The sequence below is a fragment of the Papaver somniferum genome, chromosome 2 (assembly GCF_003573695.1).
Source record: "Papaver somniferum cultivar HN1 chromosome 2, ASM357369v1, whole genome shotgun sequence".
Taxonomy (NCBI): Eukaryota; Viridiplantae; Streptophyta; class Magnoliopsida; order Ranunculales; family Papaveraceae; genus Papaver; species Papaver somniferum.
The window spans coordinates 54951408-55023496 of NC_039359.1; the positions used below are offsets into that span (position 1 = coordinate 54951408).

The 72089-nt window shown below is 38.4% G+C and overlaps 2 protein-coding genes, 1 long non-coding RNA gene and 1 pseudogene across 3 annotated transcripts in view; all 4 read left to right on the plus strand.

The window, feature by feature from the left end:
• Positions 1-20624: 20624 nt before the first annotated feature.
• On the plus strand, positions 20625-23572 carry LOC113353314. Its single transcript, XR_003361204.1, has 6 exons — positions 20625-21424; positions 21995-22220; positions 22343-22453; positions 22613-22763; positions 22849-22961; positions 23059-23572. It is a non-coding gene; the product is annotated as an uncharacterized LOC113353314 (long non-coding RNA).
• Positions 23573-28675: 5103 nt separating this feature from the next.
• LOC113351060 (RNA-binding protein 1-like) lies at positions 28676-29942 on the plus strand. The gene is made up of 5 exons (XM_026595129.1): positions 28676-28792; positions 28975-29224; positions 29321-29382; positions 29464-29545; positions 29743-29942. The coding sequence occupies exons 1-5, from the start codon at positions 28676-28678 to the stop codon at positions 29940-29942; spliced, it is 711 nt and encodes a 236-aa protein (XP_026450914.1).
• Positions 29943-33124: 3182 nt separating this feature from the next.
• Positions 33125-36732, plus strand: LOC113351061 (annotated as a pseudogene).
• A 35218-nt stretch (positions 36733-71950) lies between these two features.
• The window catches only part of LOC113351062 (cytosolic sulfotransferase 12-like), a 684-nt gene continuing 545 nt past the window's right edge, over positions 71951-72089 (plus strand). The window contains exon 1 of the mRNA XM_026595130.1: positions 71951-72089. This exon is cut by the window's right edge and continues 545 nt beyond it. Within this exon, the coding sequence (XP_026450915.1) occupies positions 71951-72089 (139 nt within the window).

Consider the following 72089-nt stretch of genomic DNA (forward strand, 5'->3'; position numbering starts at 1 on the left):
GTAGAAAGACAATTAGTGCTTTGGAAATAATACCATAGTTGTGTTTAACTTTCTATAGGAGAATACACAGTAAAAATTAGAGTGAATTCAACCCCTAGTTCCCTGTCATCCATAAATCCATCTTCAACTGTTAGTCTTGTTTCCTTCCACTGTTTGGTTACCTGCATTTCTGTTTTGCATTTTCACTGCTTACTTGCTTTCCCTGCTGCATTTCTTCTATTGCTGCAACTGCTGCTGCAGCATTTGTGCTGCTGCACTGTTTTTCCCTCTTCTTGGCCTTGTGCTGTTTTGCCACTTCTTTGCCTGCTGCTCTGCCAAAGTGCTGCTGCTGCCCCTTCTTCTCCTGCATCCAAGCCAACTCTTCTGTTGTGCTGCCTTTCTGCAGCTGCTGCTGCCAAACTGCTGCAGCTCTTGCTGCCTGCTGCTGCTGCTCCAAAGCCCATAGTCCACAGTTCCTGCAGCCCAAAGCTCATTTCAAAAGTTGAGCCTAATCCAATTCAGGCTTAACCAAAGGCCCAGATTCTCAACTGTAAGACCAAAACCAAGGTCTAGTTCACTAAGGCCCAGTTAAGGCAAAGCCTAGTTCACTACTAAGCCCAATCCATTCAAAGGGCATTCAAACCAATAGTACACTAAGCCCAATCCATTCAAAGGGCATTCAAACCCAATAGTACATTAAGCCCAACACTTCAAAAGGGCTTCTAAGCCCAAAGCAAATCTAGGAACCCAATTAGAAAACACTTCCGAAACACACCCGATCTCTGTGGATCGACCCGTACTGCACGAGCTACAACTGACGACCGTGCACTTGCGGTATTACTGTAGGCCCGTTTCCATCGCATCATTTCTATACACTTTCCGGACCTGCCAAGTTTTTGGCGCCGCTGCCGGGGATTGGGCTGCTGTGTTTTCGTGTGTTTTTCTTAGCTATTTTGCATTTCACTTCATAGCATTTGCATCTGCATCTGCTTCACTTCATTTGCTGTTGGACCTGCTGTTCTGAACCTGTTTTCCTCTGTTGGGACGCCACCAAGGAAAAGAACCAAAACCCAACTGGGTTTTTGCAACAATATCAGAGCAGCTGGGCTGTGCTAAAAAGGTAAGCCTAAACCCATTCCATTGAGAGAACCCAACCTGTGGGCTTCCAATTTTTTAATTGTGGGCTTGTAATAATTAACCCAATTTTTTTGGGCTTTTTATTTTTCTATTTGGGTTTGTAATAATTATGGTGGGCTTGTTGTTTTTGTGGGCTTGTTTTTTGTGTGGGCTTGAAATTTTTCCATTGGACTTGTATTTTGGACTCTGGGTTTAAACCCGATGATAACCGATTGTGGGCCGCAGCCTTCCTTCCTTTCTAGAGGCTTGCACAGTGGGCTGCTCCCATTCAAAAACCAAATTTCTTTTTTTTTTTCCTTTTTTTTCTTAATAAAAAAAAAAAAAAAAAAAAAAAAAAAAAAAAAAAAAAAAAAAAAAAAAAAAAAAAAAAAAAAAAAAAAAAAAAAAAAACTTTGCCCAAAAAACCAAATTTTACTTGCTCCCATCTTAAACCAAATTTTTATTTTACTCCCATTTTAAACCAAATTTTCAAATGTCTCCCACCAAAACCAAATTTTTCCCAAAAATCCAAACCCTTTAAAAACCAAATTTTTCCCAAAAATCCAAACCCTTTAAAAACCAAATTTGAGCTTTGTAACATAGTTACTTAGCTTTGAGCCCAATCATGTATAGATCTTTTTCTACAGTTGGGGAATACAAAAAATCCCTTAGAGAACTTGCGTGTGGACAAACTTCACGTTATGAACCTCCACGGACCATGATGTCAATAGTCATAGGAATTATTATGGACATTTTCAAAGTCCCGAGCCGCAATACATGAACCCTAATGACTATTCATACATGCATCATTCGCCACAACGTGAAAATGAACATTTTGCTAGTGCCTCACTCACAATCATCACTTATGGATCAAATAGAAGCTCGAATCACAGCTTTAGAAATGCAATCACATGAGGAATCTGTCACATCTAATTTTCTTAGGCAACCTGAAATCTATGCATGTCCCGCATGTGGTAGTTTAGACCACCCTGTTGAGAATTGTCATATTTTGCATAATTTTAGGCAATCTAGAGAAAATCCAAGGTATGAAATGCCCATAAATTGTGAGAATGGTAGTCATTGGGACCATAATCAATCCTTTGAGGGTTGCGATCAATCTTTTATAAACCCTAATGACCATGCACACATGTACCAATCACCACAATTTGAACATGAAGAATTTTGTACTCCCATGAATTTAGACTCCACCACAGAAGCTTTCAGACTTAGTGAGCAAAACTTCGATAGATCTACATCACGAATTCAGGCATATTTAGATCAGATTTTGCTTCACCTACAAAAGGAGGAAATTCATGAGGAAATGTATGTTGTCCCTAATGAAGTGTCTAGTCCCATTCATATAAATAATGTTGAATATGAACCTAATTTAGAGGAACATGAATCGACTAACGACACCACCACTTTTAATGAGGACCAATATGCATGCTACCATGATGATGATTATGATGATATGATGATATGTTAGAAGAACATGAAAATATTGTGGAACCTGTTGGTTCAATAACATATGGCTTCTCGCCCTCGACCTTCATGAATGTTGTTTTTTCTAATACTCATTGTAATTCATATGATTTTGATATTGACATGGGATTCGTACAATTATTCTGTGAAGATGAGCATGACATAGGAATAGTTGAATCTTCTGTAGACACTAATATGCATGAAAATATATTTGATGTGTCTGATTCTCTACCTAGGTCACATTGTGATATTTCTCCTGATTTGCCGATGCATGAGAATGAATTGTTGATGATGTTGATGATTCTAAGTGTGAACTTGCCAATGTGATGATGATTGTGAGCATGATGTGACATGTGTAGATGAGTTAGAAGATTTTGATTTGATTGATAATGATATGCCTATTCTTCTACCTAAGTCACAATCTGATGGCCTTCCACCCAACCTAGATTTGGTTTGTACCAATATTGTAAAACCAATTTTCTGAAATGCCCAACCTAGGTTTGGAACTGTGTGCTTCCCAAGTCCTCTTGGACTATTTTGCTTCCAAATATAATACATTTGAGGAACCACAGTTGGAAATAGCATGTTTGCCCGTCCCTAGCACAGTTCATTTGAGCTAGACCTTGTGCATGATGAACCCCCAAAACTGCGCGATTTTGTTTTCAAAATTATATCTTCTGTAAAATCCAGGTTTGGGGGTAGCTCATTTTGTTTCACAGTTTCACTTGCGTTTCTTTCCTGTTATTATTGTGTGAAGCTGTTGAAATGTCTACACTTCGTCTTTTGGGTTGATCCTCAACTCTTTAGATTGTTAGTGTATGGTGAATTTTTTGTATATAATCCAGTAGATAAAATTTTAAAAACCCTTTTGTTCCTTTTGTATATATTTTGCTAATCCAATATGATCTCGGCTGAAATATGTTGGATTTTTGCCTTGAATAACGGAGTTTTAATTCTGCTTTCGCCGAAATCGGGTATTCTCTCTCCTTTTACTCTACTCAGCATGTCCCTTTCCATATGTTGCATTTTAATTCTTTCCATATTTTGAAACATTGAGGACAATGTTTAGTTTAGGTTTGGGGGTATAGAGTAGATACCACGATAATATGCTATAATTAAAAACGAACTCCTTCTTTTTGAAAAAATGAAAAATTCCAAAAAAATTAAAAAATCAAAATTCAAAAAAATTAAAAAATGAAAAATCATAAAAATGGAGCTCATTTACCTTGAAATGTTGACTCTTGTGCAAATATGTATTTTATTAGGAGTCTTAGTCTAGATATTTAGGCACCCTGATTCTAGCACAATTCACATAGTGATAAGAAATTTGCACGCGCACGATCTACCAATACATGTATGGCCTCGATCTTCAAGGTGTTGGATAGGAAGTTACGATTGCCAATCACTTTAGAATACTGAACGAAACTTGACTAGCTTGTTCTTTGGTTGGTTGGGATAGAAGGTGGAGGTTACATTAAGAAAGACAACCATCGAATTTAACTGGGTGCATCAAAAAGGGCTACCTCTTGCAAAGTGTCATGTTTTTTGTTTCTTTTGTATGTATCAAAAGTGTTTCCTTGTTCAAAAAAAAAAAAAAAAAAAAAAAAAAAAAAAAAAAAAAAAAAAAAAAAAAAAAAAAAAAAACGAATATATTCAGAAAAAAAAAAAAAAAAAAAATCAAAAAATACAAAAAAATCAAGTATTTATCAATTCCATCATCTCTTGTTCCAAAAATAAAAGAGATTTGTCAATGTAAATAAGAGTCATGTAAATAGTCATCTTTTTTGTTTCTTTTGTAATAAGCAAGGAGGGTGTATGCCATTGATGTACAACGCGAGAAATTGTGAAATACCTCCAACTCATTCACAATTCTCGTAAAGTCCGGACAGCTAGCTAGATTTCGACCTCAGTTCTTAGCCTGAGAAACTATCTCTTGGTGATTAGTAGTCATAACTTCAGATCTTTCTTTACACATGTGTAGATACACTTTACACTCTTATCACATGTCCTTATTTGTTATCAGTGCTAGGATTGTGCCTTTGATAGCTAGATTGACATCTCCATTTTGCTGTGAGCTTAACTGTTTTGCACATGTCACGTTTGATGGAATATGAGCTTATTTTTGTCCTTAGGTTTTGTAGGCACACCTCTGGTAAACCTTCACGAGACTTCACTCGTCCACTAGGGACACTTAGTGGTTTAAAAGGCTTAGTGCATACGCTAAATGCATTCGAGAGACCAGCGACAGTGGTATAGGTAGGATTTCCTTAGTTTTCTTTTACTTGAGGACAAGTAAAATTCAGGTTTGGGGTATTTGATGAGTGCCAAATATTGTATATATTTATCCCTTTTTGTTGGCATTTAACTCATCTTTTGCGCATTAATTCTACATTTTATCCCATATTCTGTATTTCATTGTTTTCAAGAAATAAATATTTTTATTAATTAATTTTGCATTTTTAGGTAATAAATAAAGTTCGGATGAGTCGTGGAGCGAAAAGAGCAGAAAAGTAGTGAAAAGCCGGAGGAATTACGCAAGGAAGCCGCGAAGAATGGTGCGCACAACCTCATTTTCTACACACAAAAGCGCCTCCGTTCTCAGCCATCAGATCAGTTCTCAGAAGCATCCGACGGTCGCTCCTTCATAGAGCATCAAAATCTGATGTCTCCGCCGAGCACCACAGCGCTGAAATTCCAAGCCTTCAGATTAGATGGTAGTTGAATCCAACGGTCTATCCTATGCCTGTGCATCAAATCCCGATGATTCCGCCTTACACTACAGTACCTAACTCCATCTGGTGCCGTTAACTTCGTTGTACCTCAGAATCCGACGGTCGCTTCACACATCCTTCCATCTATCCGTTCGATTCCACTCAGAACCAATGATCCAACATCTCAGATTCGCCAACATCTAAACTTGAGGTCTCCGCCTCACACCATAGCAACACATACCCTATTCCCAACCAAACAACCCCTAATCCTAATCCCATCGAGCTCTTCTTCCCCTTCTTCCCAAAAAAAGTTGCAGAGCTCTGCAACACCACCTCCCCTCTCTGCCGCTGTCGCCAACACCATCACCTCGAGTTCCACCATCACCACTCCATCCCAAGTCTCTCCCTAGTCTCGTTTCTAGCATCTAACTAGGTGCTACAAGCTAGAACAGTGAGAAGCTAGGGTTTCACCAACAGCGAGTAGAAAGACACAATTGAGGGCTGGAAAAGTTTCAGAAGAGCAGAGGGGACATACCCAAGCATGGGTCGAGCTTAATTCAGAAAATTGGTGAGAGATTTGATTTTCCCCAAAATTTTAGGGTTCGAATTAGGGTTTGTATTTTTTGTTGTAAGCTATAAATAAACTGATGTGTGATGGAAAAACTTGTTCTTGGACTAGCCAAGTTTCCACCCAATTTGGGTTAGCCTAATTTCAATTGTTCTTGCAGCTGTTAATTGTCCTGTTAAATTTCATTTCAACTGTTAGTTGCATTTCACTCTAAATTGCATTTGTTGCCATGTTGTGTATTGTTTGATGTTGTGTTGTTAGCTCCTGTTCATTTGTAATTGTTCCTGTTAATGAGCAATGTCTTGTTAGTATCTTTTAGTGTCATCCCTAGCTCACTGCTATGGCTGCTTGTCATGTTCTAAATCACCCTGCTAGGGACTTGATGAAGCTTTAGTGTCTTATTGTGCAGTACATTGACCACATTGCTCTAGAAGCTAAACAAGTTTAGGTAAAACCTGAACTTAGCTCATCAATCACCTCACTTTCACATGTATGCCAAGTATGCTTTGTAGTTAGGTTCATGAGCTGCTGATAAGCGCAACTCAAGCTGAAGTCATAATCCCTTGACTAGTTGTGCTGTAGAAAGACAATTAGTGCTTTGGAAATAATACCATAGTTGTGTTTAACTTTCTATAGGAGAATACACAGTAAAAATTAGAGTGAATTCAACCCCTAGTTCCCTGTCATCCATAAATCCATCTTCAACTGTTAGTCTTGTTTCCTTCCACTTGTTGTTTACCTGCATTTCTGTTTGCATTTTCACTGCTTACTTGCTTTCCTGCTGCATTTCTTCTATTGCTGCAACTGCTGCTGCAGCATTTTGCTGCTGCACTGTTTTTCCCTCTTCTTGGCCTTGTGCTGTTTTGCCACTTCTTTGCCTGCTGCTTGCCAAAGTGCTGCTGCTGCCCCTTCTTCTCCTGCAGCCAAGCCAACTCTTCTGTTGCTGCTGCCTTTCTGCAGCTGCTGCTGCCAACGCTGCAAGCTCTTGCTGCGTGCTTGCTGCTGCTCAAAGCCCATAGTCCACAGTTCCTGCAGCCCAAAGCTCATTTCAAAAGTTGAGCCTAATCCAATTCAGGCTTAACCAAAGGCCCAGATTCTCAACTGTAAGACCAAAACCAAGGTTCTAGTTCACTAAGGCCCAGTTAAGGCAAAAGCCTAGTTTCACTACTAGCCCAATCCATTCAAAGGGCATTCAAACCCAATAGTACACTAAGCCCAATCCATCAAAGGGCATTCAACCCATATAACATAAGCCCAACACTTCAAAAGGGCTTCTAAGCCCAAAGCAAATCTAGGAACCCAATTAGCTAAAACACTTCCGAAACACCACCCGATCTCTGTGGATCGACCCGTACTTTCACGCTACAACTGACGACCGTGCACTTGCGGTATTACTGTAGGCCGTTTCCATCGCTCATTTCTATACACTTTCCGGACCTGCCAATATCTTAAGTAGCACCGAGCCATAACCGGATCAGGACCACAATATTAAGCTGCATCGTGATACACGGAAGAAGTGATGTCTGCCGCCGCCGCCTACCACTTGCCGTCGATGACCACCACCGCTGCCGCGCCAAGGAGGAAAAGCCGTCGGGCATGGACGCCGGCGACCTGCTACTGCATCGGTGCCATTGAAGACGAAGATTCCGTTGATGATGTCATGCTGACGTTGACGGGTGATGAATGCTGATGCAATTGACGGCGTCAACTAACGGCGTTAGGAATAATGGAATATGCTTAACCTTAATGGAATCTCTGACGACAGCGGAATTTCTAACAGAATCGGCATCTTGCTGACGTCATCGCCTAGCAGCTGCTGACCGTGCTTTGCTGATGACGTGTCGGTCTCTGGTTGGTCAACCGACGCTGGGTGGCACATCATGGCTCGTCCATCTTGATGATGTGGCTTATTGCTGACGTGGCACATCCTGGTTCGTCCATCCTGCTGACGTGGCCACTGCTGATGTGGCGCCTTGCTGACGTGACACATGGTTCGTCAATCCTGCTGACGTGGCACATCCTGGTTCGTACATCCTGTTGATGTGGCACACTGTTGACGTGTCCATCTTTTTGACATGGCACCTTGCTAACGTGTCCATCTTGCTGACATGACGCCTTGCTGACGTAGCACATCCTGGTTCGTCCATCCTACTGACGTGGCGCCCGTTGCTGATGTGGCGAGCTGATGTGGAAATGGCGATTTGGACTCTCCACTTTGCTTGACAAGGACCCACGTGAATGGGCCTCTATGTATGGTGCATTTGTGAGGACTAGTTAACCATATTTGGGTTATAAGAGAAGCAATTTGGTACAATGAACTATACATAGCTTATTATGAGGAACCTTTTAGGCCTAAGTTAGCCCGATTTTGGTGTAAGAATAATAAGGGTACAAAAAAGCACAACACAGTTAGAGAGTTTCTCACAACTAGTGTTGTACGTGTGGATCATGTTAGGTCAGAAGAGAACTTATCTGATTCTTTGACGAAACGATTAGCTAGGGAAAAGGGTTCCTGCAAAAAACCATCCGATGCTAAAGTCAGATTAGGATTTTTCATAGATAATTTTGTGTAAGATTGCATACCTTCTTTGGGTTGTAAAACGCCCATTATATGTTAAGAATTTATGTTTTAAATGCTGGCATGAATTGCAATTACTAGCCCTGCATGCTTCCTGCGGTAACTGGCCCTTGCATGCCTCCTGCATTAACTGGCCCTTCCGCCTCCTGCAGTAACTGACATTGACCGGCCCTTCATGCTTCCAGAATCTTCCTCTTGGGTTATGGAATTGGCTAAACCAAAAGGTGAAAAGGGTTGAACCAAGTTATGTGTACATGCCTAGCCTAAAAGAGAAAGGGGCGAAAGTATCCGTATGGAAAACAACATGGGGATGAATTAAGTTGTGTCCGCTACACGAATCAGGGCTATAGTCTTAAGTAGCACCGAGCCACACCGGATCAGGACCACAATATTAAGCTGCATCGTGATACGGAAGAAGTGATGTCTGCCGCCGCCGCCTACCACTTGCCGTCGATGACCACCACCGCTGCCGCCAGGAAAAGCCGTCGGGCATGGACGCCCGACCTGCTACTGCATCGGTGCCATTGAAGACGAAGATTCCGTTGATGATGTCATGCTGACGTTGACGGGTGATGCAATGCTGATGCAATTGACGGCGTCAACTAACGGCGTTAGGAATAATGGAATATGCTTAACCTTAATGGAATCTTCTGACGACAGCGGAATATTCTAACAGAATCGGCATCTGCTGACGTCATCGCCTAGCAGCTGCTGACCGTGCTTTGCTGATGACGTGTCGGTCTCTGGTTGGTCAACCGACGCTGGCGTGGCACATCATGGCTCGTCCATCTTGATGATGTGGCTTATTGCTGACGTGGCACATCCTGGTTCGTCCATCCTGCTGACGTGGCACACTGCTGATGTGGCGCCTTGCTGACGTGACACATCATGGTTCGTCAATCCTGCTGACGTGGCACATCCTGGTTCGTACATCCTGTTTGATGTGGCACACTGTTGACGTGTCCATCTTTTGACATGGCACCTTGCTAACGTGTCCATCTTGCTGACATGACGCCTTGCTGACGTAGCACATCCTGGTTCGTCCATCCTACTGACGTGGCGCCCGTTGCTGATGTGGCGAGCTGATGTGGAAATGGCGATTTGGACTCTCCACTTTGCTTGACAAGGACCCACGTGAATGGGCCTCTATGTATGGTGCATTTGTGAGGACTAGTTAACCATATTTGGGTTATAAGAGAAGCATATTTGGTACAATGAACTATACATAGCTTATTATGAGGAACCTTTTAGGCCTAAGTTAGCCCGATTTTGGTGAAGAATAATAAGGGTACAAAAAAGCACAACACAGTTAGAGAGTTTCTCACAACTAGTGTTGTACGTGTGGATCATGTTAGGTCAGAAGAGAACTTATCTGATTCTTTGACGAAACGATTAGCTAGGGAAAAGGGTTCCTGCAAAAAACCATCCGATGCTAAAGTCAGATTAGGATTTTTCATAGATAATTTTATGTGTAAGATTGCATACCTTCTTTGGGTTGTAAAACGCCCATTTATTGTTAATTTATGTTTTAAATGCTGGCATGAATTGCAATTACTAGCCCTGCATGCTTCCTGCGGTAACTGGCCCTTGCATGCCTCCTGCATTAACTGGCCCTTCCATGCCTCCTGCAGTAACTGACATTGACCGGCCCTTCATGCTTCCAGAATCTTCCTCTTGGGTTATGGAATTGGCTAAACCAAAAGGTGAAAAGGGTTGAACCAAGTTATGTGTACATGCCTAGCCTAAAAGAGAGAAGGGGCGAAAGTATCCGTATGGAAAACAACATGGGGATGAATTAAGTTGTGTCCGCTACACCGAATCAGGGCTATAGTCTTAAGTAGCACCGAGCCACACCGGATCAGGACCACAATATTAAGCTGCATCGTGATACACGGAAGAAGTGATGTCTGCCGCCGCCGCCTACCACTTGCCGTCGATGACCACCACCGCTGCCGCCAGGAAAAGCCGTCGGGCATGGACGCCGGCGACCTGCTACTGCATCGGGCCATTGAAGACGAAGATTCCGTTGATGATGTCATGCTGACGTTGACGGGTGATGCAATGCTGATGCAATTGACGGCGTCAACTAACGGCGTTAGGAATAATGGAATATGCTTAACCTTAATGGAATCTTCTGACGACAGCGGAATATTCTAACAGAATCGGCATCTGCTGACGTCATCGCCTAGCAGCTGCTGACCGTGCTTTGCTGATGACGTGTCGGTCTCTGGTTGGTCAACCGACGCTGGCGTGGCACATCATGGCTCGTCCATCTTGATGATGTGGCTTATTGCTGACGTGGCACATCCTGGTTCGTCCATCCTGCTGACGTGGCACACTGCTGATGTGGCGCCTTGCTGACGTGACACATCATGGTTCGTCAATCCTGCTGACGTGGCACATCCTGGTTCGTACATCCTGTTGATGTGGCACACTGTTGAGTGTCCATCTTTTTGACATGGCACCTTGCTAACGTGTCCATCTTGCTGACATGACGCCTTGCTGACGTAGCACATCCTGGTTCGTCCATCCTACTGACGTGGCGCCCGTTGCTGATGTGGCGAGCTGATGTGGAAATGGCGATTTGGACTCTCCACTTTGCTTGACAAGGACCCACGTGAATGGGCCTCTATGTATGGTGCATTTGTGAGGACTAGTTAACCATATTGGGTTATAAGAGAAGCATATTTGGTACAATGAACTATACATAGCTTATTATGAGGAACCTTTAGGCCTAAGTTAGCCCGATTTTGGTGTAGAATAATAAGGGTACAAAAAAGCACAACACAGTTAGAGTTTCTCACAACTAGTGTGTACGTGTGGATCATGTTAGGTCAGAAGAGAACTTATCTGATTCTTTGACGAAACGATTAGCTAGGGAAAAGGGTTCCTGCAAAAAACCATCCGATGCTAAAGTCAGATTAGGATTTTTCATAGATAATTTATGTGTAAGATTGCATACCTTCTTTGGGTTGTAAAACGCCCATTTATAGTTAAGAAATTTATGTTTTAAATGCTGGCATGAATTGCAATTACTAGCCCTGCATGCTTCCTGCGGTAACTGGCCCTTGCATGCCTCCTGCATTAACTGGCCCTTCCATGCCTCCTGCAGTAACTGACATTGACCGGCCCTTCATGCTTCCAGAATCTTCCTCTTGGGTTATGGAATTGGCTAAACCAAAAGGTGAAAAGGGTTGAACCAAGTTATGTGTACATGCCTAGCCTAAAAGAGAGAAGGGGCGAAAGTATCCGTATGGAAAACAACATGGGGATGAATTAAGTTGTGTCCGCTACACCGAATCAGGGCTATAGTCTTAAGTAGCACCGAGCCACACCGGATCAGGACCACAATATTAAGCTGCATCGTGATACACGGAAGAAGTGATGTCTGCCGCCGCCGCCTACCACTTGCCGTCGATGACCACCACCGCGCGCCAGGAAAAGCCGTCGGGCATGGACGCCGGCGACCTGCTACTGCATCGGTGCCATTGAGACGAAGATTCCGTTGGATGATGTCATGCTGACGTTGACGGGTGATGCAATGCTGATGCAATTGACGGCGTCAACTAACGGCGTTAGGAATAATGGAATATGCTTAACCTTAATGGAATCTTCTGACGACAGCGGAATATTCTAACAGAATCGGCATCTGCTGACGTCATCGCCTAGCTGCTGACCGTGCTTTGCTGATGACGTGTCGGTCTCTGGTTGGTCAACCGACGCTGGCGTGGCACATCATGGCTCGTCCATCTTGATGATGTGGCTTATTGCTGACGTGGCACATCCTGGTTCGTCCATCCTGCTGACGTGGCACACTGCTGATGTGGCGCCTTGCTGACGTGACACATCATGGTTCGTCAATCCTGCTGACGTGGCACATCCTGGTTCGTACATCCTGATTGTGGCACACTGTTGACGTGTCCATCTTTTGACATGGCACCTTGCTAACGTGTCCATCTTGCTGACATGACGCCTTGCTGACGTAGCACATCCTGGTTCGTCCATCCTACTGACGTGGCGCCCGTTGCTGATGTGGCGAGCTGATGTGGAAATGGCGATTTGGACTCTCCACTTTGCTTGACAAGGACCCACGTGAATGGGCCTCTATGTATGGTGCATTTGTGAGGACTAGTTAACCATATTTGGGTTATAAGAGAAGCATATTTGGTACAATGAACTATACATAGCTTATTATGAGGAACCTTTTAGGCCTAAGTTAGCCCGATTTTGGTGAAGAATAATAAGGGTACAAAAAAGCACAACACAGTTAGAGAGTTTCTCACAACTAGTGTTGTACGTGTGGATCATGTTAGGTCAGAAGAGAACTTATCTGATTCTTTGACGAAACGATTAGCTAGGGAAAAGGGTTCCTGCAAAAACCATCCGATGCTAAAGTCAGATTAGGATTTTTCATAGATAATTTTATGTGTAAGATTGCATACCTTCTTTGGGTTGTAAAACGCCCATTTATATGTTAAGAAATTTATGTTTTAAATGCTGGCATGAATTGCAATTACTAGCCCTGCATGCTTCCTGCGGTAACTGGCCCTTGCATGCCTCCTGCATTAACTGGCCCTTCCATGCCTCCTGCAGTAACTGACATTGACCGGCCCTTCATGCTTCCAGAATCTTCTCTTGGGTTATGGAATTGGCTAAACCAAAAGGTGAAAAGGGTTGAACCAAGTTATGTGTACATGCCTAGCCTAAAAGAGAGAAGGGGCGAAAGTATCCGTATGGAAAACAACATGGGGATGAATTAAGTTGTGTCCGCTACACCGAATCAGGGCTATAGTCTTAAGTAGCACCGAGCCACACCGGATCAGGACCACAATATTAAGCTGCATCGTGATACACGGAAGAAGTGATGTCTGCCGCCGCCGCCTACCACTTGCCGTCGATGACCACCACCGCTGCCGCCAGGAAAAGCCGTCGGGCATGGACGCCGGCGACCTGCTACTGCATCGGTGCCATTGAAGACGAAGATTCCGTTGATGATGTCATGCTGACGTTGACGGGTGATGCAATGCTGATGCAATTGACGGCGTCAACTAACGGCGTTAGGAATAATGGAATATGCTTAACCTTAATGGAATCTTCTGACGACAGCGGAATATTCTAACAGAATCGGCATCTGCTGACGTCATCGCCTAGCAGCTGCTGACCGTGCTTTGCTGATGACGTGTCGGTCTCTGGTTGGTCAACCGACGCTGGCGTGGCACATCATGGCTCGTCCATCTTGATGATGTGGCTTATTGCTGACGTGGCACATCCTGGTTCGTCCATCCTGCTGACGTGGCACACTGCTGATGTGGCGCCTTGCTGACGTGACACATCATGGTTCGTCAATCCTGCTGACGTGGCACATCCTGGTTCGTACATCCTGTTGATGTGGCACACTGTTGACGTGTCCATCTTTTTGACATGGCACCTTGCTAACGTGTCCATCTTGCTGACATGACGCCTTGCTGACGTAGCACATCCTGGTTCGTCCATCCTACTGACGTGGCGCCCGTTGCTGATGTGGCGAGCTGATGTGGAAATGGCGATTTGGACTCTCCACTTTGCTTGACAAGGACCCACGTGAATGGGCCTCTATGTATGGTGCATTTGTGAGGACTAGTTAACCATATTTGGGTTATAAGAGAAGCATATTGGTACAATGAACTATACATAGCTTATTATGAGGAACCTTTTAGGCCTAAGTTAGCCCGATTTTTGTGAAGAATAATAAGGGTACAAAAAAGCACAACACAGTTAGAGAGTTTCTCACAACTAGTGTTGTACGTGTGGATCATGTTAGGTCAGAAGAGAACTTATCTGATTCTTTGACGAAACGATTAGCTAGGGAAAAGGGTTCCTGCAAAAAACCATCCGATGCTAAAGTCAGATTAGGATTTTTCATAGATAATTTTATGTGTAAGATTGCATACCTTCTTTGGGTTGTAAAACGCCCATTTATATGTTAAGAAATTTATGTTTTAAATGCTGGCATGAATTGCAATTACTAGCCCTGCATGCTTCCTGCGGTAACTGGCCCTTGCATGCCTCCTGCATTAACTGGCCCTTCCATGCCTCCTGCAGTAACTGACATTGACCGGCCCTTCATGCTTCCAGAATCTTCCTCTTGGGTTATGGAATTGGCTAAACCAAAAGGTGAAAAGGGTTGAACCAAGTTATGTGTACATGCCTAGCCTAAAAGAGAGAAGGGGCGAAAGTATCCGTATGGAAAACAACATGGGGATGAATTAAGTTGTGTCCGCTACACCGAATCAGGGCTATAGTCTTAAGTAGCACCGAGCCACACCGGATCAGGACCACAATATTAAGCTGCATCGTGATACACGGAAGAAGTGATGTCTGCCGCCGCCGCCTACCACTTGCCGTCGATGACCACCACCGCTGCCGCCAGGAAAAGCCGTCGGGCATGGACGCCGGCGACCTGCTACTGCATCGGTGCCATTGAAGACGAAGATTCCGTTGATGATGTCATGCTGACGTTGACGGGTGATGCAATGCTGATGCAATTGACGGCGTCAACTAACGGCGTTAGGAATAATGGAATATGCTTAACCTTAATGGAATCTTCTGACGACAGCGGAATATTCTAACAGAATCGGCATCTGCTGACGTCATCGCCTAGCAGCTGCTGACCGTGCTTTGCTGATGACGTGTCGGTCTCTGGTTGGTCAACCGACGCTGGCGTGGCACATCATGGCTCGTCCATCTTGATGATGTGGCTTATTGCTGACGTGGCACATCCTGGTTCGTCCATCCTGCTGACGTGGCACACTGCTGATGTGGCGCCTTGCTGACGTGACACATCATGGTTCGTCAATCCTGCTGACGTGGCACATCCTGGTTCGTACATCCTGTTGATTGTGGCACACTGTTGACGTGTCCATCTTTTTGAATGGCACCTTTGCTAACGTGTCCATCTTGCTGATGACGCCTTGCTGACGTAGCCACATCCTGTCGTCCTACTGTTCCGCATCCTACAGACGTGGCGCCCGCTGATGTGGCGAGCTGATGTGGAAATGGCGATTTGGACTCCCCTTTGCTTGACAAGGACCCACGTGAATGGGCCTCTATGTATGGTGCATTTGTGAACTAGTTAACCATATTTGGGTTATAGAGAAGCAATTTGGTACAATGAACTTAATCGCTTATTATGAGGAACCTTTTAGGCCTAAGTTAGCCCGATTTGGTGGGTGAAAAATAAGGGTACAAAAAGCACAACACAGTTAGAGAGTTTCTCAAAACTAGTGTTGTACGTGGATCATGTTAGGTCAGAAGAGAAACTTATCTGATTCTTTGACGAAACGATAGCTAGGGAAAAGGGTTCCTGCAAAAAAACCATCCGATGCTAAAGTCAGATTAGGATTTTCATAGATAATTTTTGTGTAAGATTGCATACCTTTTTGGGTTGTAAAACGCCCATTTATGTTAAGAAATTTATGTTTTAAATGCTGGCATGAATTGCAATTACTAGCCCTGCATGCTTCCTGCGGTAACTGGCCCTTGCATGCCTCCTGCATTAACTGGCCCTTCCATGCCTCCTGCAGTAACTGACATTGACCGGCCCCTTCATGCTTCCAGAATCTTCCTCTTGGGTTATGGATTGGCTAAACCAAAAGGTGAAAAGGGTTTGAAACCAAGTATGTGTACATGCCTAGCCTAAAGAGAGAAGGGCGAAAGTATCCGTATGGAAACAACACTGGGGATGAATTAAGTTGTGTCGCTACACCGAATCAGGGCTATAGTCTAAGTAGCACCGAGCCACACCGGATCAGGACCACAATATTAAGCTGCATCGTGATACAACGGAAGAAGTGATGTCTGCCGCCGCCTACCACTTGCCGTCGATGACCACCACCGCTGCCGCCAGGAAAAGCCGTCGGGCATGGACGCCGGCGACCTGCTACTGCATCGGTGCCATTGAAGACGAGATTCCGTTGATGATGTCATGCTGACGTTGACGGGTGATGCAATGCTGATGCAATTGACGGCGTCAACTAACGGCGTTAGGAATAATGGAATATGCTTAACCTTAATGGAATCTTCTGACGACAGCGGAATATTCTAACAGAATCGGCATCTGCTGACGTCATCGCCTAGCTGCTGCTGACCGTGCTTTGCTGATGACGTGTCGGTCTCTGGTTGGTCAACCGGCTGGCGTGGCACATCATGGCTCGTCCATCTTGATGATGTGGCTTATTGCTGACGTGGCACATCCTGGTTCGTCCATCCTGCTGACGTGGCACACTGCTGATGTGGCGCCTTGCTGACGTGACACATCATGGTTCGTCAATCCTGCTGACGTGGCACATCCTGGTTCGTACATCCTGTGATGTGGCACACTGTTGACGTGTCCATCTTTTGACATGGCACCTTGCTAACGTGTCCATCTTGCTGACATGACGCCTTGCTGACGTAGCACATCCTGGTTCGTCCATCCTACTGACGTGGCGCCCGTTGCTGATGTGGCGAGCTGATGTGGAAATGGCGATTTGGACTCTCCACTTTGCTTGACAAGGACCCACGTGAATGGGCCTCTATGTATGGTGCATTTGTGAGGACTAGTTAACCATATTTGGGTTATAAGAGAAGCATATTTGGTACAATGAACTATACATAGCTTATTATGAGGAACCTTTTAGGCCTAAGTTAGCCCGATTTTGGTGTAGAATAATAGGGTACAAAAAAGCAACACAGTTAGAGAGTTTCTCACAACTAGTGTTGTACGTGTGGATCATGTTAGGTCAGAAGAGAACTTATCTGATTCTTTGACGAAACGATTAGCTAGGGAAAAGGGTTCCTGCAAAAAACCATCCGATGCTAAAGTCAGATTAGGATTTTTCATAGATAATTTTATGTGTAAGATTGCATACCTTCTTTGGGTTGTAAAACGCCCATTTATATGTTAAGAAATTTATGTTTTAAATGCTGGCATGAATTGCAATTACTAGCCCTGCATGCTTCCTTGCGGTAACTGGCCCTTGCATGCCTCCTGCATTAACTGGCCCTTCCATGCCTCCTGCAGTAACTGACATTGACCGGCCCTTCATGCTTCCAGAATCTTCCTCTTGGGTTATGGAATTGGCTAAACCAAAAGGTGAAAAGGGTTGAACCAAGTTATGTGTACATGCCTAGCCTAAAAGAGAGAAGGGGCGAAAGTATCCGTATGGAAAACAACATGGGGATGAATTAAGTTGTGTCCGCTACACCGAATCAGGGCTATAGTCTTAAGTAGCACCGAGCCACCGGATCAGGACCACAATATTAAGCTGCATCGTGATACACGGAAGAAGTGATGTCTGCCGCCGCCGCCTACCACTTGCCGTCGATGACCACCACCGCTGCCGCCAGGAAAAGCCGTCGGGCATGGACGCCGGGACCGACTACTGCATCGGTGCCATTGAAGACGAAGATTCCGTTGATGATGTCATGCTGACGTTGACGGGTGATGCAATGCTGATGCAATTGACGACGTCAACTAACGGCGTTAGGAATAATGGAATATGCTTAACCTTAATGGAATCTTCTGACGACAGCGGAATATTCTAACAGAATCGGCATCTGCTGACGTCATCGCCTAGCAGCTGCTGACCGTGCTTTGCTGATGACGTGTCGGTCTCTGGTTGGTCAACCGACGCTGGCGTGGCACATCATGGCTCGTCCATCTTGATGATGTGGCTTATTGCTGACGTGGCACATCCTGGTTCGTCCATCCTGCTGACGTGGCACACTGCTGATGTGGCGCCTTGCTGACGTGACACATCATGGTTCGTCAATCCTGCTGACGTGGCACATCCTGGTTCGTACATCCTGTTGATGTGGCACACTGTTGACGTGTCCATCTTTTGACATGGCACCTTGCTAACGTGTCCATCTTGCTGACATGACGCCTTGCTGACGTAGCACATCCTGGTTCGTCCATCCTACTGACGTGGCGCCCGTTGCTGATGTGGCGAGCTGATGTGGAAATGGCGATTTGGACTCTCCACTTTGCTTGACAAGGACCCACGTGAATGGGCCTCTATGTATGGTGCATTTGTGAGGACTAGTTAACCATATTTGGGTTATAAGAGAAGCATATTTGGTACAATGAACTATACATAGCTTATTATGAGGAACCTTTTAGGCCTAAGTTAGCCCGATTTTGGTGTAGAATAATAAGGGTACAAAAAAGCACACCACAGTTAGAGAGTTTCTCACAACTAGTGTTGTACGTGTGGATCATGTTAGGTCAGAAGAGAACTTATCTGATTCTTTGACGAAACGATTAGCTAGGGAAAAGGGTTCCTGCAAAAAACCATCCGATGCTAAAGTCAGATTAGGATTTTTCATAGATAATTTTATGTGTAAGATTGCATACCTTCTTTGGGTTGTAAAACGCCCATTTATATGTTAAGAAATTTATGTTTTAAATGCTGGCATGAATTGCAATTACTAGCCCTGCATGCTTCTGCGGTAACTGGCCCTTGCATGCCTCCTGCATTAACTGGCCCTTCCATGCCTCCTGCAGTAACTGACATTGACCGGCCCTTCATGCTTCCAGAATCTTCCTCTTGGGTTATGGAATTGGCTAAACCAAAAGGTGAAAAGGGTTGAACCAAGTTATGTGTACATGCCTAGCCTAAAAGAGAGAAGGGGCGAAAGTATCCGTATGGAAAACAACATGGGGATGAATTAAGTTGTGTCCGCTACACCGAATCAGGGCTATAGTCTTAAGTAGCACCGAGCCACACCGGATCAGGACCACAATATTAAGCTGCATCGTGATACACGGAAGAAGTGATGTCTGCCGCCGCCTACCACTTGCCGTCGATGACCACCACCGCTGCCGCCAGGAAAAGCCGTCGGGCATGGACGCCGGCGACCTGCTACTGCATCGGTGCCATTGAAGACGAAGATTCCGTTGATGATGTCATGCTGACGTTGACGGGTGATGCAATGCTGATGCAATTGACGGCGTCAACTAACGGCGTTAGGAATAATGGAATATGCTTAACCTTAATGGAATCTTCTGACGACAGCGGAATATTCTAACAGAATCGGCATCTGCTGACGTCATCGCCTAGCAGCTGCTGACCGTGCTTTGCTGATGACGTGTCGGTCTCTGGTTGGTCAACCGACGCTGGCGTGGCACATCATGGCTCGTCCATCTTGATGATGTGGCTTATTGCTGACGTGGCACATCCTGGTTCGTCCATCCTGCTGACGTGGCACACTGCTGATGTGGCGCCTTGCTGACGTGACACATCATGGTTCGTCAATCCTGCTGACGTGGCACATCCTGGTTCGTACATCCTGTTGATGTGGCACACTGTTGACGTGTCCATCTTTTTGACATGGCACCTTGCTAACGTGTCCATCTTGCTGACATGACGCCTTGCTGACGTAGCACATCCTGGTTCGTCCATCCTACTGACGTGGCGCCCGTTGCTGATGTGGCGAGCTGATGTGGAAATGGCGATTTGGACTCTCCACTTTGCTTGACAAGGACCCACGTGAATGGGCCTCTATGTATGGTGCATTTGTGAGGACTAGTTAACCATATTTGGGTTATAAGAGAAGCATATTTGGTACAATCAACTTTACATAGCTTATTATGAGGAACCTTTTAGGCCTAAGTTAGCCCAATTTTGGTGTAGAATAATAAGGGTACAAAAAAGCACACCACAGTTAGAGAGTTTCTCACAACTAGTGTTGTACGTGTGGATCATGTTAGGTCAGAAGAGAACTTATCTGATTCTTTGACGAAACGATTAGCTAGGGAAAAGGTATTATGTACCTCTAAAGGCATGGGACCACTACACCAAATTCCCAGATTCGTAACGGCTTTCTGGCCGTTACAAAATTCCCGTTACAAACAGCCGTTACAAAAAAATTGTAACATGCTTTTGCCGTTAAAGATTTTAAAAAAAATCGTAACAAGTCTTAGCCGTTACGAAATTTTTTATAGGCGTGCCAGTCACACGCTTGGTCACACATGGTCGTAACACCTGGATTATGTGCGTGTGCCATTCACATGCACACTTTCTTACCTTTCATCTACACCGTTTATGCTTAAACTAATATCTCGACCCTTCATTCTATTCTCGAGATGCATTTCAACCAAAAAACCCTAGATTTTATACCTACTCCACATTACTATGTCTTATCTCTTTCTCTCTGTCACATTGTCCCTCTTCCTCTCTTTTTTTCATGGTTTCTCTTCCTCTCTATCGATCTCTTAGAAGAAATAGGGTTCTTCTCAACTTCTTCTTTTTTTGGCTGTTCTCCGTTTTTTTTCTTCTCAAAAGCATGAACTGAGAAATTGTTCATATCAATTAAGAAGAAATCTGGAAAAGTAAATGGTACAGGAAAGGAATTACTGAGGTTGTGAATTTGATTTTGGTTAGGGTTCTTATTAATTGAAGAACGACGAATCAGTAAGAAATAAAATTAGGGTTTCTGGTGTTAGTATTGATTTTGTACAAAATCGAAGGAGAAGATGGTGGATATGTATTAACTCGGGTTATAAAGGCTATGGTGAATCAGAGATACGAAGTCAGGGTTCTGAAATTGATTTAAGGTTCGATTTAGTGATAGATAAGAAGAAATCAAAGACTGGGTTTGGTGGTCTGAGATGTGAATCGATGTTTTGAGACTGGATTTCAAGGTGAAGAGATGGTAGTTTTTCTGTTGATCTCTCTATGGAAAACATGATGAGGACAATACAGGGTTGGTGGTGAATCTGTGTGGTCTGAGATCAAGATAAGATAGTGATTGAATGGTGTAGTGAAAGGGTAGCTGTTGATTTTAGATGAAAGGGTTTGAGTATGAAGATGAAGTGATGTTGGTATGTAGCTGGATTGAGTATGTGTGCAGATTTCTTGCTGGAAAAATGGTTGTTATGTGGTAGCTGCAATGGAATAGAAGATAGAGCCAATAGTGCTGCAGGATGAGTCAGTGTTGGTAGTTGCTGTGCAGGAAAGAGGATTCAAGGTGTAAGATTCTTTCACTTGTAACATACTGTTTCTGATCTGCTTGTTTTTATCTTGATTTCAGTTGGTTTATTTCTGTATCTTGTGTTACCCTTATTTTCTGCATAGGGTATGTATATTTCTAGGGTTTTATCTTTTAAGTATGGATGGGTTAGGATTTAGGCAAGTGAATTTTCTTCAGTATATAGATTCATGTGGATGTTAAACATAAACACATGTATATTTGTGATGGAAAGTGAAACTACTTATTTTGGCACACCTTTCTTTGAGTGTCCTTTGTGTGTTTGTGAAAATGCTTAAGAGAGGAAATTGATATATCTTCTTGTTTTTGGTTGTGAATATCTCTTGAATTGTGAGAATGATGGTCTCATTTGCCTCCAACAGTTAGCTTGCAGGGACTTAAAACTAGGATCATAGGGTGGGTGATCTCTAAGTTCTGTACTGCTGCTCTTATGTTCTTCTCCCTGGTTTAGTCTGACCACAGAGACAAATCACATTTAAGTCAGCAACTTAGTATGACATGAACAAAAATGAAAAATGCTAACTCCTTGTGTGTGTGTGTGTGTGGCAGGAACACACATTGATTGAATCAAAGCCTGATCATTTCTTGGATGATCTCTGATTAAATTATCCATGGCCTAAACACAAACGGTACAGTCTCTTCACGTCATCCCCTATCAAATTGCTCGACCAAACTCTTGACTTGTATTTGACAATTTTCACACACAACTCTAATAATGGGCAAATGCACATAATGGTTCTCTGCCTTCAACCAAAGAGGAGAAAGAGAGCTTAAGGTTAACCCATTAAAACTCTGTTTCAATTTGTAAACCCTCTTAAGTCAGTTCAGTACAATAATCTTATCCATATTAACATGAAGAAGATTTCAGTAAAATTATTGTGTGTTTGATTCGTTTAGGCAACTGCTGGTGGTGGTGGATGTGGTATACATCTCGCAAAAGAACCCGAGGAGTTTGTCGACACTGACAAGGCTATTGAAACTTCCCACTGTGCTCTATTCTTTACCCAGGTACGTGAATCTAATGGAACTTTTGCATGAACTGATGGAGCAATTTGAGAAGGTTATGAATTACATAATAACTGGCGGTTCTAGGTTTGGTGTTCATATTTTAGCCGCTCTTTCACTTATACTTCATAAAATTTGATTCTTAATTATGACTGCTGACAGTTCTCGCATGGTTGGGCTCGTCCCTTTGTTGCTAAAGTCAAATGCTGCACAGAGTTTGATCGAAGATTACACAGCTTGCTTAGAGTTAGGTTCGGAAGAGCCTCAGACCATAGAAGACACCAAAGATGACATAGGAGTTCTTATCATTCAGGTTCTCACCCTTTTGTGTCTCTTTCTTTGGAAACGTTGTTTTATATACTTTCTTGGTGGGTTATAAATCCCTTTCTGTTTATCAGCTGCTCCTCGAAAATATCAACCGCCCACCCCCAAATATCACACATTCGCTTCTCAAGTTTCATGTGGATGTGTCAGTAGAGCGGACAGTTCTACAACCAAAGTTTCATTACAGGTTTTGCTTGTTACAGTTATTAATGATCCATTTTAGTACATACCACTTCTGATGTTTTGCTGATAATGAATAGTAATTTTCTTATATTTGTATGCAGTTGCTTGAAGGTGATTCTTGATATTCTCGAATACCTCTCCAAGCCATAAGTTAAAGCTTTGCTGCATGAATTTGTATTTAAGATCTGGTGGTACTGCTTTTTAGTATTATGGGTTAGGCATGGCAAGGGAATGGACTCTGCGGGCTGGCCAAAGTGTGGTTTCAGCTAAATATTTTATGACCTTTGTGCACTGCCTCATCTTTGTCATGACCCATGTGCATCACAAGTGGAGAACAAAGCAGCTTCAAGTTTTGTAAGTTCCATATATTCAAGTTTTGTAGGAAGTTAGTAAGTTTATGTATTCCCTTGGAAATTTGTTAGTAAGTTTCTGTATTCCTTTGGAAATTTGACAATTAGCAAGAAAAAAAATTGGTACTTAGAGAAATTTCAGTTCTTTCGTTATATGTGAATCTCATATGAATTTAAGGAATGTGATATGAATAGTTTGAAGAAATTATTGTTGAGTGTGGATGATGAATGTATTGAAAGGTGTATCAAGGGTATTAAATTTAGAATTCCGACTTATTTCCGGCAGAAAATGAACTGCCGGTCAGCCTTGACCTGGTCAAAATTGGTCAATATTGACCAGGTCAAGGCTGACCGACAGTAATTTTTTTGTTGTTACGAAAAAATTCGTAACGGCTATAAGCTGTTTCAACCTGCAACGTAGAAACGGCTGTGACTTGTTACTAATTTGACACGTAGTAACGGCCCTGGCATGTTAAGACCTCGTTGTTACTAAAATATTCGTAACGGCTTTCAGATGTTACACGTGTCAATTCGTAATGGCTCGCAGCTGTTACTAAGACCGTTACAACCAAAATTCTTAACGGGTCCATTGCCATTACAAAAAAATGTAACACCCACTTTTGCAACAGGCAGAAGCCGTGACAACCCGTTTAGTGACGGCTTATTTCTGTTACTAATCCTAGAATTTGGTGTAGTAGACTTTTGCCCACTAGAAGTTGAGTCATTTTGTGATGGATAACCACCTAGAAGTAGGTTCAAAGGGAATAACGATTCACAAATGATACGGAGATAAAATCATGCACCTTTCCAATGGCATGATATTCTGAAGCGGGTTAAGGTTGAGTTTTTTAACTCTTAATGAAGTCTATAGCTCTGTATAGAGTGGGGTACCAAGTTACAGGAGTACCTTTGATAGACTCACCTATGTGAATGAGAAAGTGTGGCCGCTTTCTATGAGAACATGGGCAGTTCTCTAGAACATTCATTGAAACTGGGATAAGCACAGGGTTTTAATGTGTTGGCATTTAAGACTTTACTCTTAGTATAGTTGTGTGTGTGTTAAGTAATCTGTTCTCTCCATAGATTTCAAAGACATGTGTTCGCTCTGTCTCAGAGTTCAGAGAATTTAATACTATGTAAAGGTTCAAAATCAAATGGTACCTTTGCTTATGCACATAACTATACGGATCTTGCTCAATGATTTAAAAAAAATATAAGTAGGGGAATGTTGGGATATATGTTTTAAAAAATTTCTTTTGTACATTTATTTCAACAATTTGAGCTTGACCCAGTGGTTAAGTATTTTGGGCCTTGAGGGTGAGGTCTCAGGATCAAATCCCTCCCCATGCTGATTGGGTATATATATAAATATAAATAATATATATATATAAATATAAATAATATATATATATATATATATATATATATATATATATATATATATATATATATATATATATATATATATATATCACTAGTCCGAGGAGAGGGGTCTTGGGAGGTCTCTTGAATTTGGAAAGTATTTTTTGTTGTTTTTAAAAAGATTTTTTCAAACCGTTTTCACGGGTTCTAATTACGGATTCAATTGTATTATGGCATAAATTACTTGACCGTTTTTGGACTGTTACACAGGATTTTATGGAGAACATTAAAACCAAATTTATTCCCATTAATTTTGTCTTAATTGCGAAGGCTATAATAAGCCAGTTTTGAGAGACAGAATGGTAAGAGTTTTTCCTATATTGTTTTTGTGAATCAAGAGACCAAGTTTTTCTGAGCAAGATTAATAGAGTGAAAGGGATCGATTTCTTACTGTGTGCGTGAGAGCTCGACGAGAGTTTTTCTCGGCTGTTTTATCTTGGGGACGTTGTGACAAAGAAAGACTGCTTGCACAAAACTCAGGGAAGAACCACGAAACGTCTTAAAAAGAACGACCTGATCGTGACTCAGCCGTAATCCATATTTTTTGTGTTTAACCTTTGTTTTGCAGGAGTGGAATCCGTAATAGTTGCAAGAGAATCAATCAATTTAACAACTATTGATTCGTCGATCCATTTCAATAAAGTTAATGTGATCATCCCAAAGATTCCAGACGCCACCAACTACAAACAAAAACTTACATTTCCAAAAATAGGGTGTAATGTACGTCTTAGAGGAAAACATACGAAAAAATTCGTTATTAGAACTATTATGCGTGGGAAAAGATTTCTAATAATGAGATCGATTGTATACAATACATAGTAATTTAGAGGCGTGGAAAAAAATTACAAACACAAAAATTAGGGTGGGCATAATACAAAATATAAAATATTGAGTAAAATCAAGCGCTTGTTACCGCAATCAAAGAAGGAATCAGTCAAGCCTTGGTTCTGCCCATATTAGAGGTGGAACCTGTACCATGTCACTACGAGCACAACCCAGAAGGAATCAGTCAGGCCTTGGTTAATGCCCATTGGAGGTGTAACCTATGCGTGTCACCACAAGAACAACACGTTAAAATTTAAGCACAACCCCGCACAACATGTGCCTTAGCCTATTATGACACAATATAATAGTTTCATGGGATTTTTCTTACTAGTCTAATTGGCACAATGGCATAACACAACACCCGACATAAATAAGTTCATAACTCAACATTAAGAAAACACGTCATAATATGCATAAATTCATTTCGTGTGTATTTCATAAAAAAAGTCCTTATCCTAGCCAATTTTCGACACTTTATCTTCGTTATGTTGAATTATGATTTCAAATTTATGCACTCTTTAAGAGGTACATTCCTTCCCTCCCTATTGGAGGATTTTTTTTCGGTTAGAGACTACTTTTGATTTTCTATTTTTTCATAAAAATACTTTCCAAATAATATGGATACATTCTCTCTCTTTTTTATACCTTTATAGATTGAGTTCACCTTTTTCGTAAATTTTGGTTATGCCTAAATTTTAAATTTGCATTCTTTCTTTATTTATTTTTGTGTAGTTCGTAAGAAATTTCAGGATTTGAGTACTGGCTTATGATGAATTAGGGATTACATTCTGGAAGCCGATCTTTTTGTTAGCTCACCCGGAATTTGAAAAATCGAGCAGAAACTTGGGTTGCAAAAAGTTTATGATTTTAGTCCTATGGAACATTCTTATTTAAATAGTTTATATGATCATGCTCTCGAGCTTTTTGAAAAGATTGGTGATCATATTTTGCACAAAAGGGAAAGACTTCAATGATAAATATTTGTCTTAAGTGAAACTGAATTTCCTAAATATTTTTGGAGCAACACCGTGACTATGATAACCAAACAAGAAAAATCAAAACAAAATCACATCTTAGCATAATACCTAAATATTTATAAATATTTAATTTTTGAAAACATGAAATAAATATGCCAGGCACCACACAACACGACACCCGTTAACTTTTGTTGGAACAACACGATGGGCACAACATGACAGATTTAATCTCCAAGGACAGCACAACATGGCATGGAACACGCTTACCATGTGAGTTCATGGAATGTATTGTCGGCACGTCTTACACATCAACGGCAGTTTATTCATTTCCAATTCATATATCTGATGAGAAATTATTTTTTTGTTTAGTTCTTATATCCTTAGTTAACGCCCTAAACCGAATCTATTTGATATGGATTTCCCATAAATATAAGTAATGAATGGATTACCCATTACCTATAGTGAAAAATACTAGAACCCCCTACTATATGGGTTCAATATATAGAAGCCCCACTAAATGGATCCTCCCCTATCAACTCCATACTTTCACTTTTTAATATTTCTAGGCCCAAAACTTTAGATTTCAGGGCTTGGTAATAAAGTTTAGGGTTTGGGAGAAATTCGTAATACCAAAAATGCCCTTTACTATATATACCTAATGAAATAGGCTATAGGTTTCATTTCCAGATTCATTTTCATTTTCATTTTCACTTTCTCTTACTTCTCTCTCGTCTCCGCTCTGAAGAAAATTAGGGATTTTTGATCATGCCGAAAGAAAACGATTGTAGAGAGCAAGAAAACGATTCTCGCTCCACCGATATCCGTCGATGACGTTTAATTCAACGCTTCTTCTAGTTTTATTGTATGATTTTGCAGTAGAATAAACGAATCCGAGAGAAGATTTCAATCAACTAATCTGCAGATTCAACTCAGATTCATCAACAAGCTAATTATACAGGTAAGTATCCTCTTCTCTTTGTGATGATGCTTCGGTTTAGAGATTTTAGTTGATTTATTTTGGATTCAAATTTCAGAAAAGTATTTCAAAACCTAAATCTTCAGATGCTTTTCAATCGACTTATCTGAATCGACATCAGAGCTTAGATTCACCATCATCTACTTACTCTGGTTGTTTTGATGTAGAATTTTCGGAAAAAAATTGAACAAAAATTTCCGATCTGTTCATCGTCAAAATCGTTGTATACCTCTATTTCTATCTTCGATCTAATAACTGATTTGAGATTCGATATCAGTAAATCATCCTCTCTATTACCCATAGATTTGATTTGAATTTTTTTCACTTTTAGTTTTTGATTTTCATTTATACATGATAGATTACATGAAATGGTGGTAGGAATTTAGTTGAGGTGAAGGATTTAGAGAAGGATTTTTGAGCTTGTGGTGGTGCTGGAGCTGTAGGTAGTATGAGTGGTGAAGAAATAAGTAAATTGAATCCAGGCACGAATTTGTTTGTTATTGTTGATGTTTTTATTTGTTGTTGTTTACATTTCAATTTGAAAATGTCTGTGAAATGAACTCATAATGCGATTTCATCTATTCTTTGAGGCGATACAAACTTAAAACCTCTAGTTCAAGTATTTAGATATAAAATCTACTGGTAATATCACAAGATCGGCTTTGATTACTTGTTTCTGACTCAGATTCGACTCATTATGCTGTGTTAGAAACTCAGTTGAATGAGAAACTGTTCAATGACGATATTCGTAAGGGGTCTGTGGTTAAATTATTTGATTACATGAGTCATACTATTCAGAATCCGAAGTAAGTTTATTTAAATTTCGATCTAATTTTAGGTTTAATTTCAATTTTTTGGTATTGCGAATCTTTGAAATGATTCTCAGTTCAGATTATTAGTAGGTTTAATCTGATATTGGTGTTGGTTAAACTAGAAATTATACTGTGTTATTGTGTTTATCAGCTAAGAATATAGATTTTGTGGTGTGTGTGCCTGCCGTTTGATATGGATTACTAAGCACTTATATCTATGAATACTCTGTTGAATGCTTGGTGAACTATTAAGCAAGTTGGATCCAAACAGTTACAGGGTATCCGTAAAGGTCTACGTGGTGATTATGTTGTATTGATGGGAAAGAACACTATGATGAAGCGTTCTGTTATACTTCATGCTGAAAAGACTGGAAACTAAGGTGAGTGAGGAAGTGGCTAAGTACAAGGTTTGTTTACTTGGATATGTTTTTAGTTTGGATTTGTTGTTTAGATTAGAAACACTTGTTTATGCGGTATTATATGCTTGATGAAGTTACATAAATTAGGTACTCTAAAATGATACTGAGTCCTTTGGATCAGCTTATGATCGTTACTTGCGGTGTGGAGGAGTAAGTAAATTACATTACATTACAAAAGAGTGTTTTCGGAATATTCGGTATGGTACTGAGTTGTATGGTTTTGAATTTTCATTCAGCAAGCTCCGTCGTTTAGTGGTGAAGAATCTGGTAGATCTTTAGGTGATGGAGGAATGCTTGGTCATCAGATGGATGATCCACGTATGCTTGGTCTTCGGAGATTTCCCCTTCTTCCAGGCATGGTTCCTCCTAAGAGCAGGTATATGGGACTTCCAAGCATCAAACAAGAGATTCCCCTTCTTCTAGATGCATCTAACACTTTATTTGTGGAAGGGTTGCCTGCATTTTGTACACGACGCGAAGTGTCTCGTATCCTTTTATCTGCAGACTATATCTTCATGTATTTCTTTGTTACGTTTTTTTTCATCTTGTCATCAGTTGTTAGACCTTCATTTGGGCTTGCAAATATCTTTCTTCCTTTTGTAGGTTTTAAAGAAGTGAGACTTGTGAGCAAGGAGTCTCGTCATGTAAGTGAATCCAGTATCCTTGTACATAGTTAAGTTTTTATTTTCGTACTCGTGGTCTCAGGATAATTTTGTTTGTTGCAGTCTGGAGAAGATCCACTTGTCCCGTGTTTTGTTGATTTTATCAATCCTGCACAGGCAGCAACTGTGTTGGACACCTTACAAGGTGAAAAAAAAAGCTTACTCTTCTTCTTTCTTCACTTTATGTGAAACTTAGCACCATCTGTATACACAAATTCATTTTACCTTGTCTCCTTACTACTTCTTATCATGCTACAATAAGCAGTAAGTATACTGGATTGATGTCTAAATAATTTTATATACCATTTACCATAAACAACCTATTTGCTGCAATGTGCTTAGTATGGTATGACTGCAAAAGCATTGGAAACAAAGAAATAAATACAACTGAAGCTTCGTCATTTGTGCCTCTATATGCTGAAAATATTGCAACAAATGTTTTTGACATCCCTGAGTTTTGCTTTCAGCGACTGTGCTCTGCTAATCTCTGTTTCTGCCTTAAGGGGTTTTGCTCTAGAAGCTGGGGACTTGCCGAAGTTTAATCAGGTTGGTTATTGTCTTCTTTTGTAAGTTATCTGACTTTTTTTGGATGTGTAACTATTAGTTACACATGCTAATTAGATGTGTAACTTCTAGGTACACAAGCTAAATGGATGTGTAACTAAGAGTTACACATGCTAATTAGATGTGTAACTTATAGATACACGTTCTAATTGAATTACTAGTTAGTTAGATGTGTAACTTATAGATACACGTTCTGATTGGAGCAGCAATGGTTGAGGCAATGGGGGAGCAGCAATGGTTGATTAGATGTGTAATTTCTAGTTACACATGCTAAATAGATGTGTAATTTCTAGTTACACATGCTAAATAGATGTGTAATTTCTAGTTACACATGCTAATTAGATGTGTAACCTTTACTTACACATACTTTGCTTTAGGTAACTTAGGCTTGCAAGTTCATGATGAATGACATATTCCATATACAGGTGTAACTCCTAGTTACACAAGCCAGATGCATGTGTATCTCCTAGTTACACATGTTATATGCATGTGTAACTCTCAGTTACACAATTCAGATGCATGTGTAACTACTAGTTACATTAGTCAGATGCTTGTGAAACTGAATATACATTGGTCTATGTACTGTTCATTTTGATCTTATAAATATTGATTGCTTGTTGTTATATTTCAGGTTTCAGATAACTTCATAAAAGCTAATTGCTTAAACGTGGTAATGGTCTCGCTGGAACTGGAGTTGACGCTGAATACACAAGTCAGATGCATGTGTAACTCTCAATTACACTAGATAGACACATATGTAACTCTCAATTACATTAGACAGATGTGTGTGTAAATTCTAGTTACACATGCTAAAAAATTGTTGTTAATGAATATTAAAGTAATACATGTATTTTTTTTGTGTTCTATTTTTGATGTCTATTTTCTGCATATATATACAAGTGTAACTTTGCATTACACATGTCGTAAGGATGTGTAACTTTTGGTTACACTTTCCATATGCATGTGTAACTTCTATTTACACATTCGCAATGTACTTTAATAATTTCGGGCCTAGATTTAATAATTTCGGGCCTAGATTTAAATTTTATTTATGGGCTTGACAATATGCATAAGGCTATCAAGGTCTTTTAATAATTTGGGGCCTAAATTTAAACTTCTTTTAATTAAGGGCCTCATATTATGGGTTATCCATGGGTGGGACCTGAGCATAATTTTCCCTTACCTATATTTTAGTAGACAAATCCTTCCTTCCGGGTCGGGATATTATATTATGTGCGGTCGACTGCACATAGGTTCGTGAACTTATCATTTTGGGTTTGCAAATTTAAGTGAGTTTGGAGCTTAGAAACTTAAAAACTCATCTAGGTTGACGACTAAAATTTAGATCCACAAACTGAAGTGATTTGCATGATAGGTCCCTCGCCAAGTTGGTTGGACCTATTATAAATCCATCGTGGGTAGTAATAAATTACTACAACCGCTGCAGTAACGATATTTATGTGATGAGAAGAACTATTAATTACCTCGACAAGAACCATTTATACGACATTTATTTTTCTGTAATCTATGATCATTAACTACAGTTAGGTTAATGATCCGGTTCGGTTACAGATTAAACCGTATGATTCGATCTGGTTTCTCAACCTGATACGACGACACTGACATGGAGATTTGTCAATTTTCATAAAACGGGGATACGAGATACGGTGGGATACGTGTATTTATTAAAAAAATATTTAATATAATAATAATTCATTTTACTAAAAAATAAAAATATAAAAAAAATTTGATAGATACTATTTTGAATATTAAAGTGAGCAAACATTAAATTTTCAGCATTTTGGGTTTCTGCCTTACTTATGTTAATTGAATGGATAAAATCATATGTATTCTGATTTCTCTCTAAACAACATGAAGAACATAACTGCCCAATAAGCCTTAAAGCTAAATATTTCTAACGCCGTTTTTTTTTCTTTTTTTTTTTTGAAGCACCGTAAAAATAAATAGCAAGTCTTTTTTCTTTATAGTCAACAAGTTATTAGGTTTAAAAATAATTATTCGATATGTTCATGAGTACAAATATCTATAAATATTTAGATTTTATATATAAATTTATAAATACATAGATTTTGTATAAAAAGAAAAAATGTTAGATTATCGGAAGTATCCCCTCATAGAGTATCTAAGAGGTATCCCAGAATATCCCCTCTCGGTTTTGTACTTAAAAAAAGGTGACACTTTAAATGGAGTATCTGATATGTATACCCAAGTATCTGATACTGAAACGACGCCGATACGAATACATCACCAATTTGAAAGTATTAACTACAGTAACAAAGTGAGAATCAAACCTCGCTCAAATCCTTTTTCCCTGGCCAAAAGTCTTAGGTATTCCCTAGCGCCACTGTTGAATGACCCTATAGGAACTTTCAATGAGACTTACACCATGTTTGTTTACTCCTGACTCATCTGAGTCGTCTGGATCTGAATCATCTGGATATGAGTGAAATCACCTGACTCATCTGAATCTGAGTCGATATGTTTGTTTTGAGTCAGATCTGACTCATCTGACTCGGAAATAAGTGAGTCAGTGGTTTGATCCCATGAGTCAGGTGTTTTTTGTTACCTGACTCAAATGAGTCCGAGTCAGGGGTTATGTTTGAGTCAGAGGTCGAGTCAGATCTGATTCAAAATGGAAAACAAACAGTCTAACTACTGACTCGGTCCGAGTCAGGGATTGACTCATATTCAGACGCCGAGTCAGCTGCAAACAAACAAGTGAAAATCGTAAAAATCAGAACAAATCAGCCATGTGAACATTGAACAATTAATCTGCTCACCGGGTAAGCACATGCAACAATTAATAGCATATAGTCCATGAAAAATGTGATCGAGGACTCCAGATCCTCTGTGACCACATATAGGTTTATTTTAATCTTTTTAAGCTAACGGGTAGCATAATAAAGAGCACATACGGATATCAGGATATGGATTTATTTTATTTTTTTGCTCAACCAAATGTCGATACAATAATTTAACTAATCTTTCTCGTTTATCTATATAAAGAGGACGTCCGGAGCCTGTTTCAATCCCATACTATCATCAAACTACTCCTCGTGTAATTTAAATTTCCTCTTTTCAGCTTGTTTCTTAAGTTTTCATAATACCTCTCGTGAGACACAATCTTATCTATTATTCCATGGGAACTGTGGATGCAATGTGTTTTCATGGAGAATTTTCAAGAGAGATTGAAGTAAATATTGTTGATAGAAAAGTACTAGTAGCAGAAGAAGAAGCACCAGAGAATATAAGGGCCATTAAAGCATCCGTGAAGGTGTTATTGGAGGGATTAGGAGAAGATTCTAATAGAGAAGGTCTCATTAAGACTCCTCTTCGGGTTGCTAAGGCTCTCTTAGATGGCACTAGAAGGACACTGTTTTTTTTATAATTAGAGGTACACTTAAAATTCTTTCAATATAATGTACTCAAAACTTCAATTTTGCTATTTGTTTCTTTTTTTGAATAAATTCTTTATTTGTTGTTCTGACATTCCCATTGATCAGTCTGCAATTTGAGTAGCCGGCCGTCTAAGCAGACAGCGAACGGTTTCTAAGTCGGTTATCACTTGGTCCAGTGATAACGGTTTCTTTTTGTGTTACAGTTTTGATGATACCGATCGGATGGATTGAGATATCACTCATAATCATTAGGAGTTACTACTTAGGGTAACGAAATACACTTGGAGATAACGAGAATATTTCTGCGTAGACGAGTTTCCACTTTTGATGATACCGATTAGATAGATTCAGATAGGCTTTTGTTAATTTGTATACCGTTATACATGTTAAGGTTTAATAAAGAATTATTTTATTTCTTTGGAAATTGTGTTTTTTTTTCTTATTCTACAAAAAATTGGGTTTTTTTATACTAAAAACAACAAATTTTGTTCCAAATGCAAAGAATTACTGCTTCCAATGCAACAAAACAAACAAATCTTATTTTCAAGGCAAAAAATTATTGTTTTAATGAACCTTAACATGTATATGGGTATACTCCCTTCGTACCCCTATATAGGCGGAGGGATCAAATCTCTTAGATTAAGAATTTTTTTTTGATTTCATAAATATTCATGACTTTTCCTGTTTTACCCCTTATTGTATTCCCTATGTTAAAAACATAAACTTAAATGTGAGGATAACCAAACAAATAGGGATAATGATACAAAGAAAATGTTATATTCCACGTATATAATAGGTAAGCAAGGAGTACAAGTACACAAGACCCATTGAGATATCTATCACTCATAGTCATTAGGAGTTACTGCTTAGGGTATACGCTTTTGACCTTTTAACACCCTACATCACATTTTGTTGTACTGTTGTGGACAGCTAATTTTCCCAGTTGTCTGGTGGCAGTTGATTTAATGTCAAGCTTATAATGTTGAAAGTTTATTTATTCATTTTTGCTCAAACTTAATAATTATTTAAATTTAGTGCCAGCTTTTTATGGAAAGCTCAAAGTTCCAAGAAGTTCATAATATATTTTACACTAATTTCTCTTTGACAGTATCTTTTTTTATTTTATTTTAATGATGGGTATTTTTGTCGGAAATGATAGGCGTCCAGCGGGATGCGGGTTATTCGGCAACACACAAAAAAAAAGCAGAGACCTAATAACAGGACGGATTGGGCTCCCGGGATGTATATTATTTACGGTTTTTCTTTTGCTTCTTTTCTTTTAATCTTAACATTGTAAGGATTAAGGTGAGTAATATGTTAGAAAAAACTAATTAGTACTAAAATTTATATTTATACATTAAAATCGACAAAAAAATATTTATTTTTATATTTTTCTATGAAACTAAAATTCATTTAAAAATTTTCTATACATTTTCAATTTTAGGATATTTATATTCAATATTTTAAATAATTAACTTACTTTTAAATTCAAACAAAAAAACTCACATCTTTAACATAAAAACAAACATAAAAAGAAAATCAATTGGTTAAAAAAAATTGAGACAACTTGAGGATCTATCAGATGATATTAGAAATATTTTTGGAATATGAATATGATAATATTAATTGTTAAAAAGTCGTTATAGATTGCCCATCGGGCTAAATTCTGGGCATTTTAAAGCCCTATGACGTTAACGTCAGTTCTAATGGGACTCAGACATAAAACGATTTTGGTGTTATGATTTGCAAATTTTGCATGAGGGTGAATAACTGACCAAACTTGCAAATTACTGCGTATGCTATATAGACTGTATAAAAGTGGAATTTGGTAGATGTTTTTTTGTATACCTGGGGTACAGTAGCTTCAAAGGTCGAAGTAAAATATTGAAAGAGTGAATTTTTGGTTTTCTTTTACCTGGGAGCTACATTTAAATATAGTACTTGCTGATTAGTTGATCATGTATCAACCGTATGAATGTCGTAATCTTGATTTCTCAATAATTTTCTTCAAATGACCTAGCGAAATTTAATGAAATTTTCATTAAACTTTGAGCATTTGTTATTTTTTTGAGTCAGCTGTGTAATTTACTTGTCTCACCTGTGACATCTTTTCATTTGATTAAGTGCTTTCTCCAGGTTACAAACAAAACGTTAACGATATTGTCCAAGGTGCTTTGTTCCCGGAAGCTGGTCTAGATAATGCAGTTGGCCATGCAGGAGGTGCAGGCGAGCTCGTTGTTGTTCGAGACCTCAACCTTTTCTCGATCTGTGAATCCTGTTTACTACCTTTCCAAGTTAAGTGCCATGTCGGATATGTTCCATCTGAAGAACGAGTAGTGGGCTTAAGTAAACTCTCTAGAGTTGCAGATGTTTTTGCCAAAAGGCTTCAAAGTCCACAACGATTAGCAGATGAAGTATGTTCTGGTTTGCAAAGTGGAATCAGACCAGATGGTGTTGCGGTTGTCCTCCAGTGTTGGCACATCCATTCACCTGAAGTTGAGATTAACTGTACTAGCCCTCATTCTATATCTTCTGAACAAAACATTCAAGGATGGGAGAAAATTTTGGTCAGTTCTAGTTCAGGAATTCTTGAGAATCAAAATGGAGATTGTTGGGTTGATTTTGTCTCTCTTCTGAAGTTTAGAGGCGTAGATGTTGAAAAAGCTCGTAGCCAACCTTCCATCAATCGTTATTGGTGTCCATATAGGCCTCTTGATGCAAGCTGCAATGGTCATTCAACGCCAGGAAATCCTTCGATTCATAGGGAGTCGTGCAAAACAGAATCTCCGCTTCCCGCCATGCAAAATGCTGTATCCATGATGATTCAATCTCTTGGTGAAGACCCATCAAGGAAAGCACTTTTAGGAACCCCTCACCGGTTTGTGCAGTGGCTGATGAACTATAAGAAATGTGATCTGGAAATGCATATGAAGAAGAATGGTGTTGGTTCTATGCATGTTCAAGATGAATTTAGGTCTGAATTAAACATCCCACTGCAGTCTTTATGTGAACATCATCTTTTACCGTTTCACGGTGTGGTTCATGTAGGATACTTCCATTCAAAAGGAGACGAACCCATTAAGAGGTCAGTGTTGCAGTCAATAGTACATTTCTTTGGCTGTAAACTTCAAGTGCAGGAAAGGTTATCAAGGCAGATAGCGAAAACAGTTTCTCTAATTTTAGGTGGAGACGTAATGGTGGTTGTTGAAGCGAACCACATTTGTATGATATCTAGAGGGATTGAAAAAGTTGGAAGTAGTACAGCAACGATAGCTGCACTAGGTTTTCAAATGAGCCGAAGGCTAAAGCTACATTTCTCATCTCTATTTCAAATGCTACAGCTGCATAAGGAAAGTGATGAGTTTTATGATCCAATGAATCCTCCATAAGTTTCCTAATACCCCATTTCTTAGTTTTATGATTATTTTCTTTTAACGTTTTCATTGGTGTGTGCAAATGTATGGGATAGCCAGATTAAATGCTAAACGGGATCTTAAAGACCAAGCAAGGAAGGGGATGTAACATTCAATAGTATGACAGAAGATAGTGAGATTCTGGGTGTTCGTTTTTTTTTTTGCTTCATCTTGGGTTGTCGGTTGTCTAACTCGTGAAACTCTGCCGAAGAAAGGAAGAAACTCCGAGTACGAAAGGCGTACGACGTAGTTAAGAAGATTGATAGTCAAGGGTTACGCACAAGGAAGGTATTGCTTACAAAGCCTCTATCCCGTGGTAAGAATACACAAATCCATACCTTGTTGACTATGGTGGTGGTCTGTGGCTGTGCACAAGTCGAAGACAACTTCTTATATGGTACTCATTTATGGAGTAAGAAAATTCAGATCAAAGGTGTTGTTGTTGCAAAGAAGGAAGTATGTATGGTAGGTACCAAAATTATTGTATGATGAGCTTCAAAAGGATTAAGAATCAGGAGAATATATGATCGTAGATCAGGACTCGGGGTGATTTGGATTCTGGGGAAAGCAAGACTCGTGGTATGGGTACAAGATTTGTGCACTTTAACAATGATCTGTGGTACGTGGATTGATTCTGTTTAGTGCGTTACTGAATATACATACGTGAAGATAAGTTTGTTTCGGGAAGTTGACGGCTTAATATAATGACATGCTTCTTGCTGCAAAGAGCATGGTACTATTGAGAATTTCGAGTCTCAATTAGGTGTGAAGAAACGAAGAATATGAGGTACCTGGAGGGTACAGTAGAATGGTTTGGTGTGCCAACAGTATGGTGGTGAAGAGCTGCCATAATTTTGTGAGTGTGTAGATTCCGACGATGGGGTTATGTGGATTTTTTTAGATCTACAAAACGGACATGTCTTTACAGTGGCTTGTCGTCCAATAAGATGGAGGTCGTCTCTCCAATCAGTTGGCGTTCAATAAACATTGGAGTCTAAATTGGTAGACGTAAATGACACCATGAAGAAAGCAAGTTTTCTTCGAGGATTGATTGGATATTTTGGAGTCAGACAAGAATGCATATGTGCATTATGATTGTCCAAGGGATGTAAAAATTTTTCAAGACATTGACATTTTCAAGCAAGGGTAAAACATATCAAAGTTCGGTTTCAGTTTGTGCGAGATATTTGTGGAGAGTTTTTAGTATTGAAGACTAATAGGAAGTGTAATTTCGCACACATGCTTGCGAAGTTGGTAACCAAGGATTAATTTCAAACATGATTTGCACTTGATCAATATTCTACAGAAAGGTACCAAATGATACAACGTGGTGGCGATGATGAACGTCAAAGGAAGAACAGAGAAGGGGGGCAAAAGATTATCAACAAAGGTGGAGATTTGTGAAGTTAATTCGTCGATAATCAATAATATTTCCTTGGTCTCCAAGGGAACATGACTTAACGGAGTAATTCTTGGAAACCAAGTATTCAATACTTAGGAAACCGGTAGTATTCCATATTTAGGAAACTGGTAGAAACTTTGTCACCAAGTATAATACTTTACATACAAGTATTAATCAAGTATAAATAGACGTGAGCTAATTTGGAGAATGTATGGAATTCACAATGGAGTTGTGAGAGATTCCATCCCACATCTTGGGGTGGTTCTCTTGTGAAGAGTTTTCATGATGAGTCTAAGGTTTCTTCTTGAGCGTTTGTGGTGAATGTCAAGAGAAAAAGGTGAGGTCGTCATGAGTGGTTCTTGTATCTAGCGTGAGGGTACAACAAGAGAAGTGTTCTTCAAGTGTTGTAGGTAATCGCATCAATGGGGCTGCGAAGCTAGGTAGCAAGATAGCGGTTGAGTCAAGGTTGTCTTCTAGATATTGGTTGTAATGCTAGAGACATAGGTGGCTGACAAAAGGTGTTCATATGTTCTTCGGAGATTTTCATTATAGTGAAAAGAATCGTCATCAAAAGTGGACGTAGTCATATTGCCGAACCACTATAAATCTCGTGTCATGGTATGCTTTTATTGTTTACTCTTTAATGCGTGTTTGATTTGCTATATATATATTCGGGTTGTTCGTATCTATCTTTGATAGAGCACCAGACGTAAGTAGTCGACCGTTACCGGGCGTAAAACCCCAACAAAATGTACTTTTCATCACTTGCACCCTGTTATTTTTCTAATTTTTTTGATGGTTAAAAAAGTTTCAATACTCAAGTAACTTATATAATCACCAAATGGCGTTACCATTATGCTACCGTGACATCTACATGTTGTGGTATTTAGGATTTTCGTACTTGCACTGTGTATATTAATAAACGAGTGCTCTCTTATATCCCGTGGCTATATAAATAATCCTGTCATTCCTTGAAAGTTCATGAAAAAGAGGAAAATGTATCCATGCATTGGATACTGCTCCTTGTTTGATAAAGTTAAAAAAGATTTAATCGTTTGAATTACAGTTTCTGTAAAACTGAAACACCGCTACCACGGTGGAAATAAGTTTTTTTTTTTTTTTTTTTTTTTTTTTTCCTGTTGGAATGTTATTTTTAGGCATATATATCGTTATAGTGATTGCATAACCCAATTAGTGGATGTATGAATCAAAATACGACTATATAAACTGTAATGCATCTTCTTATATATTTTCTGCAATGGTATTTTTAGGCATGTACTACCTCCATTTCAGAAAAAGAGATGCTTTCACAGTTTCATTTTTACCTAAAAATAGGGCAAATTGAAAAAGTGAAACTATCACTTTTCCTGACACAGGGTGGAAGAATTATTTTTTCTGACACGGGGTGAAAGCATCACTTTTCCTGACACGGCGTGAAAATATCACTTTTCCTGACACGGGGTGAGAGTATGGGTAGGGGTGCCAACGGGTCCCATCGGGTCCGAGTAGTGTGCTACCCAGAACCGGAACCGGTAATATTAATCCGTTCCAGGTCCGGTTCCTAAATTGATAGACCCGGAACCGGACCCGATAAAAACACTAATTACCCGCCGGGTCCGGGTATTTATCGGGTCCTTAAAAATCAACTAAACTTTTTGATAATTTACTTTTATATTTGCTATATTAACTTCATTCTAATAAGTTTTCATATAAAATTATTATTATATCTATGTAAATGTTCTAATTAGGATTAAACATAAGAATATGAATGATCAATGTAAAAAATTTGAACGAAACTATACGAAGTCTTTCTATTTATGTAAAACTAACAAGTAAAACATAAATATTTGGGTACCCGATTCTCGACGGGTACCCGTCGGGTAATACCCGTTAGGACCTGAAACTTATCGGTTCCTAACAGGGCTTACACGTCGGGTAGTGATTTTACTAACGGTTCCAATTTTGGGAACCCGAACCGGACCCAACACCCCCGGGTCCGATTCGATTCTGGATAATCGGGTATCCATTTGCAGCCCTAAGTATGGGTAAAAGTATCATTTTTCCTGACACTGCATGAAAGTATCACTTTTCCTTACAGGAAATGAAAGTATAATTTTTCTGACATAAATGGGAAGTATCATTTTTTCTGACACGGTGCAAAAGTATCATTTTTCCTGACACGGTGTAAAAGTATCATTTTTCCTGATATGGCACTGAGTATTATCGTCAAGTAAGTAAAAATAGGCTACATAAAAGATTACGTGAAAAGGCTTATTCTTATTATTTCTCTGGCACCAAAATGTAACTACCGAAAAATCGATAATACACCCAAATGAATATTTTTAGATAAAACTATGACATGACGAAGAATATAAAGTTTATTGATATGATATATTTGGGTTTCAAAAAAAATAAAAAAATATGATACATATGATTCCTCATTACATGTCTCTCAGTAGCTAAAATGTTCAACCCTTCTTCATTATTCTTCTGCTCCATTTGAGATAATGGAGTACAACTCAACTTTTCGCATGCATTCGCCTTTTAGTTTCATTCTTTGGGCTAGCTTTCATAACTCCCTTTCGACAAGAGACATGTTCTCTCATAGAGGTGTTATTATTGAGAGTTATCAATATGTTTTCTGTAACTCTGTCAGAGAGACATCATATCACATGTATATTCACTGCTCTTTCTCTTTCGAAGTCTGTGATTACTTTATTAAATCTTTCAAGATTTCATAGCCATTGCCGGGTACGCTTCTACAGCTATTTGATGCTTGGAAGACGAACGTTCTTCAAGGTAAAGGAAGAGAAGTGTGGAAGCTTATCCATTATGCTATCTGCTGGAATATCTGGAATGAAATAAATGGTAGAGTATTTGGGGAAAGAAAGAAATGTGTGGCAGAGGTCATTGATCATGTTAAATATACTACTGTTTTGTGGTCGTGTGACTTAGACAATTTCAAGTTTACTAATCCCAATCTCATTTGGAATAACTGGGATTCTCTGATGCTTGTATAATTTCCTTTACGTCTGTAAAGGTTTTCTTAGTATAACCTTCTTCTTCGAAAAGAAAAATTTGATAAAAATGACTTCACACTTTTCACGTGACCCTGCTTTGTTTCGCTGCTCGAATATAAAGTTCTTTTCATTTCTTGTATAACAATTCATCTACACATTTTACGGTGATTGGTGTCATCAGTCATCACCCTATTTTAATGTGGCAAACGAAGATATAAAATTAATCAAAATGACATGGGCGCATGATAATCAAACAAAAAATAAAATATAGTTTTGTAAACCCTAGCAACCAGAGGCTTCCCTTGCTCAGATTATCTCCATTAGAGCAGATCTGAGTAGGGGAAGCTCAACCCACCCTTAATCTTCCTTTAATATTCTGTATTTCCTTTTTCAGTTTCTAGGTTTGGATCTGATTTGTTTTAGATTCAAAATACATTTGTTTCTAGGTTTAGGTCCCTTTCCTTGTTTTCTTCTTCTAATTTATTCAAGGACTTTTTCCCTTGTTTTGAATTCAGGAAGAGATACAAGAAATTTTAACTTTTTTCTTTGTTTTGGGTTTTTGTGGTTTAGATTTTTTTTGCTTTTTCTTCTTCATCCAGTTGAAGACCTGTTGAAGGGATGATAATGTTTCTTTATTATGCAAAATCATATCCAGCAACAACAAGAGCATCATCAGATCTAACCAAGGAAACTAAGACAGCAACAACAGTAACTAGACCAAGATCATCAACAACTTCGTCAATCACCTCAACTGCTACCAAGACTCCAAAGCCGATTTCGTTCAATTCATTCCGATTCAGACCACTGAAGATCTATTCAGAAGACCCATGTTACTTTGATTCCAGTTACTTTAATTTCTATAAATACTGGTATTTTAAAAACCTTAGTTCATTGTACTTGAATGTACATGTTCTTGAAAACATCTGGTTGGACCTGATCCAGTCACTGCTTAGTTCAGTGATTCATACTAATTTTGTTCCAAAATCAATTGTGCCTGATGATGTTACTTGGATCTTTAGGAACTATGAAATGGTATTAATTTTTGTAAGGATTGAAACGTTCAAGAACTGGTGGAGATACAATAGAGTTGATGAATGTAATATGATCTTGAAAATCCGCTATAAAGTTTCCGATTTCCAAAATCGGCGTTTGCATTATATATGAGGTTCTCCTCTTTTCCGGAAAAAAAAAACTCAAATATAGAATCGGATTTGTTTTCTTTTATTCTTATTTTCTTTATGCAAAAATAAACTAAGTTTAGGTTTTGGGTACTTACATATTCCCTTATTTGAAACACTGTGTATCTCCTAAAAATCTTAAGAATTGGAGGGTATTTACCGTTATACACATTCTCTAACTATTTTTTTGTGACTACACATTCTTGCATAAAGGCATATGTCAACCGCCCACTCGTCCCACATCAAAAATTTATTCGTCCATACCAGCAAGTGCTTGTTGGAAAAAATGGGTTTCACAAAGGATGAATGACACAGAGAAGAAAGTGTTGCACTCCAAAACTTTCAAGGCTTGTATAAATTTCTTTTAGACAAATATTTCTACCCTCCCAATAACAATTGGCGATTACAACAGGTATGCGAAATATTTCCTTCAGGATACAATGAAAGCCCTGCAACGAAAACTGAATTCAAGGTTTGTACCCCTTGATTCAATCAAGAACACACAAAGAGATTTCTGATTTCTGATGATGCTTTTTGAAACAGAGAAAACAGATTGATTTTTCTTATATGTTAAACGAAACTGGGAGAAGCTATTTATAAAAGGTTTTGCACCTGTTGGGAATAGGTTTTTTTATTCGCCAACAGGTTTCTATTCACGAAACGTCAGGTTCCTTCATCAACAGACATCAATGGTGTCTTTTGGATTCGAAATTTTCGAACAGGCTTTTATCGGCCAAATAAAACCTTCAGTTCAAAAAAATTCTTCCGGGGGCGATGCCCCCCAGGACCCCCCTTTGGTTAGCGGCGTTGAAAATATTCCAACAGTGCTCCCCCTATTTTCAAAAACCATAAAACAAAGTTAAAACTTTTAAATCAGAGTGACTGCATCACCGAAGTGACTGCCTACATACCCGAGTGGGATCAAGCCAACGTAGTTCAAGCACAATTGAGACTAAGCATCATCGTTGAAATCAACACATAAATGATAGGTATTTTTTGGATTTGAACCTTCACTTAGTGTAAGAAACTCAAAGCCTTATCGAGGTTCTATGGTGAAACTAGTCTTGAACCAAGTACCCCTTATGATAAAACCGGAGTCTCCACACATATTGATTTCATAAAATCATGTGTTCTGTAGCCAAGCACGTTAATGGCCATGTGCTTATATCCTTGTTCATGAGTCTTCTTTAGAGAACGGTCTTCTTCTCTTAGGAAACGGCCTTATTTCCATACTCATATAGGTAAGTCTCGAAGGTGTTTCTGCGATACACCTTTTACTAATCATAGACTCATTAAGGATTTACATCCATCCTATTTTCTTGCAGAAACCAGCACTAATAAGAAATGGGAAGTTTTTATATTAGTGCTCCATAATCCACATCCATAACTTGTTGGTACCACATTGAACCTTGTTTATCCTTTTCAAAACATAGGTTGGGTTTCTGCTATGGGAGATCAAACTTCCTTCACAGACCTTAGTCCCATTTCTTTCCTTTTTATTGAAACCACTGAACTTGGTAGACTTTTCGTAAATGGGTCTGCCAAATTCCTCTTTGATTCAATAAAGTTAACCGTAACTACTCCCCTTTTGAGTAGTTGCCTAACCATGTAGTGTCTAAGACTTGCATGTCTAGACTTTCCATTATAAGTCTTATTAGAGACATTATAGATTGTAGCTTGATTATCACAATTAATCAAGACCGCCGGAGTTGGCTTCTTCCAAAAAGGAATTTCCATAAGTAGGTTTCTAAGCCAATCTGCCTCCTTACATGCATCAGTTAAAGCTATCAATTCTGACAACATTGTTGAATCAGAATACAAGTCTGCTTCTTGGAACTCCAAGACACAGCAGCACCCCCTAATGTAAAAATCCATCCAGAAGTTGACTTGGAATTTGATTCTACATTGTTCCAGTTAGCATCGCTGTACCCCTCTAGTGCAGCGGGATAGCCTTGGTAATGCAAACCAAAATTTATTGTTCCTTTCAAGTAAGCCATAACTCTTGAAACTGCTTTCCAGTGTTCATATCCTGGATTACTTGAGAAACGACATAATATTCCCACGGCTTGGGCTATGTCCGGTCTTGTGCAATGCATAGCGTACATAAGACTCCCAATAACACTAGAATACTCAAGTTGAGCATGAGTACGGCCGGTGTTCTTCATTAACTTGATAGTATGGTCTAAAGGAGTAGGTGCTGGATTGTCATCAAAGTGACCATATTTCTTGAGAAATTTCTCAATATAATGAGATTGAGTTAAAACCAACTCATCTCCCTTTCTTAGGATCTTAATTCCCAAGATTACATCAGCCTCTCCTAAATCCTTCATATCAAAGTTAGAACTAAGAAACTTCTTTGTTTCTTCCACAACAGATATGTCAGACCCAAAGATTAACATATCATCAACATACAAACAGAGAATCACACAACCAGAACTATCATGCTTACTATACATTTGTCCGCATCATTCACCACAAACCATATGACAAAACTACTTTATCAAACTTCTCATGCCATTGCATAGGGGCTTGCTTCAAACCATAGAGAGATTTCACTAACTTGCAAACTTTCTTCTCTTGGCCTGGTAATATGAAACCTTCAGGTTGTTCCATATATATCTCTTCTTCTAAATCCCCATTTAGAAAAGCAGTTTTGACATCCATTTGATGCACAACCAACTTATGAATAGAAGCAAGTGCAATCAAGCAACGAATGGATGAGATGCGGGCAACAGGAGCATATGTATCAAAGTAATCAATACCATGTCTTTGTTTATAACCCTTGGCAACTAGCCTTGCCTTAAACTTATCAACTTCACCATCAGCTCTCAACTTTCTCTTGAATATCCATTTACTTCCTATTGCTTTAGCACCAGGAGGTAAATTTACTAATACCCAAGTCCCGTTAGTCAAAAGCGAATGCTTTTCATCATTGATGGCTTCTTTCCAGAAATTTGCATCTCTAGAACTCATGGCTTCAGCATAAGTTTTAGGGTCATCATCAGTATGCATAACATACTGGTTAACACTAAGAATTCTATTCTTATTTGCCTCTACAAGGTAATAAATAAAGTTTGGATCAGGCTTTTTCTCAATCCTTCCTCTCTTACTCCTTCTAGGTTCGATATCTTCAGTAGGCACTGAAATATCATTGTCATGAGTAGGAGAGGGATTTTCATCATTGTTATCAATCTTCTAGGTTCATTTTTTCATCTCCATAGGTTCTAGATCAGGTAACAATGGATTCTCCATGGGTTGCATTTGAGAACTGTTCCTATTTAAGTTCTCAAAGAATTCCACATCTACAGATTCTATAATCTCAAAAGTGTCAAGGTTTATAAATCTGTAGGTGATACTATTAAGAGAGTATCCCACAAAAGCACATTTATAAGCCCTGTTTCCCAACTTTGGTCTTTTGGGATCAGGCTTTCGAACATATGCTAAACAACCCCAGACTTTAAGTCTTCTCAAGTTTGGTTTCCTCTTAAACCACAACTCATAAGGAGAAACACTCTTCTTTTTCAAAGGAATTCTATTCAAAATATAACATGCAGACAACATAGCTTCACCCCACAAAGAATTAGGCAAACCAGAACTTATAAGCATGCAATTAACCATATCAATCAAAGTTCTATTTTTCCTTTCAGCCATACCATTTTGTTGAGGTGTGTAAGGTGCAGTACGTTGATGAACTAAACCATGCTCTTGACAAAAGGAATTAAATTCAGTAGGAAAGTATTCACCACCACGATCAGAACGTAAAATCTTAATTTTGTGCTCTAATTGTGTCTCTACTTCTGCTTTATAAATCCTAAATTTATCAAAGACTTCATCCTTAGATTTCATTAAATATGTATAAGCATATCTAGTACTATCTTCTATAAAAGTGACATAATACTTATTTCCACCACGAGTGGCAGAACCATGCAAATCACCCACATCACTATGTACTAATTCAAGTAAGGAAGAATTTCGTACTACAGACTTATGGGAAATTCTAGTTATCTTTGCTTGCACACATATTTCACATTTAGAAGCATGATCAAAATTGCAATCAGAAATCAAGCCTAATCGATTCATGTTTCTAAGAGAACCATAATTCACATGCCCTAATCTACCATGCCATAAATTAACAGAGTCAACAATATAAGCATAACCATTATTTATTAAATTAAGCTTAATCATCCCATTACAAGCATATCCTTGTCCAAGAAACACACCATTTTTGGACAACACAAACTTATTAGACTCATAGGTCGTCTTGAATCCATCCTTCATAACAAGGTCGCCGGAAACAAGGTTCTTCACGATGTCAGGGACATGTAAAACATTAGTAAGAGTCACAGTCTTTCCCGAAGTAAACGAGAGTTCAACAGTGCCTTTCCCAATAACTTTGCTGCGTTGACCGTTTGCGGAGACAACATCGTTTCCTTCTCCACTAACCGGTTCGTATGTCTTGTAAAGATTTCTATCCTTACAGATATGGATGGTTGCACCATTGTCGTACCACCATCCACCCCCAGTTTCAGCAACAGCATTGGCGGCTTGCACCACGATCACAAGTTTGTCATCGACCATATTTGCCTCCTTTTTCTGGTTCTGCTGTTGTTTCTTTTTGAGACGACAGTCACGAGCAAAATGGCCGGGTTTGTCACAGAAGTAGCAAGGGCCGCCAGCGCCCTTCTTCTTACTCTTCTTGTTGGGATGCTTCTTAAACTGAGTATCATTCTTAGGTTTCAAGGAATTCGGTGTTTTAGATTCTTCTACACGCTATTCACCTTAGAATGGTTTTCAGAATGTGGACTATCCTTAAGTTCTCGCTTACGAGAGTCCTCTTCTATGCGAAGATGACGTTGTAAGGCCTCTAAATCATAGTCAGTCTCAGCATGCTTAAGTTTCTTCTTATAACCATTCCAAGAAGGGGGGAGACGAGAAATAATAACCCCAACAACAAACGCAGAAACAAGATCAATTCCAGCATCCTTAAGATGATTAACTATGAGTAAAAGTTCACTGACCTGGGCAATGATTGACTTACTGTCAACCATCTTAAAATCCATGAAATTGCAAATCAGGAATTTCTTGTTGCTTGCTTCAGAAATCTTGTATTTGTTGTCAAGCGCAGTCCACAATCCCTTTGCAGTCCCAATACTCCGATGTGCATTGTACACATGTTTGTCCAGAGCATTCAAAATATGACCACGACACATGAAATCATCTTCCTGACGCTGCTTTCGTCTAGCCTTTAATTCCTCAGTGTCATTGTCAGTTGCAGCAGGAATTTCCTCCAATCCATCTTCAAGTATGTACCACAACTTGATGGTGATCAGGAAAAACTTCACAGTCTCTTGCCAACGGGTAAAACCTTCACCATCAAAACGTTCCAATCGAGTAAAGGTTTGGTTCATCACTTGCAGAGATTGAGCAGTAGCATTCGAATTCGAAGATTCACCCTCCATTGCCAGAAACTATTTGTCTAAAAACTGTTGGAAAAAATGGGTTTCACAAAGGATGAATGACACAGAGAAGAAAGTGTTGCACTCCAAAACTTTCAAGGCTTGTATAAATTTCTTTTAGACAAATATTTCTACCCTCCCAATAACAATTGGCGATTACAACAGGTATGCGAAATATTGCCTTCAGGATACAATGAAAGCCCTGCAACGAAAACTGAATTCAAGGTTTGTACCCCTTGATTCAATCAAGAACACACAAAGAGATTTCTGATTTCTGATGATGCTTTTTGAAACAGAGAAAACAGATTGATTTTTCTTATATGTTAAACGAAACTGGGAGAAGCTATTTATAAAGGGTTTTGCACCTGTTGGGAATAGGTTTTTTTATTCGCCAACAGGTTTCTATTCACGAAACGTCAGGTTCCTTCATCAACAGACATCAATGGTGTCTTTTGGATTCGAAATTTTCGAACAGGCTTTTATCGGCCAAAAAAAACCTTCAGTTCAAAAAAATTCTTCCAACAGTGCTCACCCTCGGTGCACCAAAAACTCATTCATATTGTATTTGTTAGTGGGCGGACATGGTATCCATAAGAATCCTATTATTGGGGCTTAGAAAGTCAAGTTTTTTTGGGGCTTTCTAGGGTCACCAAATATCAATTGGGAAACCCCTCATAATATATTTATATAAAGACTAATATGACCACATATGATTTTAGATAATAAAACGTGATTAACATTATTAATCATGATTAGTAAATCAATTAAGACTAATTCATCTCTTTAAGTGAAGTGATGCAACTGAAAATCAGAGGGAAGAGAAGAAAAAGAAGAAGAGATAAAAAAAATTGGAGAATTTTTTTGCAAATGAGTGATTCAAGCAAAACTTTTGATGTAGGTGACCGTTCATCTTCAAAATATGATAACATATTATTACCCATCAACAACGGCTGATTTTCAGAAAATCATGAAATTTTTTCTCAAACTCAAAATAGCCCTTATGAACCTTACTATGATTTCGAAGGACCAACCCAAGAAGAAGAAGAAGAAGAGGAAATCGAAGAAACCAATGCTCAAGATTACCATGTGTACCTCTATTCTAGCTCCAATTTCAGTTCTTAAGCTCAGAGTGGCTAGAAGTTTCAATTTTTTCCTTCCGAAAACCATAATTTTCCAGCCGCCAGGTACAATCACGGATGGGAAACAATGAACTCGTGGCCGTTATTATGTTATACGGCTCACAGTTCATGAACTCCCAGCCGTTATGAAACCTTACGGATGGGACGATGAAAATTTCCTAGCCGTAACTAGTCAATTACGGCCAACTTTTTTCTACGTGCATGGGAAGCATTTAATACTGTCGGCGGCGGTTAGGTTTCCTGGACGAAAGTATTAAATGCTATTCAATGCTGACGGTCCCGGCTGGGTTACCCAACTGTTTATTGTTTTACGGCTGGATTTCTAAGCCGAAATCAGACTCACCCAAAAACAGGGAAATAAACGGCCAAGAACTCCTATACGTAAACTTTTTACGGATGGGACCATGGGCGGTCGACCGAACCGTTTAATTCCTGACGGCTAGAATATCCCTAGTCGATCCAGGCGTAAATAATATTACGGCTCTAACGTTACCTGTCCACCTAGTCGTTTAGCTACTGACGGTTGGGTATTCGATATCTACCCAGCCGTTTCTGTGTATTTTTTTTAACAAATGATGTGACTTATTTAATTTTGTTATAGATTGTATCGTACATTCCGATGGAAGATCAAGAGGTGGTTATGGAATACCAAGAGGTGGTTATAGAAGACTAAGAGGTGGTTATAGAAGACCAACCGCCACCGGTGCAAGTTTCCGAGGACACAAGTGCTCACTATGCAAACAACTTTGAGTGGAAACATAAGAACGATGCAAAGAAATGGGCTCAAGAACAAGGGCTGAAAAAGATACGCATCATAGTCCAGAATAAAAAAGTTACTCCAACTAGCTTTCAAATGGTTTGCGAGTGTAATGGAAAGTATGAGAGTCACTGGAAGAAGGGTAGTGAGTATAAGCCAAAAACAACAGGGAAGAGGGGACGTTATAATACAAAGAAGTGCGGATGTTCTTTTAAGCTTAAATTTAAATTTAACGACGACAAGAAAGTGTGGTATATGGAAAAAGTAGTCTCGAGTTATCATACTCATCATATTCCGAAGAGTTTCCTTATTCGGCAAGGCTCAACCCTTTAGAAAAAGAGTTAGTATGTGTGTTGAGTAAAAGACGTACAAGACCTATAACGAAAGAGAAAAATTTAGAAATGAGTTATGGTAAGATAGGGTTCTTATGCAACAATTATTATTTTTGTTTGAGGAATAAAAGTACTCTACCGACCACCACAAGAATGACGAAGGTGAAGTGGAGTCTCTTTTCATCGCGAATCCGGAATGTGTACAAAATTGACAAGATGCTTCCATCAAATTCTCTTTATGGATTGCACGTATAAAACGAAAAAGTATAACATGCCGTTAATGAACTTTGTTGGGAAAACATCTACCAAGTCGACATTTACCGTTGCGTTTTATTTCTTGAAACACAAGTCGAAGGAAAGTTATGAATGGGCATTGCAAAAGGTCAAGCTATTGTATCAAGAAGGTTATACTCCTAGGATGTTGATTAAGGATAAGGAGAAATCATTGATGTGGGCTATACCACGTGTTTTTCCCGACGTGTGTCACCATCTTTGCACGTTTCATATATGGAACAATGTGCAAACTAATTGCAAGAGGGTTATTTCGCCAGCAAGGAAGATCGAAATAGAGAGGATAAAAAAACTACCCAAGGAGAAACAACAAGAAGCGAAAGATAAGTTTAAGATCGATGATGAGATAGCAGAGGTGAAATAGGCGGATTTTCAACGTGATTGGGAACAATTAATATGGTCGCTCACGCAAGATGTTTTTTTCGCAAGGGAGCATTTTGTATTTGAAAAATGGGATAACTACCCGGATGTTATAGAATATTTTAAGAAGGAGTTATTGGATCCCCACAAAGAGAAGTTTGTAAGTGCATGGGTAAACCTTTATAGACATTATGACAATCAAGCCACAAACACGGTGGAGTCGTCTCACTATCGGTTCAAAAGCAAGTTAAATGGTTATGATGGTGGATTTGTTGTTGTTTTTGAAGCCATGGATGAATATTTCAAGCGTGATCTTGATAGAATTAAAGATGAATTTGAGTGGAGCCGATCTAGAAGTCTTGTCGATTACAGGGAGAACCCTTGGCTCTGGGGATTAGATTTATGCGTTTCCCAATGGGCAATCCTAAAAATTATGGAGCAAGTAGAGGCTTGGGAGAATAATGATATTCCACCACGAATTAGATGCATTTGTCCCATCAAGACGGCTTTGGGACTCCCATGTAAGCATATGGTAGCCAATTACCCCACAAGGATGATTCCGATCGAAGATATAGATCCATTTTGGAAACAACTAACATTCAACGATCCATTACCCAATCAAGGTCTTGGGGACGTGTTTTGCGACACGGACGCACAAAAGGAACTTTTTGACAAGTATGCTTCTTTATTACCGGTGCAAATACAACTTTGGTGGTATGAATTGCGGAAATTCAATCTTCCTTTCACTAGAGATTATATTTTTGAACCTTCCAAGGTGAAGGGAAAGGGTAGCCCTTCGAATAAAAAAACGAGGAAAGTTGAAAGGGCAGAAGCTAAGAGAAAATTTCAAGAGGGTCCACAATTGACTCCTTCAATGCATAGAGATCTTTCGGTTTTTCAAAAGTTGAACGAGTTTTACAAGGAAAAAGGCGGACCAAGTCGAACTAGTGGAGGGCAGGTAAAAGGCCCCAATAAGAAGGTGGTTGTTGCAGCCCAACAAGGTTCAAAAAGAAAGGTTAATGATGGAGTCAAAATTAAAGAACCGGTTGTTCCATCCCAAGATGGTTCAACAAAGGGAAAGGAAATGTAAAAAAGGCGGACCAAGCCGAACTAGTGGAGTGAAGATAAAAGGACACAAGAAGAAGGTGGTTGTGGCATCCCAACAAGGTTCAACAACAAAAGAAGGTAGTAGCGTCCAAAGGAAAGTTGGTAGCACAATTAGTATGAACTAATTAGCGAGAAGTCGAGTTAATAATGTAAAAATAATTGCACCATTGGTCTAACCATCGCAAACAACCCAACAACTAGTTGTTCGTGGCAGGGCCGTACCAAGCTTTTAGGAAACATAGGCAATCGCCTAGGGCCCCCGGATGATAGGGGCCTCCATTTTTTTTATTTTTTTATAGCATTTTCCCTCCAGAGTAAAAAAAAAGAAATTATTGTCAGCTCATTTCTAAACTATTTTGGCCTATTGGAATCATTGTATTCCTGCTTGCAGTCAACTCTGCTAGCAAATTATTACAGAATCTGCTTGCAATCGACTCTGTTAGAAAATTGTTACAGAAAGAAGATATGCATCTTGATGTTGCCATGGACCGAGTAAAAGATCTTTTTTTTTTTTGAGAAGTGCAGGAATACTGGATTTGAAGAGTTATTAGACGAAACTACTGAGTTGGCAGCAAAAGTTGAAATAGAACCTACTTTCTATGAACCACGGACCATCCGAAGGAAAAGACATTTTGACGAGCCTGTGACCGAAGAAGAGGCACCATTATCAGGTAAATGATCTTTTGAAGCTAACTTTAATTATATAGTAGATCAAGCTAGATTCTCACTCACCAGTAGGTTTGAACAATTCCAAAAGTTCGATGAAGTCTTTATGATAGTAGTTTAAAGTCATCTTATATCAAGCATCAAAATTATTTAAAGCATGACATGGGTTTCGATATCGATGGGCGTGACTTGTATGCCGAAATGAAAGTTCTAAAAGGTATTTGCCAGAAGAGACTGAAAGGCCAATTGAAGTGTTGAATTTCCTGAAACATTTGGAAGGTTAGTACCCAAATGCAAAGATTGCACACAAGATTTTACTGACAATTCCCGTTACAGTTGCCTTTGCAGAAAGAAGTTTCTCAAAGCTAAAGTTGATCAAGTCCTACCTTCGGTCGACAATGTCACAATAAAGATTAAATGACCTAGCAATGTTATCTAGCAAGGTCGACATGGTGAAGAACATCGATTACTGTATGATAATTGATGAATTCGCATCGAAGAGGCTAGGACGATCAATTTATCGTAGATTAACTATTCTTGCCTAGTCGTTTCCATTTGAAAATTTTATTGCATACTTATGTTTGTTTGTTTTCTTCTTTTGAAACATACTTATGTTATCGTTCTTTTTACTTTAAACAATCATCGAATTCTTTTTCTAAGGCCCCTATTTTCAATTTTTCGCATAGGGCCTCTAAAAATCTTGGTACGGCCCTGGTTCGTGGTGAGAAAGAGACGGTTTATATAGACGTAGGATTAGGTATATCACCCCCTATAGATGAGGAAAGTAATTATATCCGACCTACGTACCACAATATACAAAAATTACATGCATTATTTACCACATTTTATTCATGAATATGTCAAGTCTACAGACGATGTTGCGGGGGACGGAAATTGTGGTTACCATGTGTTCGTAGATCAACTCGGACCCTTTGCGGATGATGCAAGAGATTGGAAGGTATACCAAATTACTTATGTAAGAGAAAAGTGTTTGCTTGAATTACGGTGTTACCTAGATTTCTACAAGCCGATGATGAGATTCGAAAGAGATGAAACGGAGGCGGTGCTAAAAGAGAGGTTCGAAGCATTTGAACGGAGTTTAAGGGGCAACGCTAAATTGACAAGTGAATATTGGATGATAATGCCAATATGTGGCTATCTACTCGCCAACGCATTTCATTGCGTTATTCATTCCATCTCCTATGAGGATAGTGCTACATATGCACCAACAAGATCAACTTTTACCGATGATGAATCAACAAGGATAGTCACCATGGGGTTTGTGAGCATGAGCCATTTTATCGGCCTCTAATTGAAATAAGAATGCCCATTAGCTCCATTATGGAGGGGAGATGGTGGTGACAATGAAATATCATTGGGTTGGTGTGCTAGGTTTGAAGAAACATTTGAATTATGGAAAGCATTGCAGTTGTCGAGGGATGCGCCTTGTATACTAATGACTTCCGATGTGGATGACTATGAGACTTCCGATGATGATGACTATGAGTAATTGTGGTGTCAAGGTTAGTGATAATATGATAAAAATGTTATTTTGAAGGGTGGTGATCAAATGAACCTTTGTATGAATGTGGTGTGAACCTTTGTTTTTTGAATCACTCATTATAAATGAACATTTTAATCTAGTTTTATCATATGTTTAAAAAAAAACTAATTTTGAATCAATCATTACGGCCAGGTTTTACGCTAACACGACCTAGCTGTTTAATAGAAACGGCTGAAAAACACCATCGTTTAAAAAGTAACGGCCTGAAAACTCAACTTTGATTACCAATTCACAGAATTACGGCTGGGAATTCAACCCGTAATGCCCAATGAACTGGTAATTTAATTTTTTCGCAGAATTATGGCTGGGAATCCCATCCGTATTTCTGGGCACTGTCAAGTTTACGACTGATATTCCTGGACGTAAACTAATATACGACTAGTAATTCTAGCCGTACCATCAATTCACGGTTGGTTATCCCATCCATTTTTTACTATGGATTGTTCGTAAATTGTGTTATCTGCTAGATAATTAAAACACTAGTATCCATTCATTCAAGGTACATTAATATCCAATTACTGAAAACACGCTAAATCCATGCAAATATACTAAAAAAAAATCTTGAATGATAAAAGCTAAGAAGATGAACATACTAAAACAAAGTCTTAAACAAGTACATAAACCACTTATTCACCACGATCAATATTCTTGGGAACATCGTCAGAAGATGATGAAGAAGAACTTTGGGGAGTTTGGGAATTACTCATCCAATAATCCTCGTCGTCAGTATATAGATCATCCCTCATTGGATTATGTAACTCGTGAAGCCTGAGAAGCAGTGTTTTTTGTTAGTCGCAATTCAAATATAAGACCTCCTCAATGTTACGTTGCAGTCCCCTTGTTATCCACTTAGCTCGCTTAACCATCATCGTAGCAATGTCACATATTGGAAGCTCTTGGGCTTCTTTTTCCTTTTTAGGGTTCCTAAAAATGATGAAAAACAAATCAGAGTTATACAATTACGGTTAGGAACTAACAAAAACCCATCTGTGGTAAATATTATCGGCTGGGATGACTGGGACATACTAACCGTAAATAAATTCTAGGCTACAAACAATGTACACGACCTAGATATTTACGAGATTACGGCTGGGAAGTGTTCTCCTACCTAACCATAATTACTAAATCGACTAGGAAACATGGATAACGGTCAAGAACTACTGGTTACGATTAGGAAATTTCCATCCGAAAACACTCAACTGTGAAAAAAATCAGCTAACACAGGTTTTTTTACGGTTGGGAAAGTCCCATCCGTATCAACATATAACGGTTGGGATATCAAAATTTCCTAACCGTTTAAGAGGTTAACGACTGGGAGTTCGTGATGTCCAAATTGTTAGGTTGCAATTACGGACTGGACGATATGATATCCCAGCCGTAAACCCTTCAGAAATGAATTTTGAAATACTCTAAAATCATCAATCGAATTTATTTTTTCAATCTAATGATAAAATAACTTGTGGGTTTTTCGATTCTTACCTTGTATGAGTCATTTGTGGAGGATTGGCAGGTGCTTGAACAGATTGGTTCACTACATAGGGATTTAGTGTTTGGAGAGATTGGTTCACCACATGTCCATTAAAAGGAACATCAATAACTTGCCCTGTTTCAGAATCAGGGTTCAATCGGCCGGATCTTGCCACTCTTGGTCTTGTTGCCATCTTGAGAATCAATGGAGAATAAAAAGTTTTTGATTTTGGTTTTTGAGAGTTTTTGAGAAGATGAAGGAGAATAGAGAAAATGAATGGGGAGAGGGTTAAAATTAAGATTAGATTTTATTTAGAGGAGAGGGTAAATCAGACTTTTAAGTCACTTGAATCTCTCCGATCTAGTTTTTGCCTCCCAAAACATTTAAGCCCCGAAATGGTCAAAAGACCTTGACTCTCTAAGCCTCAATAATAAGATTTATCCATAAGGGTCCATTCAGTGCTCTCTAAGCAACAAATTACATCACGTATCGGTGCAGGTTTTTTTTTAAAGGCAATATCAAATTGTTTATGATTTTTATTTTAAAACAATAACAATATCTCAATTATTAAATACACATATACGTCGACTGCAACAAAAAAGATCTATTCTTAAAAAAAAACAGTTTGGGTTCTGACAATCAGAAAATTATGGTGCACGGATCGAAAATGATATATGTCCACCACTACCATCCAGCATTTCCTTCCGCCACCTAAGTAGCATGTTTTTATTGGCCAATAATAATGGAACCCCTTGCTTTTTCATGAGGATCAAAGATGATGAAGTTAAGGGTCTGGATGGTGCCACCTAACGGTGGAAATGAATGGGAGAAGAAACTGGTGGAAGTGTAGCAGCTTCATGCTCCGACAACTGTGTTCCAGACTTGGAGTTCAGAACACACCCAATCGAATAAGATTTCGAATCAAACAGGTTTGAGTTCTTTATATTATTTTAATGAGTGATTTTACGTTAACCATAGAAAATTCCGGAAGAGAGAACCCGGAGGGCCCACCGGGAGTTTAGCAGGGGGCTGTTAAAATTGTCTCTTCAGGAATTTTTCCCCTGGATTTTCCAGGATAGGAGTAGAATTATTGTATTTTAATTTTGAAGCATAAGATTTGATTTTATTTTATTTCTTCTTTTTTTATTGAGGAAAATTTGATTCGATGATATGCCATTGTACCAGTAATTATATTACTTAACAAAAATGCTTGACGAAATAACGTAAAAACAATGCTCTCACAAACAGCCCAAAAACGGGACCCTCTGTTTCTTTTTTTGGGGTAGGACCTACGTGTTTTGTGTCTCAACTGTTTTTACGTGGTTTATTTTCCACGGTATGTAGAACTGCTCATTAGTTAAAGAGTATACGGTGACAGTTGCCCAGACAGACAGTGTTGCTGTATTTCCAAATTTGGTAAGAGTAGAATTATTTTCTTTTAATTTTGAAGCATAAGATAAGATTTGATTTTTTTTCTTTTTTTTTTTGAGGGAGATTTGATTTGATGATATACCGCTAGAGCTGTCAAACGGACAAGCTAGGGTCAACCCGGCCCTAGCTTGCTAACCCGTACTAGGGTTAGGGTAGTACTATTCACGAACAAGCTCAAAACCCCAACCCTGGTCCTAGACGCGTCAACCCTGACGGGTTGGCGGATTGGCTTGTTAATGTTATCAATTTAAAAACTAAATTTAAAATTTAGGATTGTTTAGGATTATTTATTTAGTAAAGGTCGAACCTAGGTCAATTTGGTGTTTAACTAGAAGCCCCACCACTGAGTTGTAAAGTGGACGTTTTTATTGCCACTTAATCAACGATATAGCCGGTTACGGTGCTTTAGTTTTCTCAGGCAGAGAACCCTAACATCAACTAAGCATTTTACTTTTTTTTTATCATTTTATAAGTTTAAATTAATGTGAGTAAGATTAACTCAGTGTTTAAATTATGCTAGTCCTTTTATCAATTTAGGACATCCCGAATAAATATGTGATTGATGAATCTAAGTTGTAATTTAATTTATTGATTGATTATTTAAAATCTAAAAATTGTTATATTTGTTTGGGTAGATCCAAAATTAGCTTTATTTATTGATTTAAAATTAACTAATTCTAATATATGTTTGCAAATCATGGATTTTAAAGAGTTGGTGGGATTGAGGGATATATTTATTAATTTTGACGGGTTGACGGGTAACCCGCGGATTGGCCCTAGCCCGGCTTGTTTTCTAGTAGGGTTGTATATGCCAACCCTAACCCGGCCCGTTTAGACAACAAGCCAAGCCGGGCCGGGTTGAAACAAGTCGGGTTAGGGTCAACCCGCAAGCCGGGTTATAAATTGACAGCTCTATATACCGCTGTGCCAGTAATAATTATCGGAAATGCTAGTTGTCTTCCTATTCTCCACCTCCCTAATCAGGTTCAGGTGGGGTTCATCATTTCTTTAACATGGGGTTTAGATTGTAGGGAAGAGATTAGGGAGCTAAATTGCACCGCCGATTAATTATATTAGTTAAAGAGTATATAGGGTGACAGTTGCCCAGACAGCCAGACAGATGCTGTTGCTGTATTTCCAGATTTGGTAATTTGCCGATTAGATCTAGAACGTGCACAAGAGAATCGAAAATCTAAAAAGATTTTGATTTACCTTATGGCTGTTCAACGTAATGAATGGCACTCCCTTTTTTTTGTTTTGTTTTTTCATTCAGATCTGCACATGCTTCTCCATTATCGTTTCTCGTAAACTGCCATGGCAGTATGATAGACGCTCAGAAACTGTCATATGCACACCACGCTGTAATCAAATCTTGGATGACATTTTATATTGTTAATATGCTATTGCATCGCAAAGCTGTAGTTGTTTATTGGGTAATGGAAGAAGATACAGTGAACACTAAAAATATAAAATATATTGGTTGTTGGGTAGATGATTATTGTGAAGGGGGAGCTTCTAGTTTTATGGGACGAAAAGTCTGATTTTGGGGGAAAAAACTTCCCTCAATCAACAATTATTTATAATTTTGATTTGGGGAGGTAATCATTTAGTCTTTTTTAGGTGGTCCCAAAATTATTTGGTCCAGATCCGAGGGGAAATAGGTGTTTTATATCTTGTCCATAATTATTTAGAAAATATAAAATGAGCATAGATACCATTTTTTACTATTTTAGCATTAATGTCCATAAATTTTTTTATCTCCATAATTTTTGAGTTCATGCTCACTATCAAACTCTAAAATTCCTACTTATTTTCTTATAGGAGTTCATTCTATTTGATGGACTATTAGGTGTTTGGTAATGCTTTTTGTAGATTCGAGTTCATTCTTAGAAATGAACACACAATAAAAAAATTATTATTATGAACAAAAATCAGAATTCATTCTTTCAATGAATACCCAATCAAAGTTCATTTTTATGAATAAGAATCAGAGTTAATTTGTCAAAATCAACTCCTAATCAAAGTTCATTATTATGAACAAAAATCATTCGTTCAAATGAACACCCAATCAAAGTTCGTTCGGCGAAATGAACACCTACCAATAACAAACTAATTCAAACCTATAACATAGTTCATTCTTTAAAATGAAAAAAAAGACAAAAAAAAAACAGAGTTCATTTTGTTCGAATTAACACCTAATAATTCAAGATCTAAAAATGAATTCATTCTTTAACATGAACACATAATAAAAACAGAGTTCATTCTCTTGAATGAACAGGTAATAACTCAAGATCTAAAACAGAATTATTTTTTAACATGAACACACAACAAAAATTAGAGTTCATCTTTTCGAATGAACACCTAATAAAAAAATATAAAAATAGACTTCATTCTTTAAATCTTTATCATCTTCAACAACAACAACAATAGCAGAGAAGAAGAACACAAAAATCATCATCATTCATGATCGTCTTTATCATCAAAAACCTAGAAAAAACGGAAGAAGTGCAATTGTTTTTGTCATCGGTTTTCTCATCATCGTTGTAAAGACCCTCAAGCTCTTCAACGCTATTTGACTAATTTATCGATAGTCAAGAGATGATTTAGCCGCTAGTGACTCGATTAGTCTAACACGAACGTTAATTAATAGGAATTAATCTAACATCGATCTAGTTACAAAATTAGTATCGTTAGATAGATCTCGAAAAGTTACGCAGATTTGACTACTCGAACGTGTCAGTCAGATATCGGACAAAGATGATTTCATCGAATAAGTATGAAGGGAAAAATAGTCATTTTGCAGTAAGCAGCCTTGGCTGCCCGTATCAATTTGTTGGGTGCCTTTAGAAAATTTGGTCGGCTTTATCTTAATCGAGAAGATTAACTCGTTCTCATTTTCTTTCTTCTTCTCCTTTATTCTACTTCTTTCTTCTTCTTTCTCCTCAGCTCCCCTGTTCCTGCTTCTGTTCGATTGAGTGGTATGATTGAGAGATTGATTTAAGAGAATCATTTGATGATGGTGAATAGATGATGAAGGGGGTGTTATAGATGTGAATCGTGATGAAGAACAGTTAGGGTTTCGAATCAGGGAAGATGAAATTAGGATTATAGATTCAATTATTGCGTTGAAGATTTAGAAGATAGGATATAAAGCTTTGACGAGTTGAAGAATCATGGATTTAAGTTCAATTGAAGTTCTGAAGTTGCTTTGGAGATGAATAGAATAATTAGGGTTTCTGAATTTTGTTCCGAGAATTCAATTGAGGATGAACAAGAAGAAGTTAGAAGGTGGGTTTATTCTTAATTGGATTTTGTCAAGTTTATTTATCCAGTGGATTTTGTTATCCTAGATACCCAACCTGTCCCTCACCCAGAGAACCAGATACCGATAATTTTAGGTCGCCCGTTTTAACTACATCCAATGCGATCATTAACTATCGAAATGGTATTATGAAATTGTCTTTTGGTAATATGAGCTAAACGTTTTTAATATTAGTAAGCTACCCTCTGCACTAGATGACTCGAACATAGAAGAGGTGAACATGATAGGAACATTAGTGGAGGAGTCATTACCAAACACTTTGTTAGAAGATCCATTAAAGAAGTGCCAAGCTCACTTTGGGATTGATTTTGATGATGATAATGTGATTAATGAGGTGAATGCTTAGTTAGATTCAACCCTTTGTTAGATACAAGTAATGGATGGAAACCTAAAGTCGAACCACTACCAGTTTCTATGTCTACCCTAGTTCCTTCATTGGAAGAGCCTCCTAAGTTGGACCTAAAACCATTGCCAGATTCCCTGAAATATAGGTTTTTAGGCCCGTCTGAGACTTTACCTGTGATTATTTCTTCCGTCTTGGATAGTGACCAGGAAAGTAGCCTATTAACTGTCCTTCAAAACAACAAGGAAGCTTTAGGGTGGACCATAGCTGACATTAAGGGTATAAGTTCCACAGTTTGTATGCATCGGATCTATTTAGAGAGTGATACCAAACCTTCTAGGGAGATGCAACGTTGACTAAACCCTAATATGAAAGAGGTAGTTCGAAACGAGGTCCTTAAGTTGTTAGATGCATGCATTATCTACCCCATTTCAGACAGTACGTGGGTTAGCCCCGTTCAGGTTGTACCCAAGAAATCCGGTATTACTGTGGTCCAGAATGATAACAATGAGTTAATCCCGACCCGAGTGACCACGGGTTGGCGTGTTTGTATTGACTATAGGAAATTGAACAAGGTCACTAGGAAGGACCACTTTACCCTTCCCTTCATCGACCAGATGCTAGAGAGATTAGCTGGACATAGTCACTACTGCTTTTTAGATGGCTACTCTGGATATAATCAGATCTTTATTGCTCCAGAAGACCAGGAGAAAACCAATTTTACCTGTCCCTTTGGTACCTTTGCGTATAGACGCATGCCTTTCGGGCTTTGTAATGCCCCTGCGACTTTTCAGCGTTGCATGATGAGCATATTTTCTGACATGGTAGAACGGTTCTTAGAGGTCTTTATGGATGATTTTTCAGTGTTTGGTTCGTCTTTCGATGAGTGCTTGCATCATTTGTCACTAGTGTTGACTAGGTGTAAGGAAAAAAATTTAGTGCTTAATTGGGAGAAATGTCACTTCATGGTTCGTTCAGGAATTGTTTTAGGGAATATCGTATCTTCTAAGGGTATAGAGGTAGATAAAGCCAAAGTTGACCTTATTAAGACTCTACAGGTCCAAAAAACCGTAAGAGATATTAGGTCATTCTTAGGGCATGCAGGTTTTTATCGTCGATTCATTAAGGATTTTAGCCTAATTTATAGACCTCTTTGCAATTTGCTTGCAAAAGATGTTAAGTTTGTCTTTGATGATGCTTATTTAGAGGTTTTTGAGAAGCTTAAGAATTTACTCACCACCGCCCCCATAGTCCAGGCACCAACTGGAACCTACCCTTTGAGATCATGTGTGATGCTTCAGATTATGCTATTGGTGTTGTGCTAGGTCAGCGAGAAAAAAAATTACTTCATGTGATTTACTATGCTAGCAAAACTCTGAATGATGCCCAGTTGAACTATACCACTACCGAGAAGGAACTGTTAGCCATTGTGTTTGCCTTAGACAAGTTTAGACCCTATCTCTTAGGTTCTAAGATCATCATATATACTGATCATGCTGCTTTGAAATATCTTTTGTCTAAGAAGGATACAAAACCTAGATTGATTACGTGGATCCTTTTGTTGCAAGAGTTTTCTCCAGACGTTAGAGACAAAAAGAGTGCCGAAAATGTTGTAGAAGACCACTTGTCTAGGCTAGTTGTTAGTTCCCCTGATGATTCCCTTCCTATAAGGGATAGCTTTCCTGATGAACAATTGTTCTTTGTTATCCAAATACCCTGGTATGCGAATATAGTGAACTATCTTGTTGCTGGTCGAATGCCCCAACATTGGGGTAAAAAATATCGTTCTAGGTTTTTAGCTGAGGTTAAGCACTTCTTTTGGGATGATCCTTATTTGTTTAAGTATTGTCCAGACCATATTATTAGGAGATGTATACCTGAGAGTGACCAGTCCAGTATTATTTCCTTTTGTCATGATCATGCTTGTGGGGGTCACTTTAGTGCTAAGAAAACTGCTGCTAAGATATTGCAGTGTGGATTGTTTTTGCCTTCGTTGTTTAAAGACTCCCACAGTTACTGTGTGACTTGTGAACGTTGCCAGAAATTAGGAACCATTTCCCGTAGGAACATGATGCCCTTGAACCTTATTTTAGTTGTGGAGGTCTTTGACGTGTGGGGTATTGACTTTATGGGTCCGTTTCCTAATTCTTTTGGTAACTTATATATCCTTGTCGCTGTAGACTATGTCTCTAATTGGATTGAGGCGGCTGCGTGTAAAACCAATGACCAAAGGATTGTGATTGAGTTCTTGAAAAATAATATACTTACACGTTTTGGTACACCGCGAGCTATAATTAGTGATGGAGGGTCGCACTTTGTTATGGGCCTTTTAGGCTTTTGATGAAGAAATATGGTATTACACATAAGGTAGATACCATGTATCATCCACAGACTAGTGGTCAGGTAGAAGTTTCCAATAGGGAGATAAAACGTATATTAGAGAAAACAGTCAATCCTAATCGGAAAGACTGGTCGTCTAGGCTTACTGATGCCTTATGGGCTTACCGTACTGCGTTTAAGACCTCCATTGGAATGTCACCTTATCGACTTGTGTATGGAAAGGCATGTCACTTACCTGTTGAGTTAGAACATAGAGCTTATTGGGTTGTTAAGCAGCTAAATTTTTCACTTGACAAGGCAGGAGCCCATAGGAAACTCTAACTCAATGAGTTGGAAGAGATTCGTCGAGATGCATACGATAGTGCTAAGGAGTATAAGGACAAAATGAAACTTTTGCATGATAGAAATATCTTAAGAAAGTCATTTTCTCCAGGTCAAAAAGTTCTTCTGTATGATACCCGCTTGCATCTTTTCTCTGGGAAGTTACTTTCTCGGTGGACGGGTCCTTTTATTGTTCGCATTGTCTTTCCTCATGGAGCTGTTGAGATCGAGACACCGGATGGTAGTAGTTCTTCGAAGGTTAACGGTCAAAGATTGAAACCCTTTTTAGATCCCTTTCCTACAGGTGATATTGAAGAGGTCCCTCTGGAAGACCATGTTTACCCTTGATTGACCATCGAGGCGATTGGATGTTGTTGTATATTAGTTTTTGATTTCTCTCTTCACCCAGGTACTATCTTTCCGACTTCTTTCTTTACTAATTCCTCATGTTACTTTACTGTTTGGTATTGCTCTTTCATTAGAAACATTGAGGACAATGTTAGATTTAAGTTTGGGGGTGGGGAAGAAACTTTTTGTTAGATTTTAGTTGCAATAAATAAACTCCAGAGCCAAGAAATTTATGCTTATTAAGGTTGGCACTAACTAATCAAAGTGGATGGGTGATGTGATTTGTAGATAGTGGTAAAAGTGGTTCGATTCTCAGACTTGCGAAGGATAAAATATAGACTTAAATTCTAAAACTAAAATAGAAAACAAACTAAAAATTGTCACAAACTCAATCAAAGATGATATCAATATTAAAAGAACACTGAGGCTAAGATTCCACTATTTTCCAAGTTCAAAGTGATTTAATCCCAATATTTATATTTATGCAATTTTCTCGTTCAAGTTGATTCTAACTTATTGCAACTAGTAGATTCTCAAAATAACAAGTGTAAATCCAAAGCATAGAACATCAAAAACCTAGGTCCAAGTATGTTCTATCAAAAGAAATCACAATTGCTTAACAAGGATCATTCAAACAATTTTCAACCAAGGCAAATAATCATAAAATAATTGCAAATAAATAAATAAAATAGAATATACCACTTCTTGTTTGAAAAATAGCTTCCTCTATCGCCTCAGCAATGGGGTTTAGCTCCTCATATTAATCACTTGCTCAAAATACATGTTTGTTGCTCAAAAGTTGATTAAAGATGAAAAACTATAACACTGGATGTTTGCAACGATGTATTGGTGTTTCAAGACAAAGGACTGACTGTTACAAAGAAGTCACTGTAGCAGCGTTAAAAATTTGAGACACTGTTCTTATTTGCAGCGGATGTTCTTCAGCAGCAGCAGCAAAATACGGTTTCTTGCAACTTGATCAATATGGCTCTGTAGGGTTTCTAACTCCTCTGCGACTGCTCCAATAACTTAAACACACCTTTTATACTACTCAGAAACCTAAAAATAGCGATTAATTCTCGCTTTTTCTTTACGTGCAAGTCACGGCAATAATCTCTTCTGCCGACTTCCCTAGCCAATTCTGAGCTTTCCCGATTGTCTTAAACTCTTCCTTAGATAAAATACTACCTTAGGAAACAATTTCACGCGTTTAGTCTCCCTGAATTACCAAAAATCAACCCAAACAGAGACCCGTACAAAACTCAAACTCTATTTCCTTATTTTGGATTATCCAGCCCAATTCGATTGATTTCAGCGCACATACCAAGCCTGTTATGCTCAATCACGTCCAGCCCAACGAATTTCAGCGATTGAATCTCTCTAAAACACATTCGAAATCCATCTCCAACTCTGGTTCGTCTGCAACATTTTTTTCCCGCCAATTTCTGAGTTTAAAAACGATGAAGATGACCTCTCCTATCCTGTGCTGGTCTCCCTTTAGCAGCTGCCTGGAAATGGATGCCCATTAGTAATTAGGTCACCCCTTATCCAAAGTGAGAGTCTGTATAGTAATTTTCTCCCACGAGCGCAAAAACCACTTTTTTAGCCAATTTCGCCGCAAAAGCTTATTTCTCCAAAAATACCTACAGGGACATAAAAATCCATAATAAATATAAAATCGAGCACTAATAATATATACAATTGAGATTATATAAGACACAAAAATGTGCCTATCAATGGGAACATCTTGGTTGTAGGAGTTGAGGAACCAATCTGATTAGATGTAAATATCTAAAGAGTCTATTCACAAAAGCACAGAGCTCAGGTGTTAGAATTAAAAAAAACATGGTAGTTTCGCCATATCTCGTTGAATCCTAATCCTTCTAATTTTATTTTTTTTAAGTGATTTGGTGGGGCACACGATTCAAGTTGTTACCTTTGCTAGGGTGGAATAGAGTGATTGAGATACCAAAAAAAAAAAAGAAAAAAAAAGAGACCAGACCATTAGACCAACCGAAATAAATTCAATAAAGTCGACCACTGGTGCCCTTGTATATGCCATTTGTGTTGACCTAGAGTTAGGTTTATCGACCACTGGTCCCCTTGTATATGCCAGTTGTGTTGATATTAGTCAGACCGGTATCTCAGTCCATTAGGATAGGTTTCACTTGGCAGAGGCCTTCAGACAGATATGGGAAACACCGTTCACTTTTAACCATCTCTTTATCCATCTTATTAATCTTTCCATGTAATTAGTTGACTCCGGTTATGATGTACAGAAACTATCTGAGTAGAGCTCTGTCACTTATATATGAATTTTAGTATGCTGAGTGCAAACTCGTGTACAACAATTGAAATTTCGCATCAGGGTACTTCCTCATGTAGTCAATGAGAGTATGCCAACCAAGGAGATTCTTTTGTGCCTTCCAAGGTTCTGCTTAGATAGCTAGGGTCTGGAGTAATGGTTTTGTGGGTACACCTCTGGTAAACCCTCCGGAGACAACACTCCGCCGCTAGGGCCACTTAGCGGTTTAATGGCTTGCTGCACGTGCTAAGTGTAGTCATTTTTATTTTCTAGATTAGATTTGCTCGAGGACTAGCAAATAATAAGTCTGGGGGTATTTGATAGACACATTTTTGTGTCTGAATTGTCCTTAGTGTCTCTATTGCTAGTGCTTGATTTTGTACTTATTATGGTGTTTTTATGTTTGTGTAGGTGTTTTTGGAGAAATACACTTGTGTGGAAAAAGTTGCTCAAAAAGTGCTATTTGGACCCATGGAGGACAATTTCTATACAAACCCTCATTTTTGCTAAGTGTCACCCACGACTATATGTAGCCCATTTTTGTCCACAACACCCATTTTTGTCCACAACACCCATCTTCCTCAAATTCAAATTTTCAAAATTGGCGGGAAAATAATGTTTATCACTGTCAAATTTCAATCAAGAATTTGGAGGTGTTATAGGGAGACTAAATGGCTGAAAATTTATGGAATTGTTCCTGGGACATATACAAAGCTATTACAAGTGTTTTGGTCGATCAAATTTGGCTGAAAAATCCGCGAGAAGAAAACAGGGAAGCACGTGCATGAGAGGAATAGTTCACGGGATTGCATGAGTTTTGGAAAATTTTAATGTGTTCTGCTCATGTTTGATGACTCGAGCAACATTTTGGACATTGACAAAGAAAAATAAGGAGATTTTGCAGATGTAGAAACGCGTGAGAAGCTAAATCAGGGAAGAAAATATTCCCATAATATTTTCTTTACTGCCCGAGTTCAATGAAGAATATTGAGAATTATGGCGTGATTAAATGAGGCTGAGGAGTATAAATAGATTGCCGGGACGGAGAATTTGCGGTCGGGAGAGTTTGGGGAGAGTTTAGAGTAACAACAGAGGAGATTGATCGTGTTGCAGAGAAAATTTTCCTCTGATGCTAGGGAGAACACGAAGAACAAAAGACCACCAGAAGCAGTCGCTTATCAACAGTGACAACGACAGCCACACGAGGGTCGCAGAGATACAACAATATCAGTTCTTTTTTATCGTTCTTTTGTAACAGTGTTTTGCAATAATTATAAACGTTGCAAACACCCGATTTTCATTATTTTCTCTCGATTTCATCTTTGTAAACAAATTTTGAGCATGAATCAATACTTTGAGCAAGTTTATACAATGATGAGCTAAACCCATCCTCTGGGGCGACGGAGGAAGCTATTTCGCCAATAAAATGTGGTAAACTCTATTTTATTTAATTTATGCAATTATTATATGATTATTTTCCTTGATAAATAAAAAAAAAATGGTTTTTGTTAAACAATTGTAATTTCAATTGATGGAGCATGATATCCTAGGGTTTTGATGTCCCATACTTTCGATTTACAATTGTTATTTCTAAAAAAATCAACTTTTGCAATATTTAGTATCAATTTGAATGAAGGATTTGCATAATTATAATTAGAGAATATAAATCACTTTGATATTGGTAATTAGTGGAATCCATAGCCCCAGTCTTCTCCATATTCTGCATATCACTTTTATTTAAGTTTTCTATATTTTTATTTAAAATTAAGTCTAAAATCTGCTTTCACAAGTCTTGAACGAATCTTATTACTACAACAACTTTGAAAACACACCAACCGACCAGTCATTATTGTTATAAACGTGTAATTATGTTAAGAATATCTAGGATGAATCTCGTTTATTATTGGAATACCCTTGTGTCTGTCCTCATAAATAAAAGCTCTAAAATTTGTTTAACACATACTAATGAATATAATTTCTCCTTTCTTTTTCTCCTTTAATTTGTGTCTCTTCTCTATTTCTCTATTTCACAAGACGTTATCAGTAAGCTCTACAAGGTGTAACTCCAAGTAAGTTAATGAAATTTTCTTTCTGATCAAAGAAAAAAAAAAGTCTACACCGAGTCGGAAGGAAAAAGAAACATTCAAAATCCAAAAACAATATAAAGGGATGATATATACTTCAACTTTTGTTATTAAATTAACTTTATAGGTTTTAATGGGCGTTTGATTCAACATCTCCTTACTAGCTTCTATTTTGTGTTTATGTAGATTCATGTTTACGGATCAAAAGCACTGTTAAGCCAACAGCATGGAATGAGCACGATGTCAACGAATCATGTTCAGTGAACTTTATTTATTTATTATTGTTTTCTCTGTTTTCTTATACAACTTAATTGATCACTTAATTAATATCTTATGGTGATTGGTGTCTTTCTTTTTCCCTATAAGGGATTTAATAGAATTTACATAGTTCGGTATGACAATATTGTTACCGATAATCCTATTGTTTTCCTTTTTTGTGCCATTAAAAATGTTGATCTCTTCCAGAAAGACAAGCTCTATGTTTATAGAGCTTTGATAATCAATTTTGTCAAATAAATTGATTTCCTTTGTTCTCTTATTCTTTTATCGTAGGGAAAGAAAAAAACAAACCCATCGAAAAATGGTTTATAGTTTCTATCCCCTGATGAAACTGTAATCACCAAAATTGGTGTTATTGCAATTTGGTTTCCTTTACAGTAATGAATCATATGCATGGTTGAAAAACCTCCGTCCAATTAAGTTTGATATTTTCGTCCATTCGATGAGGATCATGTGAGTTTTATAATCGGTTTCTAATTTATATTTTTACAAGAAATCATCTATCAACCATGAAGTGGATTTTCGCTATGCAGTAACTAAGTCAACAATTCTTTTTCTTTTTGTCGATGCAATTTTGGTGTATTGTATATACAAACCGGTATTGGTTTTCTCTATCAATTCTGCGAAAGGAGATGTTAACATTGGCATTCTAAGAAATTTTAGCCAATTTATTTTCCTCGTATTTTATGGTAATCGTTTAAACAAACCTTTACAAATTATGTTTTTATTTTTCTACTAATAAACCATTGATTTCCATTTCTTAAGGGAAACCATGGATTTCTTAACAACAAACATAATCACTTTATTTTCTGAATAAGAATCGTATAAGCCAATTGATTTGGTTTTTCCCTATTGATTCTAAAGAGATATATGAAGTATCGTTATTATGATATTAACAATTGCAAACACCAAGAGGAATTTCTCATGGTAAATCTCCAAAAATTTAAAATAGTTCCACTTGTAGTTGGAATTGGACAATAAAGATCAAAGGGTGTGCACCCGGCTTGTTATCCTATTTCATTAGTCTTTGTAATTTATTTTGATGAAATAAAGTGTCCATAATTTCATTCTTGGGTGGATGGATATCTCGTCGGCCTTATAGATCATTGGAGATTGGTTGCAAATATTTTATATGCTTTTTGCTATAACCAATAAAACCCATGGTACAGTTAAATTTGTATATCAAGAAGACTACAAGTTTATTTTTATTGAAGGACTTATAAAAAAAATGGCTTTTAAAGTCATTATCTACAGTTCAACTGGTGTTATTAAAATCCAGAAATTATTAAGAGTATATGTCTTCGATTTAATCGGATAATACTCCACGAAACTTGTTTTTGTGTATGAGATGACAATATTTCCGCCAGAATCAGGATGAGACTCTTTGCTATTAAAAGTTTAGCATTAATTAACTTAAAAGTTATATCATTTCTCTCCCATCATGATCAAATCGAAAAAAGATGCCACTAAATAGGCGTGAAAAAAATCTCATTTAGCTTTTCAATAAGCTTATGCCGTTTTGAAAAGAAAAACTCAATCACATCTAGCAAGCATGTAGCATTTTTTATATAGGATGCATATAGTTTCAACAGAGTCTATCTTAATACGGTTCACATTCTGAAAATTCATATATCCGTATTTGAATAATAAGATATTATAACACCCATGGGCACTGGTACCAGTAAATTTTGAATTTTTCAGAGTATGCATACATTTGAAAATTATGTGGAATCGTAGTAAGCTGTAAATTGTCGAATATTCATTTAAATTAGGTTTTGAAATAATAAACGATGGTGGTTATGAATACCAACCTCTGCAGAGGAATATCGACAAATGTGATTGGTTTCCATATAATCCAAATTAGATTGGATTATTCTAATTTCTCAATTGACCCAATTTTTTGGATCCAAAACTTAACACTTTAAAAATGCCAAGCCTATTAATTAATGGCTAGTGTAGTCATAATGCGTTATACGAGAAACTTTTCGTTGTAAAAACTTTTTAAGAGTTTGATTTTTGCTCATACCCTAGGATTGTTCTCTTTATACAATGCACTTGGCATGGTAGTATTTAAAATTTGGTCGAAGAACATATTGAATTTGTAATCTTTTGAGGATTAAATTTTATTCAGGCAACCACATTTTTTTGCTTACATAAGGTTTAACAATCCTTTATGTGTTTTTAGAAATTTGGTACACAACAAAAAATCCAGATTAATTAGTTTATGATTTCAACGTTATAGATCTCTTAAGGAGTCCTTAAAAACTCTAAAATCCACGCTTTGGCAGCATAAATTCTATTATTTTTCTTTCTTAATCTGCAGTTAGAATTATGCTAGCTTAAACTTGTCTTTGAGGTAGACTAGAGTTATGATTTTGATGCTTATTTTCTGTGATACTCATATAGTTGAGTTAGCATCCATAAATCGTCAAAAGTTGTACTCTTTTTTTCTTCGTTTCAGGTTTTGTCCCACGTGGTTTTCCTGACAAGGTTTGAACGAGGAAACATCTTGTTGACATTTAATTATTTTATTTTATTTAAAATGTTGATATTTGTGCTTTTTTTCCTTCATCCAATTTTTTCCCATTGGGTTTTATTGGCCAGGTTTTAGTGAGGCAATTTAATTCAACATGATGGTCATCGAAGGTGGAGTTGTATCAATTTTGGTTGTTTAGTGGATGCCCACATTTGATTAAACCAAATCAACTTAATCATCTCCTAATAATTTGGATTTCCTTCTCACAAATACGATTTTTGTTCACGTATGATAAGGTATTCATATCTTGGCACTTTGTTAAAGAAACTACATCAACTATTTTTGCAAATCATCTCCAAGAAATTAGCAATCCAAGACTCAAGTACTTAATGTATTGAAAGAAACATGAAGACTCGAGAACACCACTATTAGAAGACTAACACAAAAGAAGACTTCATCAACTGGTAGATTTCTCACAAAAGCATTGCTATCTCCAGCATTCAAGAAATTCGTTTATCGAAATTGGGAAGTGTCGACTCAAAGATTTGCAAGACAAGATTTAACTAATGTACTTATCAAGGGGAGCATCATAATGAAAGGTATTTTATTGGACTATCACGTTGTACTCTTTTTCCTTCGTCAAGGTTTTGTCCCAATGGGTTTTTCCTTGTCAAGGTTTTAATGAGGCAACATATGCATGTCCAACTCGGTTCTAAGTTTACTCACAATTGTACTATTTTCCCTTCGATCAGGTTTTGTCCCTTTGTGGTTTCCTAACAAGGTTTTAACGAGGCAATTAGCTTACACACAATTTCATCAAGGAGAGTGTTAGAAACGTGTAATTATGTTAAAAATATCTAAAATGAATCTCGTTTATTATTGGGATGCCCTTGTGTCTAGCCCTATAAATAGAGGCTCTAAAGTTTGTTTAACACACTAATGAATATAATTTCTCTTTTCTTCTCCCCTTTACTTTGTGGCTCTTCTCTATTTTTCTATTTCACAAGAATTATCACGTTAATTTTCCACTATTCTCTATTTCGTCTTTATTTTCCTATATATATATATATATATTAGCTGAGTAGCAAGTCCTAAACTGCTCGTTATCAGATTATAGCAGCGACCTCACTACTTAATCCAAGTTTCTAGTCAAAGCTCATCATCCATGGCAACATTAGATAATGAAAACCCATTTGATCTTTCTGAAAACAGTAGTGTTGGTCGAGATGGTTTGGGAGATTTTGCTTTTTATCAACACCAAGGATTTTGGTTCTATGCTAAAGGCATAGAAAATGTTAAAGATT

Bases quoted from the DNA above. Each gene is read 5' to 3' on its own strand.
- LOC113351060 (XM_026595129.1), top strand. From the start codon at position 28,676: ATGCTGAAAAGACTGGAAACTAAGGTGAGTGAGGAAGTGGCTAAGTAC. The intron at 29,383-29,463 runs GTAAGTGAATCC...TGTTTGTTGCAG, and splicing joins TGAGCAAGGAGTCTCGTCAT to TCTGGAGAAGATCCACTTGT. The intron at 29,546-29,742 runs GTGAAAAAAAAA...CAATGTGCTTAG, and splicing joins TGTGTTGGACACCTTACAAG to TATGGTATGACTGCAAAAGC.